The 72,089-nt window shown below is 35.1% G+C and overlaps 4 protein-coding genes and 2 pseudogenes across 5 annotated transcripts in view; 2 read left to right on the top strand and 4 right to left on the bottom strand.

The window, feature by feature from the left end:
* Nucleotides 1-2,917: 2,917 nt before the first annotated feature.
* Nucleotides 2,918-4,033, bottom strand: LOC132309207 (MDIS1-interacting receptor like kinase 2-like; annotated as a pseudogene).
* Nucleotides 4,034-20,342: 16,309 nt separating this feature from the next.
* Nucleotides 20,343-27,020, top strand: LOC132310124 (putative germin-like protein 9-2; annotated as a pseudogene).
* Nucleotides 27,021-27,167: 147 nt separating this feature from the next.
* On the bottom strand, nt 27,168-29,107 carry LOC132310123 (cation/calcium exchanger 1-like). Its single transcript, XM_059808351.1, has one exon. The coding sequence runs from the start codon at nt 29,105-29,107 to the stop codon at nt 27,350-27,352; it is 1,758 nt and encodes a 585-aa protein (XP_059664334.1). The 3' UTR covers nt 27,168-27,349.
* A 14,848-nt stretch (nt 29,108-43,955) lies between these two features.
* LOC132306376 (BTB/POZ and MATH domain-containing protein 5-like) lies at nt 43,956-53,317 on the bottom strand. The gene is made up of 5 exons (XM_059803752.1): nt 52,675-53,317; nt 51,202-51,547; nt 50,802-51,078; nt 45,261-45,383; nt 43,956-44,475 (listed from the first exon to the last, which is right to left on the bottom strand). Exons 1-4 carry the CDS (start codon nt 53,067-53,069, stop codon nt 45,319-45,321), a joined length of 1,083 nt encoding a protein of 360 aa, XP_059659735.1. The 5' UTR covers nt 53,070-53,317; the 3' UTR covers nt 43,956-44,475; nt 45,261-45,318.
* A 9,039-nt stretch (nt 53,318-62,356) lies between these two features.
* On the bottom strand, nt 62,357-63,680 carry LOC132309206 (uncharacterized). The gene is made up of 2 exons (XM_059807537.1): nt 63,538-63,680; nt 62,357-63,476 (listed from the first exon to the last, which is right to left on the bottom strand). The coding sequence occupies exons 1-2, from the start codon at nt 63,678-63,680 to the stop codon at nt 62,357-62,359; spliced, it is 1,263 nt and encodes a 420-aa protein (XP_059663520.1).
* Nucleotides 63,681-72,038: 8,358 nt separating this feature from the next.
* The window catches only part of LOC132306374 (molybdopterin biosynthesis protein CNX1), a 28,924-nt gene continuing 28,873 nt past the window's right edge, over nt 72,039-72,089 (top strand). Inside the window, exon 1 of one of the 2 annotated variants that reach the window (XM_059803750.1) lies at nt 72,039-72,089. This exon is cut by the window's right edge and continues 290 nt beyond it. The gene's annotated coding sequence lies outside the window, so the exon portion shown is untranslated. The other variant, XM_059803749.1, reaches the window with a different exon arrangement.

Below are 72,089 nucleotides of genomic sequence, written 5' to 3'. Positions count from 1 at the left end.
ATATTGAGCATATCAGTTAGGCAACACATGCCAGCAATATTAATAAATATACTGAGTATGTTAATTAGGCAACACATGCCAATAATATTAAACCACATACCCCGACAGCCACACATCTGTCTATCGTAACGAATGCATAAGGTATAAATGAGTCTAAACTTATTAGTCAGCTCATATGGTTCTATATGGCAACACATCCATATAATATAAATGCGACATAATTAAACAGTCCATTTATTTCCTGAAATGCACACAGCATAATAATCATGGTTTATATATCAATTAACAGTATAAACATCCCATAAGATATCATGGATAATTTATCTGACTAAAACCATGGCCTTATTTAATTTAACAGTAATGGTTGATACCATTTAATAAGATAATAACACTATTTATATTTAACAATGTCGTTAAATAAATCACATTAGTATCCGTATTGTGAACGAGCCAATAAATGCTTAGAAAAGATTAATCGGCCATAAGAATAAGTAACGGGTATTAAAATAATAATTTCGTGGCCCCTTAAACCCGTAAATACCAACACAGTACCTAAAAATCCAAGTTTAAGGTTCTGGAATTTACAAAACAAGCCCTAGGGGTATTCTGGTAATTTCCAGTAGCTGTAGAGACCCCACACGCGCCCTCACGCGCCTCCCAGAGCTTCCCACACGCGCCGCCACTTTTCTCACATGCGCACGCGCTTACACGCGCCTTCACGCGCGTCTAGAACCTCCCACGCGCGCGCACGCGCTGCCACGCGCGCACTAATGCATCCTGATGACGCGGCGTGCGCTGGTTGTCGGTTGTACCGTTTCTATGTGGGCGCGCTACACTGGATTGATCCACCTTCCTTCCCTCCATCCAACGCTCACGGATCCGGGTGTACCGCGGTAACATGGACCGCGATGCACCGGATCAATCAGACTCTACCAATGGCCAGGATGCACGCGCGCACTAACCTACCATGCGCCGTATCACACCGGATCACTCCGGTCATCTTCTTCACTGCCGGTGGCCGGAAACCTCGCCGGAGGCTCGCCGGAAATTGCAGAAAATGCCCGAAAAATTCCTAAAAATTCTATAAAAAATCCCTAACGCCTTAAGGAAATATTTTAGCTATTTTTAACTTCATAGGATAATAACTAATTATCTACCATCCTAAATAATTAAAAATCCACTAATTTAATAAACTAAAAAAAATCATTTATTAAAATCTAAGCATGCTCTCAATGCTCCATCATAATCTAAATAATTTAAACAATTAATTTATGGATTCAAAGGGGAAAAATAGATAATAACTTGCCTTTTTGGATTTAAAATAAATCCGCCGGTTGCGCGTAGTCGGGTAAATTCCCTACACCGGTCCAAACTCCTTTCTTTCTCTCTCTTCCTTTCCACACTCTTACAATGGCTCACTAGAATTTATAATTTGTGTTTAACTCCCTTTCCTTCCTTCTAAGGTAGGCTAGCTAATTTATATACAAATTATATAATATAAATATTACAAATATCTAATTTTTACATTTACTAACCACCTTCCCAACCATATGGCTTCAATTCCACCCATAAACATTGATGAAATCCTATCCTAATCTCTAATTTCATCATGACATTGGTTTAATACTATTATTATTATTATAACTATTATTATTATTAATAAACTTTTATAATTATTATTATTATATTATTATTATTATTATATACAAATTAAATACTTTAATTAAATAATAATAATTAATCTAAAACATAACCAATAAAAATTTCAAAACTAATCATTATACTATATAGAACATAAATCAATATTACATGCACAAATAAATAAAATTAATTAACTAATCTAACATATATAATTACAAGGTGATTAAATCTACACATTAAAAAAAAAATTAACCTAACACAAAATTAATTTAAATACACTCTTTAAAATTACGGGGTATTACACCTAGTATACGAAGAAAGGGAAGTAAAAATTTATGGAAACAAATGAATGGAGAAATAGATCTGAAAAATTTATGGAAACAAAAGAATTGAGAAATAGATATGTGATTTGTTTGTGATTCATTTTGGAAACAATAAAAAAGAATTATCGAGATTTGAAAGAACATGAAGATAATAAGTAAAAAAATGATTTATTTCTCTATGAAACCTTTGGGCAAATCTAAGCAACTGGCGAGATTTGGGTTGATTGATATTTTTTTTGTGAAAATTAACAAAAAACTCACAACAAACAATATTTTGGAAAGAAATCAAAATTTGGGTTGCTAAAATGGCGGGATTTTGGAAAGAAATCAAAATCAATATTTTAAGAGAGAAGAAAATGGCGGGATTTGGATTGCTGAAAATAAGGGAGGGAAGAAGAAATAGTATTTGTGAATAGTGTATACATATATATGTATATATATATATATATGTATATGAAAATTGTGTATAAAACAAATAAACATTTTTACTCACCTTAGTAACTACTGTTCATTAACAAAAAAAGAGAGGAAATGGACTACTATTGGACTGGAGGTGATCCTGGTCCTCTAATTTGCTGATGTTAATTTGCTTAGCACTCATAACCACTTCTTTACAAATAAATTGAATGCCTAGTACTAAGGCTAAAAAGGTATATTTGCCTTGTAAAAAATTAAGGGCATGTTTTAGTGTATGTACTCTACCTCTCACTTTAGTTGGTTAGAAATTATATTCAGTTGTGTCACTCTCACTTGGAATTTTCTATGACTAAAAGTTTGTCATTAGCGCACCATTAGAGGTCTAGTCATAGCATTTCACTTTCGGTTGCAGTTGAAGTTAGTTCAGTCACCTTCGGTTGTAGTTGAAGTGAGTTCATTTCACTTTCGGTTGCAGTTGACTAATACAAAGATTATTTGATTAATTTCATCAAACGTGCATCTTGTTTCAGTAGCTGTCACAGTAAAAGTTTCTCCAAAGGTTTAGCTAATGAATATCTACTAGCAAGAAACTCCTGAGAGACGCACAACATTGTTGGCTGAGACTTTGGTTCAGAATTTAAGCAAGCAAATGCCAATGTAGCAACCAGAACAATATCCCGCGCAACCATTCCACGTGCTGGAGCTTGGAGGCGTGCATCTAACACATCAGTTAGGATTATATTTTGAGTAGATGATGACGCTAGTAATTGGAGAAGTTTTCCAGGATGTCTTCCCATGAGTGTTTCTAGTGCCACAACCCCAAAGCTATAAACATCACATTTTTCATTCACGACCATGATGTAGGCAAGTTCTACACAAACAATAAAAGTAGTTAATCAATTGTTAGAAAATGGTTCATGGAGTTTTGGGATTTGATTCTAAATAATAATGCTCACCTCGAAAGCTACTCAAGAGACATTCCTAATTAAACCTAATGGTAATTTTGGAAAGAAAATGACGAGAAATAAAATATTGGAGTTGCATATGATGAATAGTTCACCTGGGGCAACATATTCGTAAGTTCCTGCAAGTAAAGTTTGATTTGATGAATCAGGATTCAATCGTCTAGCTGTGCTAAAATCAGAGACGAATGCTTCTAATTTCGAGTTCAAAAGGATGTTGCTGCTTGATACGTCGCGGTGAACAATTAGTGGATTACAATCATGGTGCATGTAAGACAAAGCGTGTGCAATGCCTTTAATGGTGTTCACCCTCCCAGTCCAATTCAATTCCACAGCTTCAGCATCATATCGCAGGGCACAAAATAAACTTCCTCTTTTCATGTACTCGTAAATTAGGAATGTGTAACGGTTGTGCATTCAAAATCCATAAAGCTTGACAATGTTTCGATGCCTTATATATGTTGACATTTCCACCTCATTTTGAAAACTCTTGTCGAAAGCTGGTTCCTCAGCTTCTAACATGTGAAGTTTCTTTAAGGTAACAACTTCACCGCTAGGCAATTGTGCCTTGTAAACACTGCCATAACCACTTGTCCCGATGCAATATCTAATGTCAAAGTCATTTGTTGCTTTAATTATATCTTCGTACAAAATGCGTCCATCATAATTCAATGCTGGGAACATATTCATGTTATTTACTGCCCTTCCTTCAGATTGAACATCCTTTTGAACCTTATTACGACGACATAAAATAATTCCAACGATTAAGAAGGCAAGGGAAATGATGATGACAAGCAAAATGATGACCTCTATTTCTTCTTTTGTTGGTTGAGCCAATTGTCGTACAAGGAGGGAAACCTCTAACTTAACCACATAAACCTTTATTTTCCCTTAATTTCAGCAATAAAATGTTTCGATCGAGAAGATCTTATGGGATTTCTCCCTCAAAAGAATTGTATGATAAGTAAATGGTTGTGGTGGGATGAATAAAGTTAAATGAATTGGGGATAGTGCTTACGAAATTATTGTGAGAGAGATTCAAGTGCTCCATTTGATAACAATTCCCAACTTCATTTGTATTCTAATACATCCCAAATAGAAACCCGATACACATATACATCATAGTCAACTCATACAATAACTAAATAGTCCATATATATATAGATACACATGCACTAAAGGACTCTCATTGGACTATAGGACGGCCTCAACCGGATAGTCAGCAACATGCAAAAACGTACACATAGTGGGCACGAATACCATGATCTACCAGAGCACACAACTATCCATTATATCCAACTGTGCATCCTAGGCAATATACGCTCCCTAACCATTAATCCTGAGACTTAAGCTCATATCGCGGCACATATCCATATATATAAATCCATATCCTATCCAAAAACATAAAATAAATTATCCGCCATAGTCTTTCAATGGCATGTCATCCACATGATTCCGTGACCTAACACGAATAGATGAAACTTAACTTATTAGTCAGTCCATCCACAATATGCCCCCATATCTTGATAATGGTGCATTAATCAATAACCCAACAATGGTTTCCACACAATTTAATAATTGATGCAAACATATATATATATATATATATATATATATATATTGTGAGATATTATTTTGTAATTGGCACTTATCGTAAACAAAACAAGTCAAAGTCGAGTTGTAATTCAAAGTTACTATATCAGGATCGATGGCAACTACGAAATGGAAAGTTGTTCAAAGTTACTATGATTGAAGATTATTCGAAGAAAAAGGTAAGAATAACACACTAGGAAGAATTCTAAAAAGGTTAGGACACATTCTACACTTAGTATACTGTTTAAACTTACCAAATACAGTCTTTCATCCTTAGAGAACTAAGGATTCAAGAGCTCAAGTTAGCTTCGAAAATTCTCTCTGCCAAGCTTTAACCAGTTCAGCCCCATTGAACCGGTTTAAGAAGTCATATTCACAGTCCAACTTTAGTTTCATTTTCCTGATTTCTTTCCTACTTGTTTTAGAAGTGTACCAAGTCCTATGCACGAAATTTTTCATATTTTCAGAAGGATTAGGACATTCTAAACTCTACCTAGGTTTATTAACGGCTTTTGCTCTATCAAGTTCTAAGAGATTTCTCTGTCATCTTTCTAGAACATATATACATAAAAATATAGTGAGTTTAGAGTTGTGTTGTTCAAAATCTTGATCATGATCATACAGTTGCATCTACATCAATCAAGAAAAAGCAGATACGCTTCTACATCAAATTTAGATATTGAAGAACAGAAGTAAAAGAAATCACACTTTGAAAGGGTTGGAGCATTCGTGGAGTGCTATTTAATCTACCTACTACTCTTTTACAAAGATCAAGCATAAGATAAAGGCCAAGTTGCTATTGGACGGGGCATCGCAAAGCTAAACAATTGTCAACAATTGGCGTTTGGTAAAACGATAGGGTGTGAGTCAGAGTCAAAGTTCAGTGTACTTTGTTTCAAACATAGTGAATCGGTTTACTTTGGGCTGCACAGTCCACAAGGTTTTTGCCGCGTAAACAGTTTACGTATTTTATCAACTAGGGTTTCCTCACTAAAATCCTGGTGTCATCTTTAACTTTTACTTTACTTATTTTATCTGCATGTGATTAAGTATTTAATTGCTAAAATAAGAAAAGTTAGAAAAACACAAGATCTGTTTTCAAAAATACAAAACTTTCTAAATATTCCGCTGCGTACAACTCACAAATTGGTATCAGAGACAATCTCTACACATTGAGTTGATCCTTGTGGAAAGTTTTGTTTGATTTTAAAAATTTATTTTAAATCATGTCTTATGCGTTGAAATAAGGTGGTTCTAATCAACGTGGTCCTTTATTTGAAAGAGATAATTACAATTTTTGGAAATCAAAGAGGAGAGCCTATCTATAAAATTTAGGAGGCAAAACTTGGGCTATAGTTGAATCTGACTATACACCACCTACAAAAGATAAACTTTAGAGGGTAAAGAAGTTAAGGTTTTAAAAGAAGCTTTTGCTTTTACTACTATTGAAACTGAGTGTAATGATGCTAATGGAAAAGTTTTTTATACAATTATTAATTCTGTTGTTCCATCTGAATATGTGATGCGACCGAGCGTGTGCACAAAATATTGCATAACACTTTAGGTTTAGAAATAATGTTAAATGGGCATTATATTTTATAATTTATAAAACCACTAAACACTTATACTATGGAGTATGAAACGAGAAGGGATCGTCCCAAGAGATCTAAACAAATATTGGTTTTTAGAATTGAATTCTACTTTAGTGCTTATATGATTGCTAAAGAGAGGTTTGTTTTGTGATTATAACTAATTTTAACTTAAGTAACGCAATGGAATTAAAGCTTTAAAGAATAAAGTTTAAGAGATTGGGAAAGAGACTTGGGGCATAGGATTCACCACTAGGTACATTCCCTAACTCACTAACTTTCAACTAATTGGGGAAATAATAATGTGTAATCTAAATGTGGCTAATAATTGCAATGAAAAGTGTAAACCATCAATTTCAAGCATGAATCAATTACTTAATGACAATTAAACTAAGTGTAGTGCAATTCACCAATTCAAAGTATAATTTATTAATTCAAGTTATAATTTCAACACACATTAATCTAGAGGATAATGCAATTGTAATATTAAGTATGAATTTCAAACACTAGTATGGATTGTCTACTTACCTACGAATTAAATTGCAATTAAACTAATTAACATTAAATTAAACTAACTAAGCATGAAATTAAACTAATTAGACAAGCAATTAACCTAATTGTGTAGGGCAGTCCATCTACTAGAAGCAATATTCTTCAAGTTGAATCACAATTACAACTAATTATCACCATGCATAGACATCACAAGAAATTAACAAAGAATTCAAGTGTAGAAATTGATTATAAATCAAACACACATAAGACAATATGAGATTGACATAGATAATCAAATGAAAGAATTTAATCATGTTATTCAAGCCTATATATCAATTACATAAATTAATCCCCATAAAGTGAAAAGTTAAGAATTAGGTTACATGCTTAGGGTTATCCAACCCTAAGTTGAAGAATCAGCCGCTCATGATTGATGGATGCAAGATGTTAACAAGCTTCATCCTTTGATTCATCTAGCCTTTCTTCTTTCCTCTGAACTTTTCTTAAGAACCCTAGTTTTTCTCTTTTTTGCGTTTTCCTAGAAAGAACGATATATCAATTACAGAAAATAAAAACTTTTAAAAAAATAATAACTCCCCCTAAAATAAAGGTCCTATTTTCCCTTTAATACAAAACCTATTAAAGCCCATAAGTTACAAAAATCAGCCCAAAAGGTTAAAACCCGTAGCCATAAAAACAAGGTCAAACCCGTAACTAAATCTGCTGCCAGTAGCATGGCGTCCGGATGCAATGTATGGAAATCTTGCGTCTGGACGCAAGGAATGGCGTTTAGATACAGTGCACTCTGCTGCATCCTTGACATTTTTCTGATTTCTTCTGAAATTTTCTAAAACTTTCTGCTTTTCTCCAAAAAGGCCTTAATGGATTGTTGTAAGCCCATTTTAACTTTATTGCCCTGAATGACACATAAAAATAAATTAGGACTAAACCATGAAAGTAAGATATATGCAAGGACTGAAATACCATAACTTAGGTGCTGAAATGTGCAGCATTTAAGCACTTATCACACCCCCAAACTTAGATATTGCTAGTCCCTAGCAATGAACTACAGTATGAAATTGAAACAAACATATATACAACTATGAACTAATAAAGCAAATAAAGATAACATCATTTTTGTAGGGATTATGGTTGCATTTAGCATATGCAACAAACCTTTTAAACTCTTGGGTTACCCCTAGTGGACGAGTGAAGTGTCGTGAGGGTTTCAGAAATGGTACCCACAAACATCAACAGTTCTTTCTTACTTGAGAAGCAACGACACATATCAAACAAGTGTTGAAAGTAGACTACTTCAAGTATGTAAATTTCTACCATTTCTAAGCTATTCTCAACATTTCAACATCATATAAGCAAAAATGGTCCTCCACACATCAAGTAAGTTAATCATACAAATTGAATCAATTCTATCATTCTTTTTGAGTAAACCAACATCAAAATATGTTGCTATCCTAGCAAATCAAAATCATGGCATAGCCTTACCCTCAAACTAGCATACAGATATAGTACCAATCCTCAAGACATTGAATGAACCTTGTTATTCAATCAAACATTAAATTTTTTTAAATTGATTTCATTTTTCTTTTTTCTTTTTTTTCTTTTTTTTTTTTCCTCTTTATTTATTTATTTAATTTTTTTTTTTCACCTTTAGTGAGTGCTTTTATTTCTTTTCTTTGCAAGGTCATTTTATCAAGAATGAAATCTTTCAAAGCATACTAGCTCAATTGGGATATACCAAGATAATAATCAACTAAGCATGTACCCCACAAATTGAATGCTAGTGTGCATAAGTGCAAGTATAGAATTCTAGAATCAACTTTCAAAGCATTTCCAACCAATAAGATGATGTGTACCACAAGAGCAAACATGATATAAAAAATTAAAATTTACCCCTAAATGGCGTCCTAGAGCATACAAGATGTATTAGATTCTAACAACTTGCCTTTCAAACGTACTAGGCTTCAAAAGTTCGAAATCATTGCCAAATATATCTCAAATCATGTAAAGCTCAACTTAAAATAAAATGTACAAGATTGCCTTACCCCCAAACTTAAATTGCACATTGTCTTCAATATGCAAAGAAAACAATAAAAAATGATGGAAAGAGTATACCATGATAGTAGAAGTCGACGAGGCCCGGTAATGATCCATTATGAAAGAGGTTGCCCCCAAACGTCTCTAACAAGACGTTTGATTGTGTATTTATTGTCTCAAGCAAGATGGAATGCTACTTTGAAAATTTGGTTTTTATTTTATTTTTTATATATATATATATTTTATGTATTTATTTATTTTTTTATATATATATTTTTTGTATTTTTAAACAAATAGAAGAAAAAATAAAATAAAATGCAACATTTATTATTATTATTATTATTTTTTAATATACATTGCGTCCGGACGCGGCTTGTCAAAGCTGCGCATGTCGTAGCCTTGCGCACGCGGTGGCTGGGCTAGGGGCATAACTAGTGTTTACCGGCGCTAGAAAGACGTGAAATGTTCTTAATCTTCAAAGTAAATGGGATCCACCAAGAGAGCAGATTCCATATTTCTTTGAAGAGCTTGGACATCAATGTATGGTTTAAGCCTTTGACTATTAACCTTGAAGGTCCCTTCATCTTTTAGATTTTGAAGTTCCCATGAGGTGAGACAGAGATGCTTAGATAAGGGCCTTCCCATTTGGTTCGAAGCTTTCCAGGATAGAATTTGAGTCTAGAGTTGAAAAGCCATGCTTTTTGCCCGGCCTCAAAGGAGTTTTTCATAATATGTTTATCATGAAATGCTTTAGTCCTTGCCTTATAAATTTTTGAACTTTCATTGGCATCATTTCACAATTCTTCTAGCTCATTGATTTGGAGCAAACGATCCTTTCCAGCCTGATCAAGATTAAGGTTGAGCCTTTTTATTGCCCAATGTGCTTTGTGTTCTAACTTAACCGAAAGGTGACAAGGTTTCCCATAAACAAGTCTATATGGAGACATGCCTGTTGGAGTCTTGTAAATTGTCCGATAAGCCCACAACGCATCATTCAATTTCCTTGACCAATCTTTTCTGGTCGGATTAATAGTTTTCTCAAGAATATACTTTATTTCCCTATTAGATACCTTGACTTGCCCACTTGTTTGGGGATGGTAAGGAGTGACCACTTTATGTGTGATAGAGTATTTCAAAAAGAGTTGCTTCTAGAATTGATTGCAGAAATGTTTTCCTCCATCACTTATCATGGCCCTTGGCGTACTAAAATGAGCAAAGATATTTGATTTGATGAATGCAATTACCACGGAGTGGTCATTCATTTTGGTAGCAAAAGCCTCAACCCACTTTGAAACATAGTCAGTAGCAACGAGGATGTATTGAAAGCCATAAGACATTGGGAACGGTCACATAAAATCTATGCCCCATACATCGAAGATTTCAACCACGAAGACTGAAGTCAAGGGCATCATGTATCTCTTTGACATTGATCCCAACTTTTGGCACCGAATACACACCTTGCAAAAGTTATAGGCATCTCGGTGAATAGTAGGCAGAAGAGCCTACTTTGAAGAACCTTCAAAGTGATCTTTTTTCCACTAAAATGCCCACCACAAGCAAGTGTGTGACAACATACAAGGACGCTTGGAATTTCACTTTCCGGCATACATCTTCTTATGATTTGATCCGGGCAATTAAGAAACAGAATGAGATCTTCCTAATAGTATTTCCGGATGTTAGCAAAGAATCGGTCATTTTCTTGTTTTGACCAATTAATGGGAAGTTTTCCGGTTGCAAGATAGTTAACAATGTCGGTGAACCAAGGCAATGTCCCATTTGAGATTTGAAAGAGTTGTTCATCCGGAAATGATTTATGAATTGGAAGATTTTGAGAAGATTCAACCATTAATCTAGAAAGATGATCGGCAACGACATTGTCGGAACCCCTTTTGTCCTTGATTTCAAAGTCAAATTCTTAAAGAAGTAGGATCCATCTTATCAAGCGAGGTTTGGTTTCCTTTTTCATTAAAAGATGCCTAAGAGTGGCATGATTGGAAAACACATGACCTTGGATCCTAAGAGATATGACCAAAATTTATTAAGGGTATATACTACGGCAAGTAATTCTTTCTCGGTGGTAGAATAGTTCAATTGGGCACTTGAGAAAGTCTTACTCACCCATTGCGAAGTTAGAAGCATCACACATAATCTCAAATGGTAATGACCAATTTGGAGGTTGCATGATGGGAGCGGATGATAGAAGAGTGCGAAGTTGATGAAAAACATTTAGTCATGCTTCATCAAAGACAAATGGTGTCTCCTTGGCAAGAAGATTACACAAAGGTCAAGCAATTTTACTAAAGTCTTTGATGAATCGACGATAAAAACTAACATGACCTAGAAATGAGTGGATTTCTCTCACCGTAGTAGGTGGAGACAATTCGAAAATCAGCTCAACTTTTGCTCTATCAACTTCTATTCCTCTTTTAGAAATGACATGTCCAAACACGATTCCTTCTTGAACCATGAAATGGTCTTTCCCAACTTAACATGAGATTAGTCTCACGACATCTTTGAAGCACTTTTAAGAGATTTTGGAGACACGAATCAATGGATGACCCAAAAACCGAGAAGTTATTCATGAAGACTTCTAATATTTCTCTACCATGTCCGAAAAAATTGACATCATACACCTTTGAAAAGTGACAGGAACATTGCACAATCCAAAAGGCATATGTCAATAAGCAAATGTACCGAAGGGACATGTGAATGTGGTCTTTTCTTGGTCTAATGGGTCTAAAGTCACTTAATTGTACCCCGAGTAACCATCTAGGAAGCAATAATATTGTTGCCCGGCCAATCTTTCTAAGATTTGATCAATAAAAGGCAATGGAAAATGGTCCTTCCTAGTGGCGGAATTCAGCTTTCGGTAATCTATGCAAACACGCCATGAAGTGGCGGTGCATTTCGATATAAGATCACCCTTAGCATTTTCAACAACTGTGATTCCCGAATTTTTGGGAACCACTTGAGTTGGACTAACCCACTTGGAATTAGAGATATGATATATGATTCCCGCATCTAGAAGTTTAACAACCTCCTTCACGACAACTTCCTTCATATTTTGGTTCAATCTCCTTTGAGCATCCTTAAATGTTCTTTCATCCTCTTCTATGTGTATACGATGTATACCATCCAATGGCTTCTTTGTTAGCTTTAAGCATTTCCAAAAGATCATTCTTTTGGTTATTTTCAAGATTTGAAGCAATAATGACCGGAAGAGTCTCTTTTGGGCCTAAGAAGGCATATTTGAGATTGGATGGAAGAGGCTTAAGCTCAAGAGTTGGAGGAGAAATGAGAGAAGGAACTGGTGGAGTACTAGAGAGTGAACAGTTCTGTCCATGAGGAAGCCGGCTCCCTCCATTAAAGAGCCGGCTCTCTCTCTCCCTGAGAGACGTATACTGATCCCATTCATCCTCTTCGCCTCCGGCGATGTCCAGAACCCTTTGTAACGATTTATTAAGGTTCCTAGGATCTAATCCATGTCCAAAATTTATCCAAAAATACATATAAGTACAGTATGCATCAACACAACAATTAACATACATAATATGCAACAATTGATACAATAAATAACAACACGTAATACAGTTTTATCATTGAATTAACATGTATACAATATTAAATTTAACGTCCAATTAAGTCTTGAAGATTCTTTAGGCATGCACAGAACACACGTCAAAAGGAAAGAGATTAGAGATAGAACTTGCCTCTAGGTTTTAAACTGAAACCTTAACTCCTTCTTCCTAGTTTTTCCGGCGATCCTGACTATCGTCAAAGACTCATCTGCTCTTGTTATGACCCTCGAACAGCCCTCAACCTTCCTCCTTGGTCCGGTCTAATTCTTTGGCCTAAACCCTCTCTTTTGTCTCTCGGTTTCTCTTCTCTCTCTCTCTATTCTCTCTCTTAATTCTTTGCTACCACTCTCGTCTATAAGGTGGCGTGAATAGGGTTTTATGAACCCTAAGGTAGACAACACTATATATATAGGTTTAAACCAACCCTAATCCCAACCCGATACTAAGTCGGCTAATCCTAAAAGAAAATAAAATAAAATAAAAATATAATTACATATACATATACTGCCCTATACGTGATCCCCAAATATATATATATATATATATATATATATATATATATATATATATATATATATATATAATCCCCTAACATAATATTACTATTATTAACATTAAAATAATTAATTAATAATAATAATAATCTATCCTCTGAAACATATATATTAAGTATATATATATATCCAACCATGTATGGGTAATTATCCGTACCCATAAGCAACCCTTATTCAAGTAGTCCATGCGACCTACTGTTAGTCCATTACTACTATCCAAATCCATCCTTTTAAACTAAAAAAATAAAATAAAATACACATCAAAATCAAATAACAAATAATTTCCTTCAACACTTAATTTAAACAAAACACTTAAGCACACACTTACAGTTAAACAATTAATTCAAATAAACATAAACATGAAACCATATAAACACATAGCCACATAAACACCTAAAACACAATAAAATAAAATAATTAAATTCCAATTATATCCTTTTTAAAATTAGGGATATTTCATTCTTCCCCTCTAACAAAAGGAATTCCATCCTCGGAATTCACGAAACTCTGAATTATTGTTGTTAAAATTCATTTTCGTTCCGTTGTGGATTCTGCCTCTGTGTATGGCTCCACTGAATTCCAAATCCTTACAGAAAAATTTATAGGTCTAATATTTAGGAAACACAAAAAGTATTTGATACGTAGGTTGTATTTAACAACTACTCATCCTTAACCAATTTTTTTTTTAAAGGGGTAAATATCCACATTCCTCCAAGTTTCATAGGATATATGCACAAAATTAATATGCATCTAGCACTAACTAGTCGGTAACGCTAATCTATAAACTACTGCCTCAATTAATAAACACAATCCATGAAAACTCAATTTAACACAAAAAACTGACCTTCCTCAAAAAAAAAAAAACACATTACTTCCTATATGGAAGACATCCCAAACAACCGTTTCCAGATAAGAAAACTCTAGTGTACGAGTTCAACTAGTTACAACATCCTACTGCCGCCTCCAAACCGCGCGCAATCCATTACAAAGGAGAGTATATCCCTCCGATGTATCCTTTAATGAAGTCAAGGTCAGATTGTGCAACCCTTGCTTTCATTTCAAACCAACAGGTGAGAGGTCTGCACTAAATAATATACAAAACCATAAACGTTGTCACACCAACCTTCTTGTGCCAACTATATGACAGACAAATACTCCGAAAAGTGATATAAACACTTCCAATTATCTATGAAAACCTAGAATATATGTCCCAAGCATATCCTCCATGACCAAATAAAATGTCTCGACCAAATCCCCCATCCGAAGATGTAAAGCAAAGTTACTACTCCAATATCGTCAAAAAAGTCCTTCGAAATAACACTTTTATCCATAATAACAGATATCCACATGTGAGAACGTACTCCATTATCAGTGCAATGTGCAACTGACATGAAACTCCAAAGTGAACATTACTCTAATTAATGTTTATAAACGAACGTACTCAATCCAGCACTTTAATCCCATACGGAATAAAAATGCCAAATCAATGTCAATAATTTCTACCGACCTTCCAGTCCTGATTAGTTCTATTCCCAATTTGAAAAAAAAGAAGTGGAAAAAATCTCTAATGATATTCGATTATCAATTTTCCACCTTTCTACCAGGTGTTAATCTTATAGACAGTTTTATACATGTCCCTATCCGTACCGGTGCACCAAACCTAACATTAGATGTCTTGATGTAACGCATAACCATCTGAGTGCACCGTATATTTTACATTTTAGGCACTCCGACCTCCATAACATCAATTACAGAATCTATTAAACCTCTTCCAGTACCTTAAACTCTATCTAAGTAAGATAACACCGCCTCCAGGTCAGCTCTGACATTCGAAGTTGACCTCTTCAATTACCCTGGTAATAGCAAGTGGCTTTATTATACAGGCTATAAATTCAACTAATTTCTCAACAACTACCTGAAGGTTTAATTACTATATCGGTTGTTAAGAGCATCCACTTCCATATTACTTCCACCAGACGAAACTTAATGCAAAGTATGAATCACCACTTCTATCCATCTAAGCCTTCTTGTGATCTATTCTATTTATATAATCTGATATCTTACAAGTTCAAAATAGACAATGAAACTAATTTAATTTATCAGTCAACCAATATCCCAACCAGAATCCTGACCCTTGTATAAAAGCAGCAATCCCTCAACTAAATACGTGAAAAATACTCTATCATTTCCACTTCAGTATAGAAAATGTCTACAAGGATCTAATGATCTCTGATGGTTCATCTTGATTATTTAATAAATATTAGAATTGGAGACAAAATCACTTTGTCCCTCCTCCTGCCTGTCCTCCAAAAATCTGCTCCATATCGTAAGTGCATCATATTTCCACCCGGATGAATAAAGAATTAAGTGTTGTCAACCTCAGTCCTTACATCCTCCTTCCAATTTGTCTACCGTAAGTACCATTAGTCTGGTACCACCAGCTTCCGTCTGCACCCATTGTTTAATTTGGAGCATCATCAAAAGCTAATTCTGCAACTAAATCCATGCACCACTGATCCGTGATAAACTTACCGATAATGAACATCAACCGGTAATTCTATTCATCAAAAGTCAACTAGCTATGTCTTTGAATATTTCCCCTAGACCTTTGGTTGATGATAAGATTTGGGCCTCTTCCCTCGGCCCAATGTGTTTAGCCGGCCTTCTTGCTTAGTTTGCAGAGACATGGCGTTTTGCGAGTGGTGGGAAAATTTCCCTCCACAATAACGTTTACAACAACCCTCAATGGCGTCATTTTTGGACATTCTTCTAATAATACAAATAACCACCTAATGTGTAGGTATTTCCTTATCATACTGAATCTATAGTTGTGATGGACAAGTTTTGGCTTTGGGTCGTGTGGACTTTAGCTTTAAGACCTATCCGGTGTATGGGTCATCCCTTGAATGTTTGGGTCAGGCCTTGTAGTTGGGTTCTCTACTTCTAATCCGCTCCCTGGCTTATATCCTTATATAGTGATGTGTATGTGGCGTCTTTGGTTGGTGGGTATTTTTTGCCCTCACAAATGTTTAATAGTACAATACAAAATTTCAGAAACTAAAAAAGAAACTATTTAATCATTACGAATAATATATTGGAATTTCATCTCATATTTGTATAACAAATTAAAGCATGCGAACAAGCAATACAAGTATATAAACCAGTTTCAAAGTAAAATATAAGAACCAAAAGCATGGTAACCTAAAGTAGAATATCAAAATCAGAACCAGTGTAGGCCTGGCCCAAACCGAACTTGGCTCATGGTCATCTTTGTTTTACATCAGCTCTGACGAGATAGAATTTAGCTATTTTATAGTCTTTTGGACCTTTGGTGCCCTATTTTGTTTCTTTTTGAGATTGTAGAAATTTTGATTTGCATTGAAAATGTAGTCATCGTTGTTAAGAATAACATTTTTCCACTCTAGAATGCAACTAAGGAGATTATAATGATGGTGTTGGGTCTCTTAAAACACCTCATAATCCAACACGGGACCTCATAACTTGGCTGGATTAGGCCAACTAAATGGGCCGACTGATGGAAGAATGATATTTCACAAATCTAAGTATGGGTTCTGTTTTGGAAATGATAGCATGGACTCCAATTAGACAGCTAAGAGCATCTCTAGCAATATGTTAAAACACTATTTTGTGTAAAATATACACTGCCACGTATTGTAACGACCCGAACCCGGGGGTCCGAATCGCTATCCGGGTCCTTACCCGAACCCGAGGTCATCTAAGGCATTAAAGTCCTATCCAATATTATTACATAAACAATACGTCATCCCAAGGTTAATAGTACGCCATATCATAACCATCTCAGAAGGGGTCACAAGAACAAAAAGGGGAGAACAACGTCGACCAGCTAATAGCCTTATGTCGGCTAGCTGAAACTGAAGGGCCGGTCGGCTGACTAAGTTAGCCAGTCGGCCGAAACGATGGTTCTGAGAACCCAACTCTCTGTCTGGCCTCGAGATGCACTGTCAGTCGGCTGATAAGTCTTGCCAACCAGCTGACAGGCCCTGGAAACTATATTTTCTACAGTACATGGTCCTAAGGGTCTTGCACCCAACCGGGCTCACTTATGAGCCAAAAGCTGATATAAAACGTATTCCAACTCATGGCAAATAAGATGAAATATCCTATAATCATCATTATCAACATTTATATAAGAAGAATCCTATTCAATCCATTCATCCAAGACTATCAAAATAGTTCATTTACATGCTTTAGTGGTCATTACATGAGATTACATCAAAAGCTATAAAAAAGAATACAGTTGCAATTTCAAGGCCACAAGGTACAAGATTAAACATATCATGCTAACACTTTACAAAAGAATGGGGTTCCATTTACAAAAGATATCCAAATAGTTCGCTAGTCCACCTAAGCTTGTGGAGGAGCGTCATCCACCACTTCCTATGTCTTGAAAATATTTAAGAATGGGTGAGCACAGCAACTCAGTATGAGGTGCTTAAGACACACATCTTAATGACCCCGTGAATCCAAACAAAGCATAGAGCAAAAGAGAACGAGATCATACTATTTTGGGAGAAGATACAACAACAACAACATCAACTAAGCCATAAACAAACTATGCTATGCTAATGGGATGCAATGATATGCTAATATCGCTCCCCATTTCCAAAACTTTTCCGTTTTTCCATTCCAAACCATTAATGCAACCCGGCCCATGGCAACTCCAAGGCGTCATTTGGGGCCTAGGTAGCTCAACCACTCTAGGGTCCCTCCCTAGTTCCCTCTAGCTTACATTAACGCCACGAACCACTAGACAACTTCTAGGCTCCCGGATTTTCACCAATAATTCAAATCTTTTCTCCAAAACAAGTTTTCTTTCTTTTCAAATCAAATTTCCCTTTTCTTACCCAATGCCATGCATGAATGCTTCATGCTTTCAATACCATGCCAACATTAAACTTTTATACATATCATCCAAATTCAACAATATAGCATGTTTTGTAAGAAACTTCTAAGGAAATACATCATGCTTTGACATAATAACAATCCGGTACGTTTAAACATATAAGGCAAGAAATAAATTCACTTAAGCATGCTTCCTCAACAATTTCAAATAAACAATTATTCATCAACATAATTAGGAAATAATCTCATATATCATGTTTCACTTACACACAACCTTAACCAAGAATTTTAATTTAAGCATGCTTTAATCAAATTAAATAGAAATAACTCACAAAGATCAAAAAATATGGGTATTAGGGACCCTTACCTCAACAATTGAAGAAAAGCTCCAAAATGTACCCAAAACAAAAAATCCAAAAGTGCCCTAAACAGGACTTTGCTCCGATCAAATCGAAACTCTCGTCGTACTCGTTAACTTTGCCTTCAGTGGCAAAGTCAAAATCTTAAGAGAAAAGTGTATATCTAAGCTTTAATTTTGGAAGAAAAAAGAGAAAAAAGAAATTACAGAGAGAAAGGAAGAGATAGCGCAGGAAAGGAAAAAAGGAAGGTGATTCAGGAAGTGACCAAGTGGTTATTTATAATGACCAAAATAATGGCGGGCCCCACGAGCTCATATCTCTTTAACTTTTATATATATATATACACTAAACACATCACAACCACACATTTAAACATATATCCATAGAAACATGTATCAAATAAATATATATGAAATACAACAGACCAGAAAAATAATCCCCGTACACGACAAAACCAGTTGCGGGTCCCGCCCAAGACCTCCCGGCTTGAAAAACTGAAAAATGTCAAAATGGCCAACAATGCATTTCTAAGAGTCCCAAACTCGAAGAAATGCCCTAATCAATTCTCAGAACTCACCCGGCACACCCCACGGTGCTCCTCAAGCAAAATGAAGAAATAAATAAATAAATTCCGAAAAATTAAACAATCCCCGCAAAATGAAAATTAGAAAAATGAGAAATATTACACGTATAATGTGTAATTTTTTTTTTTTATCTCTAGTAATATGTTAAAATACATTGCCACATCACTAATGTATAAAATTGTTGTATACACAACATTTTTACACAACCACATCAACATATTTCATTTATCCTCCCTCTTTCTCATTCCATTAACGAATCAACCCTATATTAAGTAAATTTGTAAAAGTTATGTGGAGTCCTAGCATGACACGTGGTTGGTTGTGATTGGCAGATACATTTTACACAAAAGATATAAAATAATAGTTGGAGCTAAATATGAGTAGTCCAAAATTTTTGTATAAATCTACTATAATACATAAAATTTACACGAAATATATATATATACACAATTGTTGGAGATGCTCTAATTGATTTAGTAGAGTAATTGAAGTGATTTTTTTTTTTTGGTTATAACTTAGTGGGGTATCATTTAGCATTTCATGAATGGAGATCTTAACAAAATTGCATAAATTATAGGTAATGAAATCAAATTTCTAATAACCTTTTTTTCAAAATTTATATAAATAAATTATTTAAGTAGACATAATTTTGACATATTTCAGAAAATAAAATTGGCATTCATATAAAATTCTACCTTGAGCAAGGTGGGGTAATCTATAAGGGTATTAAAGAGAATGCTAGTTTACCATGCAAAAAACATAAAATGGTTAATGCGAGTGACTAATCCAAAATATTATTTATGGGGAGCCACCTTCAACATTAATTTTTCAATGAATACATTTACACTTGTACTGATCGTATTTTTTATATTTAGAAAAAGTCTCATGTTATCTATTTGGTTTCAAATAAACTTTTTTTGGGTAAAGTATAGCAATACCCCCCTCCTAAGGTTTGTCAAAAGGACACACAGATACAAGTTACACTATTTTTGGACAATAACACCCCCTTAAGTTTGATGCAGTTATCAAAGACACCCCAATGGTCTCTTACATGTAATGAATTTCCAACCAGCTAAACTCATTTTTGGGTCCTTATATGAAGAAAAGAAGGTTTCCTAGTCCAATAAGGAAATAATTTGAGCAGGAAATTTTGGACCCATTTCAGTGTTTTGGGCATAACATTTTACCCGAAACTCGAAATTGGGAAAATTCAGTGACTCTAGAAAAAAGACTCGAAGCACGTCATTTTTCTTTCTAATAGTAATTTCGAGATTTGTACTCCAAATAGGTCAAAACAGCGTTGTAAATTTATAAAAATATAAAAACTTGTTTTAGCTTCTTTCATTTGTTGTGCCTTTTCTATTTCCTATCTCTAGGAAGAAAGCCAACGACATATGGATATAAAAGGGAGATGTTCAACAAAAAAATAAAATAAAATAAAAAAGAGATGACAGTGGAGGATATAAGAGAGACCTTGTGGTGGCTTTTAGGGTTTGAAGATTGAAGAAGAATATCCAAAGGAGTTGTTAGTGGTCCATGGAGATGGCTTCTACAACATCAATGATGACATTTTTCCTCTCCATGAGTAGCTAACCTCCATCTTAGGGCCTTAATGTAATCCGAATTCAAATAATATGGTTTAATTGTTCTTTAACTTTAGGGATTTTCATTATTTATGTATTTTGATTGCATGATTAAGAGCATTCCTAAGTCAATTGGATTTTTAATGAATAAACTTGGTTTTTGCTGAAATTAAAATCTTGTCTTAGAATTGATTTTACTTTAATCAAATCTAAACTATTCTTATTGTTTGAGATTGGAGGTTAAGGGCTTCTCATAATGATTTGAATAGTGATAATGCCAAAGTTTTTAAACTGTTTTATGAATGAATGTTTTGATAATCTATGTCTAAGGAAGACGAGTTGTACTGCACCTAGATTAGAGTAGTTAGGTAGACAATTCGTGCCAACCGAAGATAAGTTATTGCTTAATGTAAATTCGTTATTTATTTTCTTAAAATTAAATTAAATTGAATATTAATTCATTTAATTCCTGATCATGCATAAATATTGAAATCCCTAAGGTTGAATCAATTGACCATATTATGAGGTTCGTGGTGAAGTCATGCCCTAAGTATTTCTTCTCTTGATCTCAATCTTTGATAAATTCATTTATTTTTATCTTTTATGTTAGTTAGATACTATCAAAACAAACAAATCTTCTCTCTAAATTAAATTAGCAATTAGTTTTACACTTGACAATCCACCACAGTCCTTGATGTTCGACACCCTCAATATAGCCCTATCCTACAAGGATTCGTTCTATTGCGAGTAGTTTTTATCATTGATAATACACACATCAATCAACTTCATAGATCTCAGAGGAGGCAAAGTCGGCTTTGGAGCCAAGGACAATAATGGCAAACTCGTCGCCACCAGATCCATCTAGACCCACCGGTTGAAGAAACCGGTGGCGCCTGTCCCTACCGGCTCAGCTCCGGTTCTGCCTATATTTGACGCAATGGCTCCCGAACCATCCCTAACTCCGGCGCCTGCCCCTACACCGAGAGGACCTCACAAACACTTCACCGCCGATCTGCTTGTCTTCTTCATCGACGGCGTCTTCGATCTGCCACCGATCTGTTTGTCTTTAATCCGCCGTAAAATCCACAGCCATCATCGTCTGCGAAGTCCTCCTCCATCCGCTTCTCCAGATCTCTCAAGCCCGACTCTCGCACTGTCTTATCGGAGACAGTGGTTGCAGCAGAGGCAGCACCAACACCACCCTAACCTTTATTCCTAAACGAGAAGGATCCGAAGAAACTATCTACTCGAACGGTGGTGGTGGTGGTAGTGGTGGTCGCTTCATATTCTCCAGCCTTATTGCAGAGAGCTCCACGGAGGCGCGTGCCGCATGCATAGGGAAGGCATTTAGGAGTGATGGTGATGTGGTTTTGCTGATGGTGATGTGGTTGTGGCGATGTGGTTGTTCGTACACCTCTTGGGTGTTTGAAGGTGATAGTGTTTGGTGGTTGGTTTGTTAGGGTTAGGGTTTGGTGGCGGTGGTGGTGAATGGACATTGTGCTGGTGTAGGTGGTGTAATAAGGGTAAATGAGGTTACAAGGGAGGTGTAATGAGGGTATACTTAGGGCAAAAGTGTCATTTAAGAATTCTGATATTTTATAATTTAAACTAATAAAAAATTGAAGAACAATTTTGACATTTTACATTTTTAAGGGGCTGTTTGGATCGAATTTCTGATAAGGGGGTGCATTGTCCAAAATTAAGACAACTTGTATCTGTGTATCCTTTTGGCAAACCTCAGCAGGGTGTTGCTATACTTCTTCTTCTTTTTCTTTCTTTTTTTTTTTCAAGACCACCAATTCCTTGAAATCCTTCAAACCATAACCTGAAAGCAAATCAACAAGATATATTTCAAGTTAATTATCAAGTTTCATGATTGCAACTCGGGAAAATTCTTTTAAATAAAATTGAGCGAGGCTTTTTGCTTGTCAAAAGAAGGTAGTAAAACAACAATCCAGCATTGGCTCTAGTAAAACGATTATTTAACTCTTCAAAATACTTATTTATCAAGGCAAAAAAATAATTCAGCATTGGTTTTAGTAAAACGACTATACATATATTTATCTCACCACCGTTTATTTCATAGGTCTTGTGGACCTTTGGTGCCCTGTTTTGTTTATTTTTGAGATCCCCGCACCAACTTGAAATCTAATTATTCAGCAAAGTAATTGAAGTGTTTCTTTGATTTATATAGCACTCATGCAACGATTCCAGTACTTTAAATTTGATAATTGTTCTTTGAATTTAGGAGTGAATTTGGTGGGGGTATTATTTAGCATTTCATTAGTGGAGCTCAGAAGATGATATGTTAGTTTAACAAAATAGTATAAATTATAGGTAAAATGAAATCAATTTTCTAAGAACTTTTTCTTTCAAATAATTATGTAAATAAATAATTTAATTAGAAATTATTTTTTGAAGCATTTATGAGAAAATATGGTACTGGTATAAAAAAATTCATCATCAGGGTGGGGGAATCTACGAGGATATGAAGAGATTACCAGTTACTCTACCATGTACTGTATTACCTTTGGACTATTAAAAATATTCGAAAGAGGAAAAAAAATACATTTTACAATGGTTAATAATAGTGACAGAGCCAAAAAATAGTGACAGAGCCAAAAGATTATTTAAGAGAGAGCAACCTTTAACAATAATAAGATAAAATAATTTCAAACTACCATAGTAAATAGAAGAACTTAATATTAATTGATATTTTTACTAAAAATATTTAAAATTGTCCGCGATGAATTTTCGTATTTTAAAACTTCAGCTGAAAGCTTTATTATCTATTTTACTAATTGTGTCTTTTTCAATATATATAGTCAAACAATCACTCATTCATTGATTTCTATCAGACTATGCAATCGCTTCTTAAAAAAAATTTATAGCGGAAAATGTCCTCCCTACAGTAGCAATCGCATGTGGCACGATATGCCAATTTCACAAGCAAACTTTTTTGTGTTTTTTTTTTTTTTTTTTTTTGACAAGATCATCAATTTCTTTTCATCCTTCAAATTGTCGCTAGAGCTCACATCAACAATATAAGTTTCAAGTTGATCAACAACATTCATGAGCACAAGTAGAGAAAATTCTCTTGGATAGAATTAAACAAGGTGGATTACTTCTTGCTTGTGGAAAGCAGATAATATATGTCAGAGCATAAGCATATATGCCTCAAAAAGCAACTACTCGGCATTACACAAATATATAGTTAGATAAATCTCTCTTATTGTTTACACAAATCTCTCTTTTATATATATATATATATATATAGAGGATAATTTACACAAATCTCTCTTATAGTTTGCTATAATTATACAATCTTTTTTATAATTTGAAAATTTACTCGAACGTATTCTAAAAATAAAAATATCCTACACAGACTCTCTGTAACAGTCAATAATTATACTAATATCATCTAACAAATTAAGTAAAATGTTCATAATACCTTTATCCTTAAATTGGATTTGATAATCAGATCTTCTTTTCTTAGCTTAGGTTAAGATCATCAAATCGGTAAGTTCAGTCAAATTAAGAAGGAATTAGTTTCTTTTGTAATTCCTTGGTGGCGGTGGTTGTAAGTGGGGATGGCGGTGGTGACGCCGACACAAGTTGTGGTGGTGTCGGTGGTCATTCGTTTTTGCTGGTGGTGGTTGTGCGGCGACGATGGTGGTGGGTTTTGTTATGGATGTGGTGATTCATTGACCGGATCTACAGCGACGAAGATCTGTGACGGCGACGGCGAGGCGGCAGCGAGGGTTTGCAATCGCCGGTTACGACCCCTAATCGCACGACATTCACACCCAATCATCTTTTTCTACTATGTCCCTGAATCACGAACCCTTCAATTCCTGAATCTACATCCTCATTCGATTATTGAAACTCTAGATTTGTTTTCAAATTAAGGTATTTGCGAAGTCGCCTAACAATCCACCACCAAATCACCGTCGGTTATGGGCTTGTTTTGGTGGTGGTCAGCTATGGGAATAGTGACAATGGTTGTGGGGTGAGAATAGTGGTTGCAGTAAGGATTGTAGTGGTTGTGGATGAGCGGTGGTTGTGCAGCGAGAATGGTGGTTATCGGATGGTGGTTGTGCAACGGGAACAATGGTGGTTATCGGATGGTGGTTGCGTTGCCAAGTGGTTGTGGGGGTGAGAGCAGTTTTTGCGGTGAGGATTACAGGTGGTTGTGGGATGGTGGTTGTGGGGTTGATTTGCAGCGATCTCCAACGACAGGGACGGCGATCTATAGTGTCTGATGATGGAGACAGATAATAGATATATGTATAGATATAATAATACGAAGGGAGATGTGTAAATTCATCATTTTTATGTACACTACTACTACATATATATATATATATATATATATATATATTATTTATATGAGTATTTTAGTCATTTGTCCTAGAAATTTGAGAGCATTTTAGTAAATTTGGCACGTTTGTTAGTGCAGTTGACGGTCCGTCACATATAAAGGAGGTCTCTATATGATATTTTTATTTTTAGGGAAGGTCCGAGTAAATTCTTAAATCACATGAGAGGTCCGTGTAATTATGATAAACTATAGAAGAAGTTTGTATAAATTACCTATATATATATATGTATATATATATTTATATCAAGTCAACGGAATTTCTTCAGTTTTACGAATTATAAACAACGAGTTATTTTGAATTCACAAAGTAGGGTATTTTGGATCCACAAAACGAGAAATAAATTCAGATAAATATGATAATTGTATTGATAATTGAATGAATGATTCTGATCTCTGCATTACATATTTATATTAAAAGAAAACCCTAGTCAATAAGGAAACTAACTACAACTCGAATCCTTATAACATAAGGAAACATAATCCCAAGAAATACTAATATTTGAAAATAAGCCTAAAAATAAAGTTTTTAAAAAAATTTAAAAAAAAAAACCCTAATAAATTAAAATTACTAAATATAAAATATGAGTGCAATTTGAGTTTGTTTACGCAATGAAATTCTTGAAATATTTGACAGACTTCTTTGGGACAAAAAACCCCATTTTGAGGCTCTAAACGATGCTATTTCGCCGGAAAACAAGTTACGTCACACATAACAGTGAGTCTTGTTCGTTGGGCCATTTCCAATCAAAAAACTCTCCTCTTGGGTCAAAAACGCACACTTCGGGATCAACTCAGAAAATCTATTAGCATATCATTTGCCCCTGACGGTCCAAACAAATCATAAAAACTTCAGCAATCAGTTCTCCATCCAAAATTGTTTGATATTTTTATTTGGCTAGTAAACAAAGCCAAAAGTCACAAAAATGCCTCAATGTGGAAGCCCCATTACATTGTGTTCTCCACTTTGTCCCCCAAAACTTTTAATTTCGAAATTGTTGTACTTATCATACTTTTTTGCGACTCCATATTCATTTCTTAGCCAACTATCCATAATTGCTTAATTAGTCTGTGTATCAGGCTCTAACGAGTCAAAATGTTCCAAGTATTAACTTCTAAGCACTTTCTAAGCTTTGGTTAACACGATCACATGGTCGATAACATCAAGTGGCACTCGCTAACCAGTTTCAGCTGTCCATATATATGCCAAAGAAGAAATTGAAAAAGGACAAGCTTTGTAAATATCAAACCATGCCGGGCACTATCTATATCTGCAAGTTGTGAGTTGTCTAATTTTGGGACAAAGCTAAAGACGAATGTTATAAATTGAGAGTCGAATTAAAGCAAATCATCATAAACACACGGTAGTGATCTTTCTTCTAATCAATCATATAACAATGTTGTTCAGACATGTTCTGCTGTTCCTTTCAGTTTCAGCCATGGTGGTTGGATCCTGGATGGTCCACGCAAGTGATCCGGATATCACATCAGACTTCATAGTCCCGGGAAACTATAACAGCATTAATGGAAGTTTCTTCACCTTCACAGGAATGCGCGGAATATTTGGTGAGCCAGGAGCCCCAGCCCCACCAAACTTTAAGGTAACGAAAGCTAGCATGGCAGAGTTCCCAGCTGTGAATGGTCAGTGTCTCACAAGCCGTGCTTCAGTTCCCAGCTGGTGCTGTCAACCCACCTCATAGCCATCCGCGCTCTGCAGAGCTTCTATTCGTCGTGGAAGGTAGTCTTGAAGTGGGATTTGTTGACACCACCAACAAACTCTTCACTCAGAAGCTCCAAATTGTGGACATGTTTGTGTTCCCTAAAGGACTAATTCACTACCAATACAATGCTGATGACCAAGTACAAGCCACAGCCATCTCCGCCTTTGGTAGTGCAAATGCTGGGACTGCAGCTCTTCCTGCCACTCTCTTTGCCACTGGCATTGATGATGGAATTCTGGCCAAGTCCTTTAAAACTGATGTTGCTACCATTCAGAAGATCAACGCAGGTCTCGCACCCAAGGCTTAGTTCTGAACATTTTTACCATTATTTTCATTCTCATTTCTCTAATTTGATAGTACTTAATACTAAGAACTATTTATGAATTTTTTATTTTTTCGCTAATAAGTAGAACTAAGGAAATGAGAGAATACGAGTTGTGGGAGAATTTGTACATGATCAAATAAAATTTATTTCAATTTATTAATAATAAAATAAATAACAAATAAAAAATAAATAGAAATACTGATAGCTTTTCAATTGCCAAGCATACAATCCATTGCATGGCCTAGAAAGTGCTACTGTGAGAATATATACATATAAAACATGAAAATTTACAAACTGAGAGAGAGAGATTCCTAGGGTTTGAAACAGGAAGGGGACACCTTTAGTTGCACTACGCCAAGAGTTCTTGCCAATTTAAGAGAGAGAAAGCACAAATATATAACCAAGAGCCCGCAACCTAAGAACCTATCCAGCCTCATATTGTTCTTGGGCAGGATCACAAGGGCCCAAAGCAAGCCAGCCACTAGGAAACCCATGGTTTCATAGACAAAAGGGTCTCTAGGGATGACATAGTTGAATGGATACACAGACCAGGCTGAGAAAGCAAGTGACAAGCCCAAGCCCACCAAGGTGTTGAATGTTGGCCCTGCATAACAGCCAGAAATGGCAATCTGGGCCCCACCTGGCCCACCATTTTTAGCCATTGTTACATTGGCTACCAAATCCCCAAGAGAATTGCCCCAAGCAAGGATAGTGAGCCCTAAAATTGAAGGGCTTATCCCTAATATGAGACCAAATGAAACCAACAGAGAGATCAGCTCCTGAGCCAAAAAATATGTCCAAGTGATGCTCATCAAGAACCCTCCGCCAAGCCAACACAACAAACACTTCCTTGGTGGGCCAGACCTCTCTGTAGTGAAAAATGCAAGAACCCCAATAATAACTCCAACCACTCCACCGATTGCATATACCATCAAGCTTGGTCTTGAACCATGAGAATCCCAAATGAAAGCTAGTAAAAGAGGAGCTATTGTAACTGATATAACTGCAAATGGCTTTGACCATCTCTCCTCAGAAATGACTGGAATAGTCAGCCTTCTTGGTAACAAAAGAGGCAGCTCTAGAATGTCCAAGAGAGTCCCAATTAAAGAAACAGTTGAAGATTTGAGATCAAAACACCTTATTCCACTATTTTCTTGATCCACTAAAATGGGTTTCTCATCATCCAAACAACCCAACAAAGGCACTCCCAACTCAGACTCCTCAAGAAAATTACTAGTTAGAGGCAACACATGACACCCATCATTCACTTCCTCTTCTTTCTCCCTCTTAGCACACATCTCTGAGACAGAGACAAACAACACATATATGAAGTACAGAGAGAGAAAGCAAATAGCACCCCACAAGTTGATCTCTCCTAGACCAATGATCACAAGCAAGCAAGAGAGAGAGAGAAGGAAAAAGAGAACATCTCTTATGAAACTAGACTTGTCAATTGTTTTACCATGGACACAGAGGCTTATGACACCAACCACAATGGTGGACACAAAAAAAACACCACCCAAGATGCTATTCAACCCCACATCTTTAGTGCCATCACCCATGAAAGAAGCCACACCAGCAAAGAGGTCAGGGGCTCCATTCCCTAGAGAGAGAAGAGTGACACCAGCTATGGTTGGAGAGAGATTCAAGACCATTGACAAGCCTTCCAATGAAGAGCAGAAGTAATTGGCAGCTGTGTCACCCAACAGATAGAACAGCAATATGAGCCAGAGGATGAACAGGGTGTGACCCAAAAGTGGGCTAAAAGTGCAATAAAAGAGGTGGAGATAGGGTATGTAGCCTGTGGGTTGACACCTGTTGTGAGTCTTGACATATGAGCACTTTTCTTGGTGGTCATGGTGGTTGTGGAGAGCTTTGCAACCTATATCATCATCTGGGATCTGATTGTGATTCAATATTGCAATCAAATTTGATGCTTTGAATTGGTTGATGGAATCAGAATTGGATGAACAGAGATGGGTTGTGAGGCAGGAGAGTAGGAAGAGGAAGCATATGTTGAGAAAGAGACTCAGACACTTGTCTCTGTGCATGGACTGGAACCCAGCCATCTACAAAACTTAAGAGAGACTGACAAACAGAATGGGGAATGAAATGTAGTTTATATAATATTTGGAGACATAGACAAGCAACACATATACACATGAGGTAAGCAGGAAATTAAATTTTTTAAATAAAAAAAAAAAAGCTAAAGCAACTGCCATATATGGGATGGGGACTCGAACCTGAGCCATTTGGCAACAAACACCAACAATCAACCAACTGGGCTATCACACCACAGCCGGTAAGCAGAAAATTTTGTATAGAAGAAGATGTATGTACAGAAATAAGAATAATGTTATTCAAATTGAAAAAGGTAGTCAAATTAATACGAAAGATAAGTTTTTTTTTTTTTTTTTTTTTTTTTTCTTGAGTCAATTCCATTTGATCATATGAAATAAATGTTGTGGATTGAAAGAATATTCCATGTTAAAATAAAATAAAAAAGAATATTCGATAAAATTATTGTCTAGTCAAATTTCTTTTCTTTTTTTTTTAAATGCAAGAAATTCAAGCATCTATTTGTCCATACTCTCCAGCAGAGGTAGAATATATATCACTAGATTACATAGCTTCGATAATTGTATTTCATTTAATACAGTAGAATTTAGAATTCAAAGTAATAATTAATATTGATTTAAAGAAAATAAAAAAATAAATTTGTCTAATTACTCGCTTTTTTATCCCGATAAATTAGAGAGAAAAAGATGACTCAAACATCATTCGTTCGGAGTGTTAAACATTTTATCGATTAGGTTACTGAGTAATATCCTAATATCTTAATTAAGTAACCTTCGTGGTAACATAATGTAATAAAATGAAATTAAGTGGAGGAGCCATCAAAAAAAAAAAAAAAATTGTGACATTCATCCTGATAAAATTTCATTAGTTGCGTTGAGTTGAGTCCCACACTATATATCTCTAACATCTTCTAAAAACTAATAGAACCTTTATTATTATTATTATTACTAACCCAAGAATGGTTAGTAGTTAGTGGGGTTTGGAGGAAGGATATTCAAATCTGAGAAATACTTAAAGATTTAGTAGTGTTACAAATGGGACTTGTCTCATATCAAATTTGAATGAGAATTGAAGTATGTATAAATGAATGGATATATAGCACTACTCAACAACTTAAACTTTTAAATAAATACATAATCGTCCATCCATAACAATTAGCTTCAGAGATCAACAAGAGTCCTTAATTTTAATTTGGTCTCACGCACGCCCCGCACTTCTTATAGAACCTTGATTCAATAAGCCTCCTTTCCATTCATATAATACATGTAATTATGAAGTTAAAGTGTAGCCCCATAAGAAAGAAAAAAATGGTGATATAAATCACGAAAAAAAATAAATAAATTACACATGATGAGTCATTTTGTCGATGTATTCATTGGACTCCACATGGTATATCTTAGTCTAGTGTTGTTTAGTAGGCTAACTTTTTTTTTTCTTTTGGAAAAAATACATACATATATATATATATATATATATATATATATATATATATATATATTTTCCATTGACAACCAATATGTGGATAGATTCATTCAGAAAAAATAATTTAAATATGTGTGTGTGGATAGATTTGTCAGGCAGTGTCATTTATTTCTGAGTGACAGTTGCGTGGTTTGAATTAGATTTGTCATGTTATTTGAGGTTCAATTTAGCTTATCTTTCTTTCCCTTATCAAGAAAGCACTTGCCCCAGATGCAATTACCCTAGATATGCCTGGTAGAGAGACGGTGAATGACCCACAGAAAGACATCTGAAAAATTATTAAGTGTTAATAATATATATGATTCCAAGCTTTTAAATGAGGAAAAACAGTATGACCCACAGAAATACATCTGAAAAATTATTAAGTGTTAATAATATATATGATTCCAAGGTTTTAAATGACGAAATACAGTGCAAGTACCTTTACAAAGATAAAGGAAGGGACTGAAAGAGATAGTATTGGTCAAATCAGTGATAGAGAGGTCTATGAAATGCCTAATGGTTTTGCATCAACAGAGCCGTAGCCTATATCACTTGCTGGGTTATCAGGTATGTTTGTGTGTGGTGGCTAATCTAACCATGTATCACGCTAATAATGTTTGTTTTGTTGCCATTATTCTATACAATGCTCTAATTAAAGATATTTTTTATTGGGCATTATCAACATTCAACAATGCTATTGATGGACTAAGAGAACAAATTGAAAGAATTAATGGAACTTTGAAATGTGAGAAATAGTTTTTGTATTTGAAAATTTTATTTGTCAAAACGTGTTAATCAAGTTATAATTTTATGTATAATTTAAGTTTGGATTAAGTGCAAAAAAATTCCCTTTACTATCGATATAGTGTAAAAAAATTTCTATGTGGTATAAACCCCTTTATCCTATCAATTTGGTGCAAATATACCCCATGTTCGAATAAAAAGACATGAATACCCTCTTGTCAATAAAATGAAATAATATTAAAGAAATTTAGGCAATTTAAAATTACCATTTTAGACAATTTCCAAACTCACCCACAAAATTCAGGCAGCCACGCGTCATCAGCTTCTCACAGATGCAATCATCTTTTCGCCACTGGCCACCCGAACCAGAGAAGACCAACTGCAACTCGCCTTCCCCATCAAACCCACAGCCGATCGGTTGCTCCTTCTTCTTTGCTCATCGTTCAAGCACATCATCACAAGCTTGCCGACATTACGTTCACGCCGGCTTCTCGAACTCGCCGTCAATGATAGTTGTGGATTCTGCGGCGGTGAAGGGTTATGGTTGCCGACACAATGAAGAGGAAGACTGGGAATTGCTGAAGAAGAAGGTGACGCGTGCTAGTAAGATCCTAATTGAAATTAATTATAGAATTTAATATAATCTATCAAGAACTAAAACAAGTCCCCGACAACGGCGCCAAAAACTTCTTGTGAGATTTATATGTACCACTCACAAATGCACGAATCTTTATAGATAGGGCTTACTTGTAAAGGTGTCGTACCCAAAGGACTTGTGTTAATGAAGTTTGTCAACAATTTTCCCAAATTCTAAATTAACTTGAAAGTAGGATAACCAAATTATGATGATTTATTCTAGATTAACTAAGTAGAAAAATAAAATGAGAATAATGATTAAATAAGATGTAGAAAATAGAGAGAGAGAACTTTGGGCATGACTTCACCACTAACGTCGCAATACCAGTCAATTGCATCAATTTATTAGAGATATATATATAGCATGCATAAGGAATTAATCATGGCTACAAGCATATATTAATTCAGCTAGAAGATAATATAATATAAGCTAAGCATGGACTATCTTCGATTGGCATAAACCATCTACTTAACTACTTTACTCTAGGGTGTAGTATGGTCTATCTTTTCTAAGCATAATCTATAAAATCTCTAACATTATATTCAAAGAAAAAACATTGTATAACCATCTCATTCACAACTACAAGAAGTGAATGAGTTGTATTCAATCACAAGATTCAAATATCTAAGACAACATAGAAAAGCACTTTGTAATTGAATTAAAACTTTAATTGAAAAGTCAATTAAAAATCATATAGATTACACAATCATGCATGATAATAATTGTTCTCTAAAAAATAAATACAATCAAAACAGTGGTGTTAAGCTAAGGCTACATCACAACCCTAGCAAAGCATTTAGCCAAGCATGACTGAAATAGAATTCTTCATGGTTGAGGAAAACATCTCCACTACTATGGATTGATCCCTTCTTTCTTCTGAATGTTTCTCCTCTGATCTCAGCCACAAGCTACTCTATATGATTCTCTAATGATGTAGAGAACTCCCTTTAAATAAGAGAAGATCAGCCCTAAAGTTCCCTTTTTCACATAGAAGACATATATGGAAATTCTGCCAAACAAGGACTCCAAAATTTGTACAGACTTCCAGCCCAATTTTGACAAGGTAAACAGCTGTAATCTGAATTCCTTGTGAAATACAAAATTATAGCTCTTCAAATGTCCTTTCAACAATGGTGGGAATTTAGTTGTTTTGACACTCAAGGAAAGAGATACAGACAGATTATCAAAATGAGTTCAAGTTACCAACTTTGGAGAAAGTTTCATAATTGGAGAAGGATTCTTCCTTTTCTTCTTCTTTCCATTCTCATCAACTTGTAGCTTCTCTTGGACTTTTTTCTAAGTCTAATTAGGCTTGAATCTTCAACATTACTTGATCCCACGGAATGTCATCTTTTAAAGATTGGAATCACTGGTCTTGACTGATTTTACAATTAAAGCCCTAAAATAAATAAAAACAATAAAACAATATAAAATCACAAATAAATTATTACTAAGAGAATAAAACATACAAGTTAAGGGGTTAAAATGTACAACATTCAGCACTTAATACACCCCCAAACTTACATATTGGTAGTCCCATAGCAATAAAACTAAAGAAACATAAAGGCTTATTTCGTGGGAATCACGATTACAGTTAGCTTATGCAACAAGCCTTTTAAACCCTTAGGTTACCCCTAGTGAACAAGTGAAGTCTCGTGGGGATTTCCAGAGATGATACCCACAAACATACAAAACAATTCAATCATTCGGCAATCAACTTATTCTCATATCATCACAATAATCAAAGGAAAGACTACACAAAAGTACTTTAAAAATTAACAACTGACAATACTCCTTAGTCCCTATTTTCATACTTCATCCCAATGTTTCCCACACACTTTTACAATAAGAATAACAGCAAAAATCAATCCCCAATGTTTTGAAATTTGTGAACTAACAAATTATTTATGTAATAATGTATTTTCAATTGAACCCAACTTCTATATCTTCAATTCCTCAAATCCCTTCTCAAGTTATTTTCTATTGCAAAATATTTTTTTCTCTCTCACACACATTGTATTGATTGGTTGTGCAATGTACGATATATTAAGCTTTCTAGAGGACTCATGTAACAAGTTTTCAGCCAATAACTCCCAGACCCGACAATCTTAGAGTATTAGGTGTAAAGACACCTCCAATGACTTAATTGCTCAAGTCAACTAGGCTACAAACTTAAACAAACCAAATCAATTTATTTCAATTTCTTCTTTTCCTTTTTTTTTTTTTTTTTCCCTTATCCTTATCCCCCACTTCTTCATGCAAACACTTTATGCTTATGAGACATGAGACCCGATACTCCATGAAAGCGTTTAGATTTTTCTTTCTTCTTTTTTTTTTTATGCCATAGTAATAACCTTCAAAGTTTACTAATTCATATTCATCCATTGTCATCAGAATTCAACTAAAAATACAAATACCGTATAGATAAAATTCTAGTGTGCATATGAAATCCATCAAGGACTAACAAATACTAAAATTCCTATCATACTAGATAATGGAACCCATATAAAGTAAAACACGAATATTAGGAATTTAGGACTATCTCAGAAGATAATTTTAAAAATTACTTAAGTGTCTTAATCTTCTCAACAATTCTCAAATACATAAATTAAAATCAATATGCCAAAGAAAAAGAATTGAAAATTAAACTAGACTCTAGATTCTATACCCCCAAACTTGAATTGGACAGTGTCCTCACTGGGCAAAAATCAAAAGCAAGAAAAATAACAACTAAAAAAAAACAAAAACACCTAACAGGATAGTTAAAAATGAGGTGGCGGAGCATCGGGATTAAGCCCGTTGTGAATCATAAGAACACGCATCATGTCCATCATGGACCTCTGATCCTGATGGATTTGAATTTCAGCTCGGAGTTTGGTCACCTCACTCACCAAATAATCATATAAATGCTCTGCACAAAAGATTAGTAATAAACTAATAGCAAGGAAAGTGGGTATGGTGAATGCCAAGTAGAGGAACAATCAAGGGATATATAAGGTAGGGAAGGAAGAAGAAATGAAAGTGGGTATAGTGAAGGAAGGATTTCTAATGGGGGTAGGAAAGTGGGTTTATGTGGAAGGTAGTGTAATGGGTTTAGGAAGAGGTAAATTGGTGAATGGGAAGTTGAAAGATTGGAAGAAGATAGATATATAAGGATTGGGAAAGGATGTAGAAGTGGGTTAGGAGAGTGGAAAAGAAATTTTGAAGTGTTGTGCCCAAAAGAGCTTAAAACAGCCACTGCCCAAAATAAATAAATTCCAAAGAAAAATCTAAACTATTCTAAATAAATAACATATCCTAAATAAAACCTAATCGACACTACAAAAAGGAAAATAAAATAAAAATTAATCTACAATGGATACGATGCCCCCATCAAATTCTAAGTTTAATGTATCTAGCTAGACGTAATGCCACTCTCTAGCCCGTATCTAAAAACTTGACTACCTCATTCATGTTCGAATTTAACGCCTCTGTGCTTCTTACGAAGGTTTGGAGTCTTCTTACAAGAAAATCCGATGCATACACACCGAGGGATCAATCCCTTTGAGATCAGCCACACTCCGGCCAATAGCTTCTCGATGAGTAGCCAGTATCACCAGCAGCTTCTCCTCTTGTATGTGTGATAATTTTGCTGAAATAAGTACTGGAAGAGTATTTTCTAGCCCAAGAAATGCATATTTCAGATGAGAGGGTTAGGGCTTTAGCTCTAGCTCTAGCTCTGGTAGAGACTCTAAAGATGGTGTAGGTGGTTTACTTGACAATTATGGAAGTAGCTAAATAGGAATCTTCCATGGTGGAATTTTATGCATACTGGTCATATCAAGCATAGTATTCACCTCTTCAATATTTTTCTAAACATTAAATGATTCGGCATCAAAGTAAGATAGGCATGCTTCCAGTGGATCTTTTATTAAGGCAAGTGGAGCCATCTCTTCAACACATTCATCGATGGCATCAATAAGAAAACAATCATTATTGTCTGAAGGGCATTGACTGGCATTGAAAATATTTAAGCGAACCTTCATATTGCCAAAAGATAAGCCCATGAAGCTAGTCCTACAATTTATGCTTGCTTTTGCTGTCACAAGGAATGGATGACCAATGATTAATGGAATGTGCCTCCTTGACTCTGGAACTGTCTCAGTATCTAGCACAATAAAATCCACCGAGAAGTAGAATTTATCTACTTTGATGATCACATCTTCGATGATCCCACGAGACTGCTTGGTTGACCTATCTTCCAATTAGAGAATTACTAAGGTAGACTTCAATTCTCCTAATCCAAGTTGCAAGTAAACCGAATAAGGAAGAAGGTTTACACTTGCACCCAAATCTAGAAGGGCTCGCTCCACTTGATGGTTCCCTATTGTGCATGAAATTGTTAAAGCGCCTGAATCTTTAAACTTTGGAGCGGTGTAGTGCTGGATTATTGAACTCACTTGCTTGGTAAGTAGCACCTTCTGAGGAACATTACTTTTTAAACACCTCTTCTGAGTACACAGATCTTTCAAAATTTGGTGTAAGCTGGAATTTGTTGAATTGCATCGAGTAACGGGAGATTAATCTTCACCTGCTTGAATATCTCAATTATGTCCTGAAGTTTGCCTGATTGGTCCCCCATCTTTGATGTTTCTTGTAGTCTCTGAGGGAATGGCATAATTGCATGCCTCTGCTCATGAGATGGCTCAGTAGTTGGAGATGCTTCTCATGCTTCTTCATTACGCTCCTTTTTTTCTTCAAGTCTTTTCTTCCAATTTTCATCCTTCCTTGCTTCCTCTTCTTCCACCTTATTTTCAACTCTCTTACCACTTCTTAGAGTAGTAATTGTTTGCACTTGTTCATGGTGAACCTCTTGGCCAATAATGTCATCAATTACCCGTACTCCTCTTGGGTTAGCCACTGGTTGACTAGGAAGCTTGCCATCCTTTCATCTATTCAAGGTTTGAACTAGTTGGCCAACTTGAATCTCTAACTTGGCAAGGGATTGAAAATTAGACTGCACAAGTTGATTAGTTGGCTTTAACTGCTTTGTCATCTTTGCCTCGAGCATTGATAAGAATTATTGAGGTTGACTGAAGGCATTCATAGGAGTGAACCCTGGAGGATTTGAAGTCTAAACTTGAGATTAATAATTGCCTTGCATCTGAGGTACTTGAGGTGGAAGAGCTAATGTTCCAATGGCTAGACTTCTCCATGAGAAATTAGGATGGTTTTTCCAATCCGAATTGTAAATGTTTGAAAACATATTGCCTTCTACAAACTGAGCTTCACTCAGTCATATAGACACGTGGTGAGTCAGACTGGATTGTAACTTTTATTTCCTTTTTGAATAATAAAATAATTTTTCTTAATAATTAGCCAATACCATGTTACCGAATTAGAAAAATTATTTTTGGGTGCAAACAATGCCCCTCCCCCCCCTCCCCCCCCTCCCCCCTCCCAGCTCTTTAAAAATGAGATCGGATTGAATTAAGAGCTGATTAATCGTAATTTAAATCGGTCACTAAGAATCGACTGCTCTAAATCAGCCACTGAAAATCGACCATTTTAATATTCGGCATAACACCACACTTGGACAATTTACGAAAGAGCATTTTTAAGGGGCCGAGCCTCTATCCCATCTTCTTCTAATTCATTAGCACATTTTATGGCGTCTTTCGACCGCTCTAGAACTGCTTTCGACTGATGCTGAATCTAGTAACAAATTCGGCCTTTTGCATTATAAATTAGCCTTTCACACTATGGCAGTCCTTAGGCCAATTTTTTATCAGCACCTTGTTACTTGTTGCCGCCAAGATCGAATGAAAATTCTTTCGACCTTTTTAGCCTTCTTGAGGCCGAATGGGTTGCCTCACATGGCCAAGTTAGTCTATCTGCCATAGGGTGTTGATTTTGTTGTTTCTTTCTTGTTGGAGAAAGAAACTTAGTGATGCTAGCAATCTTTAATATAGAGGTCAATTCGGATTTTTCATGTTGGTTGATTATCTCCTTTTCGTCTTTAGCTGCGGAAAACTTCTAGTCCTTCCTGCATTTGAGACAATGCTTTTGACTGATCAAAATGATTGGCGCTTCTTTCAATGGCTTCTCTATTTTCTCAAAGTTCGTTTTCTGATTGACCTCTAAAATTGACCCCTTTTCTTTTGGCCATTCCTGATGGACATATGGAATCGACCATTTTTCTTTTGACCGTTTCTGATCGATATCTGAAATCGACCGTTTTTTGTCTGACCACTCCTGATCAACCTTTCACATAAACGGCTTTGGATTGGGCTGAAATGTTGAAGTTTTAGGCCTCAAATATGCTCGTTGATTTCTACACCAACTTTTTGTTGATCGGCTTTGTACTCCATCGGTGCTTGTGGATGAACTCATGGTAGTGGAATCGTTGGTGTCGTGTGTGATCGATACTAATAATATATCTATTATTGTTAGAGCGGCTAAAAGTGCTGAGGCTAATAGAAATAATTGTGAGGCACTGAAACTTGTGGTGGTGTATTAACCCTACACTGTGATCGACACATATTCTGATGATATGATTTTGCCCCTAAAGCGGAAAGTGAATCACAAAAGTTTTTTAATTGAATAGTGCAAATGGTCAATTGCTTTACGAATTTCATGAAAATCACATGATGAAATCGTCATAATGTAAATCCAGAAATTTCAGTGCTTCTGGTTTTCAACGCCTCTGATTTCTTTTATTTTCAGCATTTCTGATTTTCTGATCTCCAGCACTTCTTATTTTAATACTTTCAATTTTTCTGATTTCTAGCACCTTTGAATTTCTACACTTCAGCATTTTAGATTTTCAGCGCCTCTGATTTTAACACTTCAGCGCTTCTAATTTTTTATGCTTCTAAAGAAGTCCCATCGGGCGTGCTAATTGTTTGGCTCTAATTTTTTCAGGGGCGTCCCAGGGTCTGTTTTGCCCTAAAGTGTTAAATGGATAGCCAAACTATCCTTGCATGCGACCGAATCAGCAAATCGGCCTCTAGATGGAATCAGACGATTGTTGGAAGGCAAGGTTGGCCCCTTCCTTTAGGTTCTTTAGCGCCTCAATGAAGAGGACTTTTAACAATAACAATGGTGGAATAAATAAAGGAGACAATGGAAAATATCCAAGCATTCACTCATCCCAAACATACTTACAAAATAAACTTTGGAGGAGACATTGAAGTCCTAGTGTCCAGATTTATTTCATAAATAGGAATCCTTATACAAGAACAAGAATTTGATGCTATCCTTATACAAGAACAAGAATTTGATGCTAACACTAACAGTAAATTACTCCAATGGAAAGAAGTACAAAGAAATACAGCAAGTAAAGACTACATTTTAATAAAGAAAATACAGAATTTGTTTGGTCGGGGACCTCTTGCAACGTCTTTTCCAGCGTCTTATGTAAACATCCCAAAGCGGTTGAAGGAAGTTATTTAGCAGTTGGAGCCTTCACATGGTTTAAATTCAAATCTCCACTATTTGAATTTAAATTGAACCAAAATTGTTCATACTTACCATTTTTTTCATTAGCATCATCTAACAAACGGGTGCCTTCGCAAGTCACTTCACACATACCACTTTCTTTTAAATTGGCAATTGTATATGTCTTTACGTGGGAGTATAAAAGTAGTAAACTTCAACTTTTATTTCCTTTTTGAATAATAAAATAATTTTCCTTATCAAATGGCCCATGCCGTGTTGTCAAATTAAAAAAATATAGATATTTTAGGGTGCAAACACAGGTAGGGGTACACAAAAATCCGGTCGAATCGAAAATTCAAACAGGACCGAACTAGATCGGACAGTTTGATTTGGTTTACTAACGGTTTGGTTTGGCTTTGTACCCTTTATTGTTTTGGGCATAGGCTAATAGTTAGGGGTGACTCACGTATCTTTGCATCACAAGAACCTGTATATTTTTTATTTTACCTTTTTATAGCATATTGGTGATAACTTCAATAAACTATCAAATAGGTATTTTTTTCTCCTAGTTGGCACTCACACACACATACCTCCTTTAAAAAGTAAAGACCTGATACCGCTAGACCACTGACTCGTTGATTAGCAAATGAATAATTATATTACATTTATCATTTAAATTGATTTTAAATTGATAGAAAACTGAGATTACCACCACCAGATTTGGAGGATTATTCCCCATCACAAATGTAAGTGGTGGGTCTCAATCAATTTGTCTTTTTTTAATTAACAGTGCTATGAAATATGAATCAGAATGCAGTGACATGTTATTGATTTCTTTATCCATAAGAATATTTAGCAATATCCTGTAACACAGTGGCGATTCCCTCTTGGTTGATGCAAAATCTTGTAATATTGCATCACATTATAGGTGGTACTACTCAGTATGTTACACGTTCGAAGCAGAAAAGATAAATCGTCTTAAATTAGGAGGTTAAAAAAATTAACTCATCTTTACTATTAGTAGTTTTGAATGTGTTCACTTCATAAGTGACATTAAATAATAAATTAAAAGTTCTGAATATATTAGTAATTTTAAATGTATTCACTTATGAGTTAAATTAGTTTATTGTTATGCATTTAAATTTTGAAATATTAATATTTTTGAAAAAAAAAAAAAATTAAAAAGGAATCGTGAAACCAAACCGAACTAAAATCGATTTCTTTTAGTTTAGTTTGGTTCGGTTTCTCTGGTCAAATGGTTCGATTTGATTCCAAGTTTTTTAAGACATTTAGAAATGATTTGGTTAAAAAAAAAAAAAAACTTTCAAACAGTTCAAGTCAAACTGTGTGCATCCCTAAGCACAAAGTATATGAGTTTCACATAGAAATACCAAGTTACCCCTCTATAGGAAAACTATCGGTAAGGTATACAACTTGTAAAGCAGCCTGTAGTAATATCTGAAAGACCTGAATTATGTGCGTTGTGACACAATGCAGTACACCAGGCATGTATGAAATGGTCACTCATATGTGTAAAATTACTGAGGTGTCCCTAAGAAGGACTATGACCAGAATGTATATAATAAACCAGAATAAAATAGAATTTTCCTGTGACATGAATTCTTAGATACAATCAACAGCCTTGCAATGGACTGATACACACTGGAAAGTACCATTCTACCCTTGTTCATATAAGAGATGGAAAGACATATCAGAGTAGCGCCTGTGAGCATGCTTTTAACAATTTCATCCTGTTAGAAGATATGATATATAGTGTGCCTTCTCAAATGACTTTTAAAGGTCTTCATATGTAAAGACAATCACAATGTAGCCCTTGAACCATCCTGTAGATATATATTTTTTTTTTTTTTCATCCAGTCAATAAGAAAAATAGTCATACGACATTTACAAAGAGTGTCATAAATGACAATACAAAGATAAACAAATCATGAAATAATAAATAAATAAATAAATTGAAAAACAAATTCCAAATTTATTGAGAAAAAAGCTGCAACGGAATTGACCCACATCCTCTGGACATCAGGGCATACCAGAAGTGGGATATAACAGAATTGGACATAAGAGCCCCTTTTTGAAAGAAAAGAGAAGCAAACCATGAAGTATACAAGCTAGGACCAACATGAGTGATAAGAAATTGTGTTTAATCACTAGAAGATGCGGATCACCGTGAAGTGATTATGTTAAGCGTGGGTCAGATGTTGTTGATGATTCCAAAAGGCACCGGGATCGGTACTGCCACGTGGTTCTCAAATATTGATAGTTGACAAGCTTTTAATAAATAATGCGATCTATAGTCACAACAATAATGCTATTATTATATTCAAAATGATGTGTCCTGTTATAATCCTCATTATAACACGAAGAAAACCCGTTCGGTCTTGTAATTTCAAATTTGTCGTTATCACGCGATAAATGTCTTGATGGAAGTTCTATAAACAAACTTGCATTGTTCAAGTCAATTATGTCGGTTGAACTTAGCTGAATTTAAGATACTCTTAACCTGTCTTATCCCAGTTGGAATTACAACAGACTATCATTTTTAACTCACTTTCATCTGTCTATTAAAAGTGAACGCCTTCGTAGCTCTCTATTTTTTTATTTTTCTTTTAAACTCAACGTCAAGTTTTCGCACGTCTAAATTTTAATTTAACATTCTTAAAAAATATAAAATAAAATAAAATTTCATTCAATAAAAGGTAAATTACACATATTTTTTTAAAAATTTGAACAAATTATACATGAATAACTGTTTAGCGATTATTATTTTTGAATTTCCTTAAATTTTAACACTGTGTCTTCAACAACACGTTTTAATGTTTTCTTTCCGGCAGGCTTATAACTATATTCTAGAAAAAGGACAATAAGATAAATTACACTTACCTACCCTAAGGTCTGAACAAATTACACATGGTCTTGTAAATTTTTAAGTTAACAAATATTTGCACAATAAGATAAATTACACTAACCTACGGTGAGGTTTAAGCAAATTATACATGATTTATGTATTAGTTCTAATATAATGGCAAAAATTCACATGACTCATGTCAATTTTCAAATTAACAAATATTTGCACAATAGATAAATTACACTTATCCGTCATGAGATTTAGACAAACTACACATGAGTTATGTGATTTTTAGGTTAACAAATATTTGCAATATAATATATTAGTTATAATATAATGTCAATACTAATTTTTCACAGTCTACAAAGAGTTTAGGAATTGGGAAAGATCAAAGAATTAGGAATGATCTTTGTCAAATTTTTTAAATATATATATATAATAACGTAATTTAGGATAAACTGTAAATACTACTTTAGTGTGAAAAAGAATTAGACACGACGTAAGAGGGCACCATTTTAAACATGACGAAGGCTCTCTCTCTCTTCATGTCAAGTCAATTCTCTTCAGTCATTCACATCCGTTCTGAAAAATCACGTCTCATGCTAATCAAAATCAATTGACAAGGTTCAATGCCCACATTGCCTGGATTTTCTTAATCAATTCTATTTCACTTCAAACATTTAAGTTTTTTTTTTTTTTTTTTTTTAATACATCTTTATTAGGTTTCTAAATTTTAAGTTTCATATAACTTTTATATATATATATTAAATAAATACTCGTAGACACATTTCACAAATTACCACTGCAAGTCTCAAATGGCCCACTGTTATTTTTTGCAAGTGATAAAACAGGTCTGCAAGCCGACACATACCTCTATGTTGAGCGGGTTTTTGGGTTTACCACATTATTGGTATGCAAAATAAATCACAATGCAAGAAAATTAATTCCACCAACATATAGTACTTGAATTGCGCATTTTGATCGGTTTAGGTATCTATTCGGATTTTTGAGCATGTGCCCTAATACCAACTTTACACTGGCGCGCAAGGGCGTGCACATGCGGTGCGCGCATGGGGCTTGGCCCCGGTGCCCTTTTGGCCGTGACTGTCACCCTTTTTTATTTTCGCTCGTTCTCCTCCGTCCAGACTTCGAATCAAATGTTTCTTGAGTCTATCTTCGTTAATTTTTCGATGTCTAAAAATATCTCTTCCGCATTTTGTTTTTTTTTAAACTCTGTGACTTCATGGAAAGTCACTCTAGCATTATTGGGACACCGTTTATTCCTAGGAATCTTGTTTTCTTTGTTTTCGCTTCCGCATTCTGAATCCGTTATTGGGTCAACTTTCGGATCACATTGACATATCCGAGTTGGTGAAAATTCGGAATGTCACGGGTGGCATCAGAGCATCTCATGTTCAGATCATCACAAGTTACTGTCTCCCTCAACCCTTTACAAGTCTATTATTGGAAGTATATTGTATCTCACAGCTTCAAGGCCTGACATTATATATTCGGTGGGTTTAGTGGTCCGCTTTCAAAGCAATCCCAAAGCTTCTGGTTGACTCTACTAGCTCTGCAGTCAGGCTGGTTGACAAAGCATACAAATATCACTGAATATATATGCCAGAAATGTCAATATAAATGGCTCCGAAATGTCAATACAGAAATAACAAGATGAATGAAGCATAAGCATCAAGCCTAAAAGGAGTACAAAATAAAACCACAATCTTCAGTTTATAAATTATGAACAGTACTGAGAATTTTCAAGAACAAAATCCTGATACATTTAATCCATTAGCAAACACAGCATAAACCAACAATACAACAATATTCAGTTTGCTGCTATTACTACAGCAAGCAAGAAGAACATACAAGAAAAATTAAGAAAAAAAAATGTTCTTATTTTCATTTTTGCATTTCATTTGATACAATCGACTTTTCTCTTTTTTCTTTTTCTTTTTCTTTTTCTTTTTCTTTTTTTTTTTTCCCTTTTTTGGTCATCATAATACAATAACAACAATTTATCAATTTTCTACACAATCATGTTCTTTGCCTGACCCTCCTGCCATTGGTGTCACCACCATCTGAAAGTTGGGCCCAGACGCTTCGGGACTTTCCCCCTCCGCTGCTACAATCCTCCTCACAACCAGCTACTGTCTTCAGGAGCTCTGACTGCAGCGAAGGACAATTTTCCCTTAGGTATTCAAAGCCGTCTGATCGCATTACAGCTGCAACAAAAAGGCGAAACAGAGTATAAGAAAAAGTTATGCACGGGAATTTTTTTATTTTCTTTTCCTAGTAATGCATGGGAAATTTATTGATAGAATCAAGCAAATTTCAAGGGCTGCTCTAAAGAAAAATAAATTATATGAAGTTCACTAGGTGTTATTTCTCAACTCAAATTTATTTTATGGCCAAAAATTCCATTAATATCAAGAAATCCATTTATAGAGACTCCAAGTAGCACATGATTGAAAGAAAGTTGGTACAGTGTATCCACATAACCCACAAAAGAACCATGATTCACTTTCTTATCTACTTAGCCCAGCAAATGCAATTATAACAGCGCCCACACCCCGTAAATAGATCATCTGTGAGCAATTACCAACGGGCCAATGGCCCAGCGGTATCAGCCTCTTACTTCCCAAAGAGAGGTCAGAGGTTCAAGTCTCAAAAGAGACAAGTGTGTGTGAGTACCAATTAGGAAAAAAAAAAAAAAGTGGTTCACTCAGAAACCACATTTTTTCTCTCTTAAAATAGGCGAGAACCCACATTTAGATAACTATGATGATCCCCTCTCCCCCAATCACACCACAAAACAAAAGCCCAGTTAAAAAAGAATGGGATGAATGGAACTATTAAGGAGTTGAGACCTTAAAATAATTTATGTTGCCTCATTTGAAATACTTGCCTACATAATTCTACCAATACTTCACAAATTTTTTGCAAGTTTCTATTTTCAAAAAATCAAGAAGAGCGCAATATGCTCCATGAAATAATGGGAATCACCTACCTCTCTAGCCAAACCACACTTGTGATAAATTCCCACCAAGATCGTTCAGACTATGACTCTATGTTGGATCAATGGGGGGTTCATAAGTTGGGATCATAGAATCGCATCGAGGATCGAAAGATTCTACAAAAGAAGGAACAAAATACTAAAATAGTGATATTTATAAATAAAGAATTTCCAAAAAAAAAAAAACAGAATTAAGCCTAGAACACATTAAAAAATATACAAATTTTATTACAAACATATGGAACATATATGTGAAAACAAAGTTCGTCCAAGTAGATTTAAAAATATAGTTCAGAAGATAGAACCCTAACATAATGCCATTTACAAGTTGCAAATGGAATGCATGAAAGACCAAATTTCAAATCCTTATTCTCATGTTTCTCCTTACAATAAGTTTTATAGTACAAAAAATACCTTTTTATATAAAAACAAACCAAAGACAATTCCTAAGCACAATCACCCCAATTATGTTTGACGTAACAACCAAAACTTGTGATGAAAACATGAAAGACAGTTTCAACTTTCAAGTACCCATAATAAGATTATATAAATTAATTTTATATACATGGTGCAATCTTGCTACAATCCCATGGTGGTGTTATTATCCTAAATGATCTTGGGGCAACCCACTACAGTCCTACCCCTCCACGATTTTTCATTCAGTCTGGAAAGATTTGATAATTTTCAACCTTAGGATCGTACAACACTACAATCCATTGTATTTGCATAACCATGGTTCCCACCATATACCAACCACAAGTAAGCCTTTAAATCTTCGACATTTAAGTTGCACAAGATAGAAATGATCTCAAATGTATTAGAATTCAAAGCTAAAAGTTAAGAATATAGGAGTTGATCTTGACTGAAAAATAATTTATTGCAACAAATTAAATTAGAAAGATCTAAACTTAAGAGATATGATAGAAAAGAATCGAAAAAGAGAATTCATGTGGCCAACCCCATCTCTATGGGATAAAGGCAAAGATGACGATGATGAAATTAAATTAGAAAGAAGAAAAATATTCAAGAATCAATTCACCACAACTAGTCGAATAGCATCACACAATTCCTCAGGAGTTCCAGTAGCTGCTAAGAGAAATTAAGAGTGTTTTTTCAATAGCTATAGGTGCTCTTAGGGATTCTGTGATGCAAACTTATCCCTAGGTGTAAAAAGATACCAAAATTAACCATAAGCTAAAGAAAAGGGGCTCAAATGCCCTTGTTGCCTGGCAAATTCCACACACGCATATCAGAAACACAAAGTATATAAACTAAAGGATATCTACTCCTACAGGGGCTAATACTTCAATATTAGGAACACCTTAAAACTAATCTAAACCCACTTAAGGTCACATAAGAAAACCACATAACAATCAAGCTCATCTGATCACAAATAAATCCATAAGCCACTAATACAACCCAAGCTCACAAAATCTGAAGTTCCCTATGTACCCTTCAATTTGAAGAAACCTTTTGAAGAACAGGGTGAGGGTCTTGAAGCAGCAAGCTGCCGCAAGGTGATGAAGGAACCCCCCGAAGCACGATGAGCACGAAAAAGACCCCTTCGAGCCGCAGCACATGAGAGAGGAAACTCTGATGCAAAGCAAGTGCAGCCGCAATATTTAAAGAGGAAGTAGGAGCCGTGGCGCTCAAGCTGAGAGGGAGCAAAGGCCCAAAGCAACGCCTGAGCCACAAGGAGCTTTGCGTTGGGAGGCGTTAATTTGGTGAGAAGACGCTACCACAGTGGCATTCGAAGCTACAAGGAGACAACAGCACATGGAGGTGTTTGAGTAGCGTAGGACGGCTAGTCCCATGGTGACTCTCGAACTGCCTGAACTATTGTGTTGTGAGACTAAGGGAAAGTGTGACGATGACCACGCCGAGGCAAAGGCAGATCCAAAGGTGCCCTAGTCTCAAAAGTATAAATAGGTCATGAAAGAAGTAACAAAAATAGATTGAAGAACTCATGCAAAGTATCCTTTTTATGGGGAACCAAGGAATGTCTTCCAAAAGAAGCTAAAAAGGAAATTTTAAAGTCCTCTTCGTATAGCTAGTATGAGGCAATAATGGATGAATAATACCCATTAATCAACGGAGACCCCATTCTCCACCAATAAACACTTGACACGCAGCTAAAAACTTTTTAAAAAAAAACTTTAAGACGAACAAGAAATCAAGATGGTGCATTGATGGAAAAAGAAATGTCAATTAAAAGCATTATGTGCGAGGACTCGTAAGAGAGCCCTCGCACATCGGGGCAAATCGTGGGAATCTATTCGTCGGCTCTAGATCTCAATCACTCTAGCTCTCTCTTTTTCTATGGTTAGCCACTTCAATTGCTCTCTTACTAAAAATTTTGATTACCAATTGTCACAGGTGTGACCACCAATGGAACTGAAGCTTCATCGGAATCCCTAAGACCCTCTGAAACGGTACTTTAATTATCGAAAACCTCCTCTATACAGATCAAGCTTGATCCTCCGAAGAGTTTCTCTGCGAACAAACCTTGATCCTCCAAGGGTATGCACCCGGGCAGACCTCGAAGGAGAGCAACGAAGGCAGACCCTCAAAGAAAGCAATGAAGGCAAACCCTGAAAAAAAGTACCAAAGGCCCTCCAGAAGCTCCCTTCCTCAATATGGGTCCCTTGGGGAGTATTGTCTTGGCAGCTAAGGTTCGAGGGACGTCAAACTGTCAAAGGGACACCACCGTGGCTCAAGGAAGTGCAGTGTCCTCTTTGGCCTGTCACGAAGGAAGCAAGCCCCAAAACCCTCGAGTGAAGCAAGCCCCAAAACCCTCGCATTTAATGCAAGACTTACTTAGTCAGGTCACATTATTAAATGTTTTTAGCCCCTCTTTTGCCTTGATGGAACAGACATTCCAACTTGAGCCTTCAAATAGTCAGCATCCTCATTTGACCAAGGACCGGTGGGCCATCCCCTTCACCCACGGTCTTTGCCTTGGACTGGTCTAGTATAAATAGAGTAAATGTTTCATTTACACCATCCGAAAACCCAAGAGAACATTTAACACTAAGCTAACTTCACTCTATCAAAGATTACAACAGTTGTCCCCACTCTATTCCTCAAGCCCTCAAGGGGCCCCTCGCTTGACAGTTCAAACTTCCACTTAGGCTTCTATTTGTTTGTGATACTGTTATAGTTAAAGTGATTCCTCATTCTCTAGACCGTCACATCAACTCCAACAATCCTACTATAAATGAAAAATAAATTAAACTATGGACACAAAAGTGTGAAGGAATATGAGGGGATCATAATAAATGTACAAATTTTTATGTTAACACTTTCCCATCGGATTAGTATCATCCTAAACACACATACTTTTCGTTTTAATTCTTTCTATGCCCTTTCCTACCATAAAAGAAAAAAATAAACTAGAAACCCATTAATGTGAAGGAATATGAGTGGATCATACTAAATGAACAACCTTTTGTTTTATTTCTTTCAGCAAGTTGGCATCATATTAAATGCAAATGCTTTTCTTTTACTTCTTTCTAGTGGTTTGGTTGTTGGATTTGACTGCCTATGATAGAAGAATTCCTTATATTCTCATTATGTAATGTCACTTCATTTTTAAAATAAATATATATATGAAATTGTTTCATAAAAAATATACTAAATGCATAAAATGTCAATTCATTCTTAATGTGAATATATATATATATTGTTGCGACAAACAACCACGAACCAAATAACAAAAATATGCACGACACACACAAAGAACACAAAGATTTAGCGTGGTTTGGCAAAGCCTACGTCCTCGGTGAAGATCCGGTGAAAGAATTCACTCTGCGAAAATTTGGAGATTACAAGTTCTAGCCCCCAAGCCCAAATCACGCTCTCTCTCTCTTTTCTGCGATTTTCAGAATCTCTCAATAATCCCACTCCAAACCCTAAGCACCCTTATATATCGGGCTACAAGAGGGTAGTAAATAAGGTCCACCACCCGCAAGCAAAAAAATGGGTCAAAAAATTTCCTCAGGGGCTGGGTAATTGGATCGCAACGCAACCCAGCATCAAATTCGAGCCATACCATCACATATATAAATGACGTTGTTTCATACTAAATGCATAAATTTATCCTGTTAACGGTCAAAAGTGGGGAGAGAAGAGGGAAACCAACAAAAGAATGAGGGAAAAGATAGTGGTAATGTTGAGATGATGGGAAGATCATGGGCAATATAGCAGCAAATAACAACAGCAAGCTAAAAAGCCTATACGATAAACCAATTCCTCAAAAGTCTCAGATATCAAAATGAAGTGTAGAGAAAAACCAAGTATAGTTTATAAAGCATTTTGGCTGATCATATTCAAAATAAGAGGGGTAATTTAAAAAAACTAATGAACATAAGGTATAATAAGGTAACTTTGGGGCAGTAACTCGATCACATCTAGAACCAAAGTCATGTTTTACATCTCTGATCTCTCCCCCACCTATAACCTAATAAGAATGTAGGCATATTGTTTGTTTTGATGTATGTATAAACTGCCTGAATACACGCATATATATATATATATATATATATATATATATATATATATATATATCATAGTTCTTCCATGAAATTTTGGACACAGTTCAAAACATGATCATCTCCTACTAGGCCGATTCAACTCAAACTCAACTGAGTTCGAGTCAGGCCAAGGTCTAACTTAACCGATACAGCCGAATCTCAGCTCACTCGACCGAGTTAGGCCGAGATTCGGCCAGAACAAATATCATCATTGTTGTCTCAGCTGAGACTGGGTCGATACTGCCGAACCTCGGCCAAGTCACAACTAGGACAGCCATGATTTTTGGCCTGCATCTAGAAATCCTATTTTAGCTTTGACTCTCTCATTTTTCCAACTCTTAAGAGCGAAGTAGAGAGAACCAAGCCGCCACCCTATCATGCGTTTACAAATCAACATAAAAAATTAAAATTTCAATTTAAAAAAAAAAATAATAATAAACACTTCAAATTTTTCGATAAATTTATGTTCCAGGTGTTTTTGAACTCAGAGATTAATTTGTAAATTTTGAAATTTTTAGTTAACTACAAATGTCTGTGTATAACATAAAGATATAAACATATTTCATATAATGCATATATACTAATATACATTTGTTTTGCATAAAATACAATTAACAATAAAGTGACTTAAAAATCAGAAAATTAGTAAATTCCATTGAGAAGTATTGAAAATTTATTTAAAAAAGAAAAACAAGCAAATAAGTAAGAGAATATTATTTTTTGATAAGTCAACTAAGTAAGAGTATATAATCCTTGATGTAAATTAGTGTATGTTTTTGTGAGTATGACATGTTTATTTTTTAGTTTTAAATTTTAATATGCATTTGCAGCCAAAAATTTAGTGCAAAGCACAAATTAATACATTGATAGTGCTACTAACGCCTTAAAATCTCATTTATATCCCATTACTCATACGAAATCACCTTTGAATATTCAATAAAATTCATTAAACTCTAATACTATACTTCTCAAAGCATTACAAGATTGAAAGTAAGATATTTACCTGCAAGGTTTTCAGCTGCAAATCTAAGGCAGACAGCTTTTAGTTCTGTGGCATTATAACGATCTGCCAAAGCTAGAGTTTCTGCAACAGAATTAACAGATATATCTTGGCAGAGATGAGACTCACACCTTCCTCTAAGTCTCATCAAATCATACTTATCAGCTGCTGCTAACAACTTTGCTGTTAATGTGTCAGATACAGAGGATACACATGACGAACTAGAAGCTACCAACTCATCTTCCATAAGATCATCTCTATATATAAAGTGCAACATAGCCTGTCACATCAAAGTATTTTTTACAACCCAAGAATAGCAATAATGAAGAAATTGTGCACAAGACATTAAGAATACCAAAAATATGATCAACCAAGATGCAAAAATAGAATAGGTTAACTTCACCTTAAAAACCTTGGGTTCCATATCTGAAACAACAATCTCCTGATTGTCACAATCTGATCCATCAAAAAAATCAGATCGAAATACAGGGGATCGAGCAGCCAATACCAACTTATGAGCATGAAATATTTCCCCAGCCACATTGAATGTAACATCAGAACCTTCCATATTTTCCAATAGCATACTAAAATGTGCACCAATATCCGAATCTGGGACATGAATTGAGTGCAATCTTGAACAGTCAATTGCAGAAACTACAACTCCAACAGTACAATTGATTTTCAAACAATCGTCTTTAAGATAATCTGAAGTTTCAAGCAAAGCTCTTCTGAAGAAACGCTTGTATCCCCTATAAAATAGCACAAGAAGAACCAAATTAGTGTCTGTAAGATTTGCATGATGTTGAAGGAATAGTGGAATATCTGGATGAACTAGCTTTGTGCATGGATGACATGTGGCACACCTGTATCTTCTATACATTCTCCCTCTCCAACTCTAATCATATTTCTTATAACTAATTGTATTTTTTGAGGATTACCAGAAGCATATAAAGATTGTTTGATCATAATCAATATTGTCAATGGTGTTATAACTTTCTTATGTACACTAACAAATTTGTGTTGGATGCAAATTACAAGTTTATAAGCATAAATGTGAGATAGGTTGGCATTTCCTTCTGAGGATTATCTTTTAAATGTTTCTATGTAAAGGATTTTGATCCTAGATATTTATAAAATGGGAGTTACATAACGAGGATGGAAAAAATAGTGTAATTGTGTAAAGGTTGTTGATTTGTCATTTTAATATTAAACCTGAGTATGCCCATGAGAACTATCGGGTTTTCCGTGTTGGCCCGTGTGAGCATCAGGTTTTCATATCTTAAGTTTGAGAAATAACAACAATTGTCCAAAATTATTCATGTTGGCTAACAAGTGGAGAACTATACCAATTTGCAGTACATCATAAAGTTGGTAACTCAAAAAATAAAAAAGACTGGTATGCTTAAATCAACAAACCAGTATAGGATGTCCTCCCTATGTGACTTTTTTTGTCAGCAAAGACCAGCATTTTCACATTAATCCTGCTATTTCTGAATGCAAACCATAATGACTCAACAAAAGAAACTTCATATCCACATTTAAAGTATACAACTCATCGTGAAAACCAAATCAGTTCTCAAGACATTCTCAATATATCTAACTTTCTAGTAGTATTACACTCCCAATACATTTGAACAACCAACATAATTAGGATGATTTTCAGAATTAACATAGAAGTACATTTGGGCTTCACTAGAAAGGTAAATATGATCATAATATAAAACCCATATGATACCATTCTATAACTTGGAATTTCTACGAAAAGATTCCAAACAAAAACAGTGTAATCACAACATCATAACCACGTAATGAACACATAACAAAACTACCCACATAATTAAGCAAAATACAATATAGGATATAGTTACAAACTCACCACATGCTGCCTCTGTACTTCAATGTATACGGCCCGCTTTCGAGTGACCGATCAAAATGGCTATGAACCTTATGCTTTCCCTTCCCACTCTGATCAACCAAAGTCAATTCAAACAACGCCCTCACATCAGTTCCCTCGCTCGCCAAGGCGATGAAAACCGAGACGTACGTCGAATTGTCCTCGGGGTTCTTCCCATCTGGGTAGAAATATATGGCCCACTGATACCCTCCCACCGTGAAATTGTCGCTCGCGATGTGCTTCCCTATGCCCATGCCTTTGGCCAGAGAGTAGCCTTGGATTACGAACCGGTGCGAGCCGTTCACGGTCTCGGTCACCGACCTCGACCTCGTCGGCGACACCAGGAGGTTCGTATCGGCTGTGGCGGTGTCCGACATTGTTCAGACGTTTGAAACTACGTTCATGGGAGGTTTGTGAGATTAAACGGTTGAATTTGTTGATGCGGAAGTGAATTTGACGAATTAGGAGAGAGATTGAGGTGAGTCAGTGAGATTTTTCAGAGAATTTGAGAGTACCTAGGATTTTCGGGTTATGACTAATGAGAGAGAATTTAGGGTTTTTCTCTCTCTAGAAAATGCGACCGCTTTTCTTGGATTTTTTTTTGTGTTGCCTCTCTCACGCGGGTTGTTGGATGAACGTCACGTGAGGACCACAAACAAAAACTTTATTCGGCTAATAAGACTAATAAAACCCCCCAATCAGTCAGTCTCCCTTGAGCCATTTCCGTAACGGTTGTGTTGGGAGGCGGTGGTGAAAAATAGTGGTGTTGGTGGCTGTCAAAGGTAGCTGTGGTGGTGATTTATGTGGGAATGGAATGATCATTTTGTAGGTTCAGTTGTGAAATGAATTTTTATTTTTAGAAATAAATTTTGTTTCAAATGGGATGATCATTTCTATTTTAAATTATATACCAAAGAAATAAATGATTGAAATAGACATTCCATTCATGCACACTAAATACAATGTTGCGTTTGGTGTGTAGGAATGGAATGGAGTGCCCGTTCCAACCATTATTTTATTTTGTATGCAATTTAAAGTGAAAATGACTATTCTATTGGAATGAAAATTCATTCAACAATTAAACCTATGGAATGGCTATTCCATTCCCAAGTTAATTTTTTTTTAAAGGTCAACTTCTCAAAAAATACTCATGTTTTAAGTCCAAAAGCTACCACTACCTTCCACCACAATCACCTCCAACTTTCATCACCATCACCACTACTATCGCCTTCCACCACCATCATCGCCACCGACTTTCACCATTACCCACCGCTTTTCACCACCACCTTTTACCACTAACACCTCCTTCCTTTGCCGCAACCACCACCACCATCGCCACCGCCTTTCACCACCACTACTGCCACCACCACCACCACCACTGTTGCCTTCCACAACCACCACCACCGTCATTGCCTTTGACCACTGCCACCACCTTCCACCACCGCCACCGCCACCGTCACCATCTTTCACCACCGCCACCACCTTTCACCATAGCCACCACCTTCCACCACTACCATCACTACCACCTTCCACCACTACTACCGCCTTTCACCACTTCTACCGTCTTCCATCGTCATTGTCTTCCATCGTCGCCACCTCCATTATCTTCCACCACCACCGCAATCGCCTTCCACCACCTTCCATCACCACCGCAATCGCCTTCCACCACCTTCCACCACCGCCTTCCACCACCTTCCACCACCGCCACCTCCACTGCCTTCCACCACCACCACAGTCACCTCCATTGGCTTCCACCACCGCCACCTACATCACTATCTTTTTCCACCACCACCACCACACTACTGCCACCTCTTTCCACTACCACCACCGCCACCTTCCACCATCGCCACCACCGTCGTCTTCCAACACCACCACCTACACCACTACTGCTTTTCACCTCCACCACCATCGTCACCACCATCCACCACCGCCATTACCACCATTTATTTTTAAAAAATTATTAGAGAATGTCATTTTGTTAATTTAATTTATTTGTTATTAAGAGGGATATTTTGGATAATTCAATTTGAAACTTATTTCATTCTAAATTTTAAATTGGTACAACCAAACACTAAAATGGTTATTATTATTTCATTCCTACACATTTCATATTTACAACTAAACAATAGAATGAGAATGGCCATTTCATTCCATTCTCATTCTTATTCCATTCTCACTTGCATTCTATTCCTGCATACCAAACACAAGGGTCTATTTTATAATAAGGTAAGGAATGGGCATTTTAAATTTGAAAGAAAAAACTTTCATTAAATAACATAACTAATATAATGGTATAAATATAACAAAAGAAAAGCTATTTAACCATATACATGTTGTAACGATCCAAATTCGAGGGTCTGAATTATTATCCTGGTCCTTACCCGAACCTGAGGTCATTTAAGGCATTATAGGTATTTCCAATGTGGAAATATAATTAATTACATTTAATCACATGAATCAATTCCATTATCCATGTATATTTATATATGTCTCAAAACAGATTTATACATGCCAAAAAGAATAAAATTGCATTGTCAAGGTCACAACTATAAGGCTATTATATAACGTCTGCCAAGGCTTCACTAAATACATCTTCTAACACAAAATGGCAAATGGAAATCTTTTTAGTCCCATCTATGCTTCTAGAGGATCAACATCCACCAATTCTTCCCCGTAACCTGAAAAATGTAGAGGAGTGAGCACAACGACTCAGTATAGATTGCCTAAGTGGTATCTCCTCAAACAAAGTAAGTAATTACATGTCTTTCATACAATGAATAAGAAAAAGAGGAAGGGGTCATGCGAGGGATTCACATACAACATTTCCGTTTTCAATTAATCATCATCACCATCTAACTACATTTGCAATGCATGAAATGCCAATGCAACCACACACCGCACCCGTACAGCTCACACGTCCACATATCGCATCCATATCCTCGCATCGACACATCACAACCACACCCTCGTGTATACACACATCATATCCACACAACTCTTAAGCTCATAAATACCCTTATGCCATGCATATGAAAATGTTTCAGACACAACCATTCACTACTCATTATGCTTCCTTAACATAATAGACAATACTATGGCCATAATGAAATTAATTCACATTTATAACATGCTTCAAATACTAAAATATCATCAAGCATGTATATAGCCAAAAATATCAACTCAACCATAAAAAAAATTATATATTCCATCAAATAGCCACTTAATAGCACGTCTTTTTTTTTTTTTTTTTTTTTTTTTTTTTTTTTTTTTTTTTTTGGCAATTCATACACAAGCACAACATATAATTACATCAATTCATCAATTAGACAAACTCATACATAAGCTAAACTCTATAATCAAATCATTCCATTTAAGCATCAAATTGACGTGCTAAAAAGGGGCAAAACATCCAATTAACTACCAAATCCAAGAAAATTAATAATTAGACAACTTTACCTCTTTAGATGCAAAAAGCCCCAATTTCTCCAAATTTCAAAATTCACCAAAATCTCCCAATCCAACTTTGCTCCGATCAAATCGAAACTCTCGTCGTACTCGTTAACTTTGCTTTCAGTGGGAAAGTCAAATTCTCAAAGGAATTGTATAGATCTAAGCTATAATGGCTAATAACAAATGGTGGGTCAAACGGCTTAAAATATCATCGTTTGTCGTTTTACACACACACACACACACACACACACACACACACACATTAAACACATCACAACCACATATCCAAACATATAGCCACATAAAATATATCAAATAACAATGCATAAAATGCAGTGGCCCTACAGAATAATCCCCATGCTCAACAAATCCGGTTAGGACTCACACAACCACATATCCAAACATATAGCCACATAAAATACATCAAATAATAATGCATAAAATGCAGTGGCCCTGCAGAATAATCCCCATGCTCAACAAATGTCGAAATGGCCAATGTGCATTTTTAAGAGTCCCAAACTCAAATAAATGCCCTAAACAACTCTTGGGACTCACACGGCACACTCCACGGTGCCTGGCATGCAAAATGAGGCGATAAATAAATAAATTCAGAAAAATCAAAAAATACCCGAAAAATGGAAAAACGGAAAATTGTGAAACGTCACACATGCCAAACTAAAAAATGCGTTTGAACGAGCATTTGGAGTATTAGAGACTCGTTTTTCAATCTTGGAAAGGATGGTACCTTATACATTTGAATTGCAAAGGAATATAGTTATGCTGTGTTTGGTGTGCAGGAATGGAATGGAATGCAAGTGGGAATTGAATGGAATGGTCATTCTCATTCTATTATTTGGTTGTAAATATGAAATGTGTATAAATGGAATGATAATAACCATTCTAATATTTGATTGGACCAATTAAAAATTTAGAATGAAATAAATTTCAAATTAAATTCTCCAAAATATCCCTCTTAGTAATAAATAAATAAAATTAGCAAAATGAAATTATTCTATAATTTTTTTAAAAATAAATGGTGGCAGTGGCAATGGCAGTGGCAATGGTGGATGGTGGTGGAGGTAGAAAGTAGTAGTGATGTAGGTGGTGGAAAGCGGTAGCAGTAGTATGGTGGTGGTGGTGGTGGAAGAAGATAATGGTGTAGGTGACGGTGAGAAAAGCCAATGGAGGTGATTGTGATGGTGGTGGAAGGCAGTGGAGGTGGTGGAAAGGGGCGGCGGTGGTGGAAAGGGGCGGCGGTGGTTGTGGTGGTGGAAGGCGGTGATGGTACTGGTGGCGGTGGTGGTGGAAGGTAGTGGCGCTGGTGAAAGGCGGTGGGAATAGAAAGCGTTAGCGGTGGTGAAAGACAGTGGTAGTGGTGGAAGGTGGTGGCGGTAGTGGTGGTGGAAGGTGGTGGCGATAGTGGTGGTGGAAGGTAGCGGTGGTGAATGTAATGGTTTGTAGTGAAAGGTGATGGCGGTGGTGGCAATGGCAGTGGCAGTGGTGGTGGAAAGAGGTGGGCAGTGGTGAAAGTCGATGGCAGCGGTGGTGGTAGAAGGCGATGGTAGTGGTGGAAGTCGGTGGTAGGGGTGGTGAAAGGCAAAAGTGGTTATGGTTGAAGGTAATGGTGATTTTTAGACTTGGAACATGAGAATTTTTCAGGAAGTTGAATTTTTTTAAAAAAATTACTTGGGATGGAATGGCCATTCCATAGGTTTAGTTGTGTAATGGATTTTCATTTCCAGTAATAGATTTTCATTAGAATGGAATGAGTATTTTCAGATTAAATTGCGTACCAAACAAAAGAATTGTTGGAATGGACATTTCATTCTTGCACACAAACGCAGCATTATTGTTTGTGCAGCTATTTATAATTACCTTAAAAAAACTTTTGCCATGGATGAACTTTTTGAGTGGTATACGATTAAGGATTAGCAACTTGAGACTCCATCTAATATTGCTGAAATTTTGACATTCTCTTAAATTCACACCAAAGAAAAGCAATTTAATCAAGTGTTTATGATTAATTTGCATGACCAAATTGTAAATGATTTATTTAGTTCTTGAGCTTAAAATTTACTATATGTTTTGTTTAATTTAAAATTTTTGAACCATTCACTTTTAAAATTATGTTAATGAGTACTGCTTGAATAATGTTTATTATTTAAGTTTGAATTAATATTTTTTATGATTTGATTTAACGTTAATATTCATTATTAAATTTATATATTTTATTAGTGAAATTGGTTGTTTTATTAATATTTTTATATTATAAATATAAAACTGTTATGAGTAATAAATATTAAGGGCAAAAATGTAATATGTATAACTTTCAGACTTTAACTTTTATATTTAACAAACAATCTTAATGAATTTAGTGCTTAAAATTAATATATTACCAAACAGGTTTTCAAATTAATATTCGGCACTTAAAAATTTCAACACTTAAAATTTAGTACTTGAAATTTTAAATAATTAATTTTCAATTTTATTAAAAAGTAATACTTGTTTGGTTGGCGAGATTAAAATTTTGATGAGAAAGGAAAGAGGAAAAATGTATCTTTCACTTTTTGTTACTTTTTATTTGGTTGAATGGTAGAGATGTGGATAGAGTGACACTTGTTTTATTTGGTAATTGAAAGGAAGGGAGAGACCTTTAATATATTTTTACGAATATGTCCTCATTATATGTAAGAGAATTTCGATGGGTTTAACAAACATAAAAGTTAAAATTGATATTACATATTTGTAAGGTAGCTTTACTTTCTTTCTCTCTTATCTTCCATCCAATTTTGGTTCTCTCTATCCCTCATCTCTTCCTCCAATTTTGACTCAATTCTTCCTTCCAACCAAACATAACATAATGGCTAAGTCAACCTTATTAAGTTGTGGTTTATCTAATAAGTTGTGGGGATAAGTTGTGCACATTGGATACTTCATATTTGTTTCCAAGTTTGACCCTAAGGGTGAATAGAGCCTTTAGGCAACTGACTGACTTTTCAAAGTTAAGGGCCTAAGGCAAACTAATGGATGAAGCATTGTCCAGCAAAGGGCCAATTATGAGTTAATTTGGGGGATCTATTTTCCAGCTTAACATTCTGACTGTGTTTTGTTGGAGTGAAAGTAAAATTGATGGAATGGGTAAAGGAAGGAATGGATAAGACATTCTGACGGAAGGAAAAATGTCTCTCCTCACTTTTCGTTTAGTTAAATGGTGTGGATAGTGTAAAATATGTATAGGGTGACACATTTTATTTTTTGTTGGAAGGAAGGAATATAAAGTTTTTATATTCTTTTTACCGATATACCTTCATTTTAAAAAATTATAAAAGGTAGATATTCATTTCAAATTATTGTAACATTGTTGAGATTTTTACACTAACAAGTTGTGCAGATAATTTTTTACTCATATTCAGATGATAATTTATTAAGTCCACTTGCTTAAAATACAAGTCAAGTCTCCTTCGTACAATTGGGGGAGGGGCGAGAAAAGAAATAAAAATAATAAAAATGAGTGATCGATAATAAATTATTGATGTCCTTTTATTCACACATAAAATGAAAATCCCAATATAGAGAGTACATTAATCACATTAAATCAATGATCAGTTGCATATCCTTAAACAATTGTAGCTGAAAAATAACATAGAAACTTGCAAATAAAAGCACTTTTTTGATGTGATTAATGTACTCTGCTCAGATGGAACATCAAAAAATACACTTTTTAAATGAGAATATTTGATGAGGAACAGAAATGAATCCAACTGAACATGATCAAGAAGTCCACTAAATATTATTTTCCCAAATACTTCTTCTTATATATATATATATAGTGTTGGAAAATTTTGTCTCGTATATGTTGTTAAACAAGTATTCACAATTAAAATTTTCACAGGTAAGCAAGCATCCACACTTTAATATAACACAATAATTCACTACATTATTATAATTAAACAATACACACACACACAAACACACACACACACACACACACACATATATATATATATATATATTATAATAGCAATGCTAGTATATTAAATTGTAATCTATATACTAATAATACTCTATAATATAGAAAAATAAAGCAGTAATAGAGGAACCTTACAATCAACCGAGGCCAGCATTAAATACTATCTCCTTAAAATAAATTTTACCCCACTTTGGTAATGTGTGTCTTCTTCGGTGTTTGTCCACCTTCAGCACTACACACCAATTAGAACAACAAACCTTCTCTCGAAGTGACTAACTGGACCATTGTGGTTCAACTGAACGTGAGGTTAGGTTTGTAAAGAATAGAATAAGGGATGGTAGAAGTTTGAAGATCTGTCATTTGCAAATTAATTCCTATGGTTCACAACGATGCGACTACTTCTTGTAACCTGTTCACATGTCACCACTACTACCTTAATTGTTTGAACAAATAATAACATGTGTTTAAAAAAAAAAAATTCAATATTTCCGTACAATTTTTTATGTGATCTTTATTAAAGGATAGTAAAGTTATTGATAACGTATCTTTGCAACATTTAAATATGCCGTTGATGTGAAAGTTCCGTTAACTTTATTTTTCTTTTCTTCTTGTTTCAATAATGCATCAAGTAATATGTTAACCATTCCATTTAATTACATTTTTTTTAATTTAACTTATATTCACATACTTATTTGATTTTTTTCATAAAAAAGTAAAAATATAAAACTCATCAATGACATAAATTTTAACGTGAAATAAGTTTCAAACAAAACAAAACGTAATCATTATAAATAACTACATGAAAATACTGTTACAAATAGAATGAAAAAAAAATAAAAAATTATGATTTATAGTCTTTCCACATGTTAGCTGCAATGTCATTCCTAATAATTGATCCTTGCTTAGACTCTGTCATTAGTCTCTCTCTCTCTTCGATAATATCCATCTACTTCTTCAATCAAAACAAGAAAATCTACAAGTAAAATCACCAAAGTAAAAAGTAAATAAAAAGGCATTCAAAATGGGAACAGGCTAAGGCCCCAAAGAATCCAAAAAAAATAATTAAGTCTTCGAAAGAGGAGCTCTTGCTCCTCTTGACATAATTGAAAAAAGAGCGAATAATATAAAGTTTCAGCGTCGCCGTAGACGACTCCTTCCCTTCGAACATTTTGCTATTTCTCTCCTTTTAGATGCACCACCAAACGCAATGTGGGACAACTCTCCAGCAATCGCATAGATCTCTTTTCACACGACATCCTCTCCAAACATGAATCAAATCCTTAGTAGAACGTGGCATTACCCAACACATACTAAACAACCCAAGAATAAGATTCCAACAGTCGTGTACCACAGGACAATGCATGAAGATATGATCAACTGACTCACCATCTTGCTTGCATACCGATTAACAAAACAATTCCCCCTTTTCCTCAAATTATCAGTCGTCAGTATCTTACCCAAATAGCTGTCCATACAAAGAATGTCACACTAGTTGGAGCCATACAAGTAAAATCACCATTACTACCCAACCAAAACAAGAGCTACAAGTAAAAGAAGGAAAATGTAGAAAATCACCGTTACTACCCACGAGCAGATTGAACAAGAGCAAGGCAAAACCATATTAGAAAATCTGCTCCGAATATACCTCAACATATAAAATTGTCAAAGGATTAATATAGAAATAGAGGCAAATGGTATATGGACTGACTCGTGAATTGAACCAACAATGACACACTTGCACAAGAGAATAACTACTTTATATTTATAATCTCATTTATTATTGCTCTAAGCGAAAGAGGAAGATAACAGTTGCTGGACAAAAAAAAAAATACAACACTGAGCTAGATGTTTGCATCATACAATTGGAAATCAAAATCATCAATTTATCAAATTGAACTAGTTCCAAAACTGTATGATTAACAAAACCAAGATCACCAATAATATTGATCTCCCAAATAAACAGACAATGGAGTAATCAAACCAAGCCTTAACACTAGAAAAGTGTCATAGATAAGACTTAAATGCACCAGGTTGTTCAACTTCAAGTTTCAATTGCTGGAACTAAAACTGAGAACTCAAATTTGCTCAAAGATTAATGAATGTCTAATTGATTGCCATGTTGTATTTCAAACAAAAACATATCCACTACCCAAGAGTAAACAAGGAGAAACCGATGTATAGTTGGAATCAAAGATGTGCAACCTTAAAAAGGCCACTCTGTTCCTCATTTTCCCCCTACCCTAGTTACTTTGAAAGATTCAACTTGTCCTGATATAACTTCAAAAGCTCAGGAGATTCTTCCTCATATTTTTTCAAGAACTTCTTTAGGAAGTAACTTTCAGTAGAATCCAACAACGAAGTCAAGCTAAAATCCTTCTTAATCAAGCCTTTTGACAACAAAATTTGATAAACCAAACACCTTGGAATGATCCTCCTCTCCAAGCTGAGGGTAACAATCACTGGCCTCCTCACAACAATCGAAGACTCCCAACCCATTTTATTGACAAAAAAATCCATTATCCCCATAATCTTATCCTCTGATACCAACATACACCGTGGCTGCTTCCCAAAAGCCACATAAATATCATCCTCAGACAAACCCCACTTCTTATAAACATTCACCTTCTTTTCCCAATTTGATTTACTCATTGCCCTCAGTACATAAATTGCAACAGCAAACATCATTCTTTCAGGGTTAAACCCCAATTTCTTTACTTCCTCCAGAATCTCCTTAAACCTATCAGCATTAGGCGTGAAAGCAGAAGGTTGATTTGTCAAGAGAGCCACAATATTCGATTCGGGAACACCTATTTCTCTCAGAGCTTCAATATTGGGTGCTATAGCGGCAGACACCAAAATCGAAGCAAAGCGTTTAATAACGGCATTCGTTTTCTCTTCGGACTTGAGCAATTCCTTGAAGAAATTGTAAGATGGGATGATTTGGTTTTTCAAACTTCCTCCAAAAACACGTGGGGTTGCAGTCAGTATTTTGGCAATGTCTTCGGTTGAAAAACCTTTAGATTGGAAAAATTCGATTTTGGGCAAAAGTTTTTTTTGGGGATCGAACATGAGTGCCTGAGGGAGTCTCTTGACGAGAACTGGGATCTGGGTTTCGGTGACTCCATGGTTTCTGAAGAATGCGAGAACAGAGTCTGGTTTGTCTGGGGTTTTGATGTTGATGTACTTGGAGGTCGAGAGAGCGTCTTGTGGACGAAGCCCACATGATTTTATGAGGTATTCGACTTTGAATGAGTGTTGATTTGAAGTGCTAGATATTGGGTTAATAGCTGATGATGATGATGAAGATAGTGGGTAGTGTTGAAGAAAATTCAGTTTCTGGGTTGGTGAATTTGACACAACACACCTTAAATAAGGCAGAGATTTGAATACGAAATTAAACATGAAAACTGCTGTAACGGACTCACCTGTTCTGGTCGTGTTCTTCTGATGAAATCTCGTCGCAAATTTGGATCTCCTCCCCTAAAATCCCTTCTTTCTGATAAACCCTACACACACTGCCTACACTATACTCTTGAGCTGTTTCATAGCAATACTTATACTGCCTCATATGACGCCGTCTCCAGAGAGTAAGAAATTAGGTTTTAACCCAGAAGAGTTTATTCGCAAATACTTCTACATAAATAATCTTAATTTGGAAACTTTTTGTTACCTTGATTTAGAACATGACACTGCTACTTTTAAAAATGTAGTTAAGACCACCGTGATTTAAGTTTGACTATCTGCATTTGTGAAATAGAGGTGGATCTCCGTATTTGAGACTAGCCTAACCAACTCGTATGGAGAACATTTTTATTATTTTAGTTTTTTTTTTATAATTTTTTTTTAAACTTACTTCTTCTTTTTTTGACTTTTTGCCAAAGGTATTTTCCTAATTGCTATATTTCCAACTCTATATAAACCACTATTTTTTTTTTTAAATTCATGAAATATTTGTGAAATAATTTGGTAATGAAGATATTTAAAGTGAATATAAAATATATATATATGTGTGTGTGTGTGTGTGTGATTTTCATATTGTTGACAAATTTAAAAGAAATAAATAACAAATCTTGCATATTTTTTCACAAATAAATGAATAAATAAAATAATAAATAATATATAAAATAAAATAAAAAGATATTACATAATCTCTCATTAAAACAAAAAAATCAGTTAAAAAATAATACACATGACCACCCCTTTAGACTGAATTTATTCAACATATAAGTTTGTTTTGCAATGATCCACGCGACACCTTTTTTGTTGGAGCCTTAGTTGGATTTTTAAGAGGATGTGTTTTGTAGCCCAGGTGGTGAGCGAGTCCCACGGTTTGGTGCGGTTGTCGAGTCCAGCCATTCATCCTCCAATTCCTCCTCTAATCACTAGCTTCTAACCCCATTAATCATTTTCAAAATAAATAAATAAATAAATTAAATTAAATTAATTAGATTTTTAAGCAACATTATATGTCTTTCAAATTCCACTTATTTCATTCTCATATTAACCATCCTTTCTCTCTATTATACATTCAGTTGTTTAGTCCATTCTTGCTCCATGGTAATTTAGGCCTTGTTTGGATTGACACTCTCAAAACAGTTTTCTGTTTTTAGAGTGTCAAAAATTCTGAAAACCCATTTTTGCACTACTTGGTGCCTGTTTTTGAAAGAGAGTTTTTAGAAAACTGAGATAAGGGAGTATGGGTTTTTTGAAAACAACTCAAAGTTGTTTTGGGAGTCTTCAGAAAGAATGAAACTACACAGAGATGGGAAGGTCACTTTTAAAAAAGACGCCAAAAGGTTGTCGTTTAAAAGCTTCTCTCTCTAAGCCCAAACTGTACGTTCTCTCTCTAAACCCAAACCATACCTTCTTCATTCTTTCTCTCTCTACTGTAAAACTCTAGCATTTGCCGTCTTTCATCCCATGTTGGTGAGTTTTTCTCTCAGGCTTCGGATTCACCTTCAGGGAATGGAGCCCAATCTTTAGATCATCAAGTTCTCCCGATTTGGGTTTAAGGATTATTGCTTCTTCGAATTCATGGGTTTTTCATTGGTTGTGACCGGATTCTTCTCTTTTATGCAGATCGGGTAGAACGATGGACTCAAGGCCGATGTGACGCAGTAGACGAGGGTCGTCGGATACGGGCTGAACTTCGCAAGTCTTTTCTTTCTTCAGTTCCTTCTGAAGTTGGGAGCCGATGTCAGAGGTTGCAATGCGAACTGTTGCGACACTACCAAGATGATTGATGCCAGGTCAGGGAAAATTCAGAGTCATTGGTATGAATTCGAAGTACTGATGTGATGAATTAGAAGTAAAATTGCAATCGGACAATTTCTAAAATTTCCTAAATTACTGTCGAACAACGATTGCTACACCTACCTTTTGCTCTTCCAATTTACTTTATCATCAAGCTCCAGAAAGACATTACTGATTCTTCAAAGCTCGAATTCCACTTGGGTTCAGATAGAAATGGAGTTGGAATATCAATTGGGTTTAGGTATAAATGAATGCTAAATCTGGCTCAAATTGTAAATTGTAAGCGGCTTTGCCCATTGTAGGTCTAGTTGGAGGACATTATTGATTGTTTGGATCTTGTGATTCCTTTGTTCTTCAATTTATCTATGGAAAAAAAAATGGTTGCGATAACAGAGCTAATGAATTGACAGTTGAGATCAGTGTTCAATTTATCTATGGGATGGAGCTATCTGGGCACTACTTGCTTTTCCAATAATGTAAATTTGAGATGTCCACACTTTTCCAATAATGTGAATTTGGAACGGATTCTTTGAACTTCAATCCAAGCAGGATTTTTAGACAACTAAACAGTTTTTTTAGTTTTTGATTTATGAAAACTGTTTTGGAGTTTTTTTCTAACCAAGTAGAATTTCAAACTCAGAAATCTGAATACTGTTTTCAATTTTCATTCTCTAAAAACTGTTTTTCAAAACTATTCTTTGAACTTCAATCCAAGCATGGCCTTAGATTTTGGTTTTGATTTTCAATCGCTTTACTTCAAGTCCTACTTCGGCCACCGCGCGGTCATATTCTTTTAAATCTTGAAATCCTTTACAAAATAAATTCTGCATTTGTACAGCAAATATATTTTTGGTTTTACCCTTCTTTGCTATTTTTCGTGCAAGGAATCGTGGTAAGTCATGCGAACCTTTAGCACTGGTCGATGGGTTGTCATCGCCAAGTCTTATTGAAGTTTGATACTTTAGGATTTGAAAGAATAGATAGATTGCTCTACAATGAATTTGGTATTGTTGAAATCCATTTAGAGCAATTTCCAAGCTCATTAATATCGCGATCAACAACGTCTCTCTTCCATATATATTGATAGGACTTTTATTTCCCTTGTTGAGTATTGCAATGATCATGCCATTTTGGCGAATGCCGAAGAATATCCAACAATGATCAACTTAAATTCCGTACGTTCTTGACTTTTAAATAGTGATTTAGTAGTTTGCATCTATAAAAAATAAACAACAAATTGAAATTAGTCAAATTCTCAATTATAGTTACGAATTTTAAAAAATTACGAAGTAACAAACTTACTAAACCTTCAGCGTTGTAGCCAAATCTTAGACATTTTTATACTATCCAGAAATTTATTTATGTTTGGATGAATGGTTGAAAAACGGTTCATCAAACCATTACTATTTTTTTTCGTCGTGACCCATATTGGTGTAGAAAATTAATATGGATTTGTTCCCATAGGTGGACCTATGTTGCTCCGGTCTTCTCCAACCATCATTCATGCTTTGCATAATGCTTAATCTTCTTCTCGGGACCAATTGAGATTCTTTTGCTTTGAGAGAGGTTGGGATTGAGAGGGTTGATGAGATGGATATCGAAATTGATGTGGACATGGAGATGAGGTGAGTATTGGAGATGAGATATGTTATGATATCCTGAATTTTTAAATTATGCTTTAATTATATTTATGGCTTGATTTTATTTAATTAAATATAATTGGAGACTTCATTATATTCATTAAAATTAGCAGAGCCTTCGAGTATAGTAATAGAGACAAAGGACTTTCGGGAGGATTATTTCCTCCTCTTCCCAGTTGGTTAGGTCGGATAAGGCACAATAAGAAGTTTGTGCACCCCGTCATATGACATTAGAAATCTTGCTTGATTTCAAAATGGGTGGGGAATTCGTCCAGACTTACTTTAGAAGCACCGAAACGACCTCGATCCTAGCACGCCCACACGCAAGCCCGATGCCGGGGTTCTCATATGGAATACTCAAGCACAACTTTGTTAGGAATTATGCCTCAAATTTTCATTATTATTAGTTTCTATTTTAGAGTGTATTTTTTATAGTAATTTCTTATAGAGACTGTGAATTGGGCTCTAAGAAAATGTAATCCTTGTGCACAAAGGAATTGGGTATGTGACTTTATAAATAGACACTTAGGCTATTGTTGAGAGTTATGAGTTGAGAGAGATGTAACTTCATGAGGGAGTTGTTGAGGGTAGGGGTGAGTTATGGGTTTGGTAGAGTGAACACTGATGGCGAGAGGGAGTCTCGTGGAATACACGGAAAACTTGGTCAAAAGTTTGTGTGCATGGTCCGGTGTTGAAATTATCTACTATTATAATATCTGTAATATATAGTGAATCTCTTCTCATCCGTGGATGTAATCTTGATTTTAGGTTAACCACATATATATCTTGTGTTGTGGTTTAAATTGTTGTTTTCTTTCTTTCTTTTGCTTCCATTGTGCCCAACAACTGGTATCAGAGCCAAAGGTGAAGGAGATCCAGAAAATACAAGAAGTCTCAACATGTGCTACAACAGGCTTCAGTTGTAGGTGGAGTCAATCGGCTTGGTTACATGGCATGGAGCTTAAGTAGTCAAGGTAGAGCCTTAGGGTTTTGACTGATTGAGCAACGTATAGTGGGGATAATTCGAGTTCTGCAATAAGATCGAGAAGATTGAAGTTGCAGAGAATTGTCCAGATTCAATTGCCATGAGAAGTAATGATTGACATAATGGAATTTGAGCCAAGGTGGAGATTGTTAAGAATTATGTCTCAAATTCCCATTATTATTAGTTTATATTTTAGAGTGTATTTTTTATGGTAATTTCTTATAGAGACTGTGAATTGAGCTCTAAGAAACTGTAATCCTTGTCCACAAAGGAATTGGGTATGTGACTCTATAATAGACACTTAGGCTATTATTGAGAGTTATGAGTTGAGAGAGATGTAACCTCATGAGGGAGTACGTTGAGGGTAGGGGTGAGTTATGGGTTTGGTAGAGTGAACACTGATGGCGAGAGGGAGTCTCGTGGAGTACACGGAAAATTCGGTCAAAAGTTTTTGTGCATGGTCCGGTGTTGAAATTCTGTACTATTGTAATATCTCTACATATATAGTGAATCTCTTCTCATCCGTGAATGTAAACCTGATTTTGGGTGAATCACGTATATATCTTGTGTTGTGGTTTGAATTATTGTTTTTTTTCTTTCTTTTGCTTCCACTGTGCCCCAACAAACTTCATCCTGTGGACAACAATTTTCCTCAAACTCCCCACCTACGGCGGTAAACTATTTGCAAACCAAGCATTAAGAATAAGCTTCCATTGCATAATTTTCAATAGTATATATTCTTTTACAGACATATAGACATGTTTATTGATCAACTTTAAGTTAAATGTCCCATACTTCATACAACTACTATGATTAAGTTGAACATTGATAAAATAAAATAAAGAGAGCTATACTACATAAATAAAATATCAAATCTTTAAAAAAAAAGGAAAAAAAAAAAGAAAAGAAAAAAAGAAATTGGTGATTGGCTGTTTGGTGCACCTTAGTACCCTTAACCTACAAATTAACTATACTTCTATTTGGTAAAGATACAAGTGGAAAACTGAGTGGTTTAGAACTTAAGTTAACTCAGTGGAATTGAATACTATTTCAAAAAGAAATTAATTTTTTTAAAAATTATCTCATGTTTGTGTTGAATAGCACATATTGCTTCTCTACTGTTTAAAAGCATTTTTATTTTTAAAAATTACGTTTAGATATGTTTGGTAATAATTAAAAGCGTTTTTTTAACAATAATCAAATTTAACTTAGTAGAACGTGCTTTTGAATGAAATTAGAATTTACAGCTTTCAAAATTGCACTATGAGTAGAGGTTAAATATTTTATAGGTAACTCTTTTTTATTAGACAATTTTGTTATTTTTATTTTTTATAAAGACAATAATTACACTCATTCCTTAATAAAGTTATTATTATCAAATACGGTAACATCAAATGATATTATTTGTGAAAAATATTTATTATAATATATCACCAAACACCTAACATTTTTTTTACTCACAGCAATATTTTGACAATTCCACTAATAAAAGCGTTTTTTTAATTCCAACAACAATTTTAAACGGAATCTAACATAAAAGGAGGGGGGGAGTCATACCATACTTAACCTGGGTCCTCATTTTTTAGTGGGTGAGTCCTATATTAGCAACAGTATTAGGAAAATTCGACTATACTCACTAGTGAGGATTTACTGTGGATTAGTAATAAATGGACCTAATTATTGTACAGAAAAATTAGTGCATTTACTAATATTGACAACATATGTCTGCTACTACAAAAATGATAACCAAACAGATACGAACCTCAACCAAAACAAGAAAATGATGATAACAACTGTGATAATATGGTCATTTGGGACTTTTTAACTGCCAAAAATTCCTCCATTTTATCAAGTAGTCTCTCAAATCCTTATGAAATGTAATTCCTTCTTCTTCCTTCTGTTGCTAGTAAAAGAAGTTATATTCCATCAACCACACTTTCGTTCTTTACCGAAAGAAATTGTTTTCTAGTTCTCATGTTTTTTTGGTATGCATTTTTTAATTGTTATTCGTTTGTCTATTTGTGAAAAAAATTATAAAAGTGGTTGCCACACCTCAGAGTTCCTGAAAGGTCTACACAAAGTTCCAAGGATTGTCAAATCTAACGTAGAGACAAGGACACAAATGTTAGATGAAAAACTTTATAACGTATGCTTACATCTTAGGAAGTACGGATACGAACAAAACAAATCTCAAAAAAAAATATAATAAGAGTACAATATGAATATGTCAAAAATAATATATATTTTTATCATTTTACCCATATTATAAATAACTCAATAATTTGGAGTTAGAGCTAAATGTTTGTTATTTTTGTTTTTTAAAATTTTTTATATATATTTTTAAGTAACTCATAATATATTTTAACTTGCATTGAATTTTATTTTTTTTTTCAAAAAAAATACAAAATCACCTGTTGTATTTTGAAAGTGTCCAAAACGAATCCTTGTCATATCCATGTGGTGTCCTGACCGCATCCGATAAGAAAAGAAAATATTCACTATTAAAGATACTTTAGTCGTATCTGACAAGTGCTCGAGCCATATTTTGAAAGTATTTAATACTGCCACGACACATTTAGAGAAGTACACTTGCTTAATTTCTAGCTTACCGCTTCAGTTCTTGAGGCTAATGGATCAGTAGGAGAGACTTGAAACAATGCTAACAAGAAAAACCATACATGTTTAATTATAAACAATTCTCTCTTTTTCCCACAAAATCAAACAACAATAAAACATCATACATTATAAGAGATTAAAAACCAAAATTGAAACATCTATCAATAAATCAAATCAAGAAAAATAAATAAATAAATTAGTAAATACTTGCATGAAATATAAAGAAATACAATATATATATCATTTTCCAATAAGAAGAAATCCAGATTAAAACTCAAAACTTTCTTCAATGGTTTTACAAAGGACAAAGTTCTACACCGTGGACGAAGAGGATTGTCCATGGCGTGGATGGAGAGAGAGTACGTCATTTGAAGAGAGTGATAGTTGCCCTATACTGAAAGGAGAAAGGAGTTAAAAGGTCATCGATTTGGAATTAATTCCAAATGATTTTCCCAAGTTTGGACCGTTTGGTCAGTAACTTATTTTTGTAAGATTTTGAGAACTTATCATTTTATATAATTTTAATTTTAAGATAATATTTATGTCCTCGCTAACGAGGATCTTCAACATTCTCACTGTGAATTAACAATAAATTGACATGTAATATTTAATTACCAAATCATAAATGGTAATCAAATCACTATCTGGTAAGTGAGGTAATTAAAAGTCACATGTTATTTTATTATTGGTTCACATTAACGATAAATATGTTATAAATCCTCACCTACAAGGACATAAGTATTATCCTTAATTTTATGACAACCAAATACCTAAAAATGCTAAAAATATATTTCAAATTTTTTTTACATCGAAATAAACAAGCTTAGTTAAGTAGAGCCGCTTGTGATGGATTTAGTGGATCTTTTTTTTTCTCTCTGGGTCGTCTCGGACCTTGCGTTTGGGACTTTTTATTCTTTCATTTTCCCATATCTCTTAGGGAGCACTGTTAAAAAAAAAAACAAAAACCTTTCCATATATGAATCTCCTGAATCCAAACACGTCCCGTTAAAAAATTTATCATATCAACTCCGCCTTCACTTCAGAACGAGTTTGTAATTGTTATACCATCTCCGTCTCTATTCCGATAGACAAATACTGACTCCGCCTTATGTACTGTGTTTAATTGCGAGGTGCGGTGGGAGTGAGTCGAGTTATGTCACTTTTATTATGTTATAAAAAAATTAGCCCAATGTGCCGAAATTGAACTGATAAATAAGCTAACCCAATTTTTAAATTATTAAATTGTGAATATTAATATATTCACAATACTTTTACTAAAGTAACAATAATCTTAAAAATATAAAATATATATAAAAAAATTAAAAGATAAATATATAACTGGAGCAGGTCAGGGCAGGATCATTTTTAATTAATACTCGTCCTAAACCCACTTGAAGTTTTTAATTAATACTCGTCCTAAACCCACTAAATCCATCCCAGGGCGGGGCGTGGCGGAAACCCACAGGTCCGAGGAAATTTCCAT

Source organism: Cornus florida, unplaced genomic scaffold (assembly GCF_030987335.1).
Source record: "Cornus florida cultivar Cherokee Brave unplaced genomic scaffold, ASM3098733v1 CherokeeBrave_3.0.0_Hap2_Chr05, whole genome shotgun sequence".
Taxonomy (NCBI): domain Eukaryota; kingdom Viridiplantae; phylum Streptophyta; class Magnoliopsida; order Cornales; family Cornaceae; genus Cornus; species Cornus florida.
This window is presented reverse-complemented; position numbering and strand designations above follow the sequence as displayed.

What these genes read in the sequence shown, in the direction of transcription:
- LOC132310123 (XM_059808351.1), bottom strand. Translation starts at nt 29,107, where the DNA reads ATGGCTGGGTTCCAGTCCATGCACAGAGACAAGTGTCTGAGTCTCTTT.
- LOC132306376 (XM_059803752.1), bottom strand. Translation starts at nt 53,069, where the DNA reads ATGTCGGACACCGCCACAGCCGATACGAACCTCCTGGTGTCGCCGACG. An exon ending in TGGAACCCAAGGTTTTTAAG is followed by an intron (nt 51,079 to 51,201) that starts GTGAAGTTAACC and finishes TTGATGTGACAG; the next exon opens with GCTATGTTGCACTTTATATA. An exon ending in TGCAGCTGAAAACCTTGCAG is followed by an intron (nt 45,384 to 50,801) that starts GTAAATATCTTA and finishes CTTCTTTTGTAG; the next exon opens with AATCTTTCGATCCTCGATGC.
- LOC132309206 (XM_059807537.1), bottom strand. Translation starts at nt 63,680, where the DNA reads ATGAGGCAGTATAAGTATTGCTATGAAACAGCTCAAGAGTATAGTGTA. An exon ending in GAAGAACACGACCAGAACAG is followed by an intron (nt 63,477 to 63,537) that starts GTGAGTCCGTTA and finishes GCCTTATTTAAG; the next exon opens with GTGTGTTGTGTCAAATTCAC.